The sequence below is a fragment of the Trachurus japonicus genome, chromosome 10 (genome assembly GCF_045865225.1).
Source record: "Trachurus japonicus isolate A0001 chromosome 10, Traja_1.0".
NCBI classification, from domain to species: Eukaryota; Metazoa; Chordata; class Actinopteri; order Carangiformes; family Carangidae; genus Trachurus; species Trachurus japonicus.
Window position 1 is genome coordinate 38,457,853 of NC_140916.1, and position 72,089 is coordinate 38,529,941.

At 41.8% G+C, this 72,089-nt stretch overlaps 5 protein-coding genes across 5 annotated transcripts in view; 1 reads left to right on the plus strand and 4 right to left on the minus strand.

The window, feature by feature from the left end:
- The window catches only part of LOC146980413 (4-galactosyl-N-acetylglucosaminide 3-alpha-L-fucosyltransferase 9-like), a 1,101-nt gene extending 252 nt beyond the window's left edge, over positions 1-849 (minus strand). Inside the window, exon 1 of the mRNA XM_085788799.1 lies at positions 1-849. This exon is cut by the window's left edge and continues 252 nt beyond it. Within this exon, the coding sequence (XP_085644925.1) occupies positions 1-849 (849 nt within the window).
- A 9,093-nt stretch (positions 850-9,942) lies between these two features.
- On the minus strand, positions 9,943-11,004 carry LOC146980414 (4-galactosyl-N-acetylglucosaminide 3-alpha-L-fucosyltransferase 9-like). The gene has a single exon (XM_085788669.1). The coding sequence runs from the start codon at positions 11,002-11,004 to the stop codon at positions 9,943-9,945; it is 1,062 nt and encodes a 353-aa protein (XP_085644795.1).
- A 20,888-nt stretch (positions 11,005-31,892) lies between these two features.
- On the minus strand, positions 31,893-32,993 carry LOC146980415 (4-galactosyl-N-acetylglucosaminide 3-alpha-L-fucosyltransferase 9-like). Its single transcript, XM_085788800.1, has one exon. It carries the CDS (start codon positions 32,991-32,993, stop codon positions 31,893-31,895), a length of 1,101 nt encoding a protein of 366 aa, XP_085644926.1.
- A 2,361-nt stretch (positions 32,994-35,354) lies between these two features.
- LOC146980416 (4-galactosyl-N-acetylglucosaminide 3-alpha-L-fucosyltransferase 9-like) lies at positions 35,355-36,416 on the minus strand. Its single transcript, XM_085788670.1, has one exon. It carries the CDS (start codon positions 36,414-36,416, stop codon positions 35,355-35,357), a length of 1,062 nt encoding a protein of 353 aa, XP_085644796.1.
- Positions 36,417-71,912: 35,496 nt separating this feature from the next.
- Positions 71,913-72,089, plus strand: part of LOC146980417 (4-galactosyl-N-acetylglucosaminide 3-alpha-L-fucosyltransferase 9-like) — a 1,059-nt gene continuing 882 nt past the window's right edge. Inside the window, exon 1 of the mRNA XM_085788672.1 lies at positions 71,913-72,089. This exon is cut by the window's right edge and continues 882 nt beyond it. Coding sequence (XP_085644798.1) covers positions 71,913-72,089 — 177 coding nt within the window.

Consider the following 72,089-nt stretch of genomic DNA (forward strand, 5'->3'; position numbering starts at 1 on the left):
GGCAAAGTCCTCATAGTTGGTTCTAGGTGGACCCAAAACTACTGGCACAGTGCCAGCTGCCAGAGGACCAGTGAATATTTCTGTGATGTAATCTCTGTGGATTGAATCCTCAAAAGAAAGGAAGAATTTGCAGCTGCTAATAGTCTGAAAATAGTTGTCACCCCTCAAGGTCTCCCCAGAGGAGCTGAAAAACATGTGCACCTTTATGTATTTTGTAAGCTCCATGTAAAAGCGCTGTCTCTCCAGTGTCCCATTGAGCTCGTGTTCATTCACCATCCAACAGAGCAGTTGTTGTTTCTTTGGAATGACAAAGTCCTCAGCTGGTTTCTCTCTGACAGTCAGTTTCCAGTGAACGTGGATGTCTGCGTCCTTCCTGTAGCTCAGCGTTAGGTTGAATAGTCCCTGAATGCCTGCTATCCTGCGCGTGTTGGTGGGTGAGTCCATGTTAAACCAGATCCACCTCTGAAATCTGGGTCTGGGCGAGGCAGGAAGGTTGGAGAGGTCGTCCTGGATGGCTCTGTGAAATATCACAACGGCCTCAGCCCTGGAGTATAAAGACCTGTCGTCTGTGAGGAGGCAGCTGTCCATGTTGAAAAGCTTCTTGCAGTCTTGGAAATCAAAATGTTTGTTTTCAGGCCAGAACCACAGCAGCACGACAGGTTTTTCCATCTGTTGTTGAACTTGTTTCACCGCAGTGTTGTTGGGCCGCCATGAATTAGCCGGGGGAGGATAACATCGGGGAGATGGAGCTGATGTGTAGTACATTAAAATCAGGATTATGACTCCAGCCAGCATGAGAGTCACCGTCAGGTTGACGCGTAACACAGAAGAAATGGAAGAAGGAGCCATATCAACACGGCAAGAGAGGAGAACCTCTTCTGATGATTATTGGCAACACAAACTGAAAGAGATAAAACAATATACAATGTTAATTGTTAAATCACAAACAGCAGCAGTAAGAGTTCATAATCCTAGATTTGTAAAAGAAAATATATATATATATTTATACACAAACTCGTTTGGCTTTTTTCTACTTCTCTATGTGACATCTGACTGACCCATCAGCCCAACCTTTGTCAGACTGCACTCAGGCATCGGTGACTTGGAGATTTGACTTTAAAACAATGGATTTTCATAATGATTGCATAAAGGTGTCTGTGTATGGAGGACTGAAAGTGCCAAAATGAAATAAAAAAAATACACTATTAAATAATGACTTAAATGTGTCATTAATTATTTAAAATTGGAATTAAATACATAAATGTTTTGACGCTTTAGATGAAATGAGGTGTTGTAGCAGCTGGTGTATCATCTACAATGTTGTGCAACTTCAAAAAGGGACACAATAGAGAAATTACTGGTATGACCTTTTAAAGAAATAAGTAACTTTATTATTTTCAGTACATGAGGTCACAAACAAAGCAAAATGGTTACATCTACAAAGTGAAACACAAAAAACAAAACAAAATCATCTTTCGCATAAAAGTTACAACCATTATCAGCCAGAACCACAGTCACTGAATCACAGTCACCTCATATAATTATAACACCATGTTTTCCTGACTGTACAAACATGTTTGTCCACTTCTTTTATTTATCCGTGAATGAAAGTAGGCTATAGGGCTATACACACACAGAGAGAGACAAACACACACGCACACACAGGGACACGGAGTGTGTGTTACCACTTACCAGCGTTGTGTAGTAGACTAATACTTAATTGTGTAGATATACCGTTGAAATACTGAGATCTTAAATACATGTTTGTTTATCTACTCTTCACTTGTATTAAATCTATTATTTTCTCTGCCTTTTTCCCAGTGCAAGTTGTAAACAGGAGGAGAGCCCTTGCTTTGTACCTGTTGCTTCACAGGCATCGGCAGAGAAGAAGAAGAATGTGGGTCCACCCCATTAACAAAAGACGACAGGAATTTGGTGTGTTCCACCATCTTGTGGCCGAATTGTCCCTGGACAGAGATCGCCATCTGAAATACTTCAGGATGTCTCCTGAAAAGATGGATGATCTTCTGTCTTTGATTGGGCCTGATCTGACCACACAATCAACACATTTTCACCAATCCATCCAACCCAGACAACGGCTTGCAGTTACACTGAGGTAATTATTGTAACAAGATAACAAAGAAATAAGTTTTTCAGCACAGTGTATAGTGTGGAAATGTTATTAACAACTGGAACAAACAATCTAAAACATAAACTACAATAAAACAACCAATATTTAAATAAAGTTTAACAAAACATGAACTTCTTAAATAAATGTTAACATGTAAAAAAAAAAAGAAAGAAGGAGGGATAGGAGGGGTCTTCTAGCTCCTCTAAAATACAACAACCAATATTTAAATAGTTTAACAAAATTGCTTTCTGCTGGGTTTTGATGATTGGGTTGCAGCTGAGGACAAGGCCTGCACTCTGGGGTGTGTTGGTGGGGTGGCAAGCTGGGTAGAGGTCTGTCCGCTGTCAGTTGGAAGTGGAGAAGACAAAACGGACCTTGGTGTGGGAGTGCCTGGTGTGGCAGGCCTTGAAAGCAGTCCAGGCGGTCCAGTGTCATCTGAGCTTAGGTCTACGGATGTTCCTTCGCTCGGAACAAAAGGCTGTAGAGTACTTTTAGAGCTTAAAAACAAAAAAAAATCCTTTATTATGAAATGTTGGATAGAACCAAAATATGAATAACAAAATTATGATTATAATAGAATTATTATTGTGTCAGATATTAGGCTATAAATTGTTTGGGTGTATATTTTTAAAATGTTCTGGAAAAAGGAAGCATTTCATTTAGAAAAACAACTACTAACCTTCTGGGCTGCATATGTGGCAGCAAGAAGGACGCAATAGGCGTGTATTTCCAGTCCTTGGCGCTGCCACCAGCAGACCCACTCGGGTGAGTTTTGTTCTTATTCTTCACAAAACTGTCCCATAATTGCTTCCATCTACGCTTGCATTCTTCCACTGTAACACAGTAACAAACATGAATTAATAAAACACAATACAATAACTTTTTTAATTATTCATAATATCATAACACAATTATAAAATGTCTAAAGCAGGACTTTCAGTTTACAGCTCTTCTTAAATCATATACTTTTCCGTACTTTACACACATTTCCTCCTGGACAACTAATCAGGCTCACATGTATTCCTGCTTTTATCCCTGTGTCAAATACTTAGATATTATTAATAAAAATGTATTTATTTTCTTATTCCCACAGATTCCTTGCCACAGGGGAAACCTTTGCCAGCCTGGCTTTTCAGTACAGGTTAGGGAAGAGCACTGTGTCCACCTCAGTTCATATGACCTGCCGGGCAATAGAGAGGAGGATGATGGAGACTCAGAGACATTGCCTCTGCTTTCTGGTCCCAGTGGAATTTTCCTAACTGCCTTGGGGCCATTGACGGGAAACATATCAACATCACTGCACCACCAAAATCCGGAGGTCAGTACTTCAATTACAAAAAAACATTTTCCATCATTCTGCTGGCGCTGGTGGATGCCAACTACCGCTTCATTAACGTCCAGGTGGGGGACTTCGGACGAGCTAGTGATGGAGGGGTGTACAGTGGATCAGACATCGGCATCGGCATGGAAAACAAAACTCTGCAGGTTCCTGCTGACTGTCCTCTGCCAGGATCAGGCCAGCAAGGGCCAGTGCCATATGCCATGGTGGGAGATGCTGCCTTCCCTCTGAAGACATACTTAATGAGGTCATTTCCTGGACAACGCCTTGGACGTTGGAAAAAGATTTTCAACTACAGACTGTCCAGGGCCAGAATGGTTGTGTGCCTTCGGGATTCTCGCAGCAAGATGGAGGGTCCTTTACACCCGCATTTCAATGAGGCCAGAGAATGCGGATGCCGTTATTATGGCTGTGTGCATCCTGGACGACTACCTCCTCAACGCAGCTGAAGATCAGAGGTGGTTGGAGGAGGCAGAAGAGCGAGGGGAGCAACTACCGAATGCCAGGAGCATGGGTGGCAACAGAGGTTGCAGGGAGGCCTACGACGTGAGAGAAAAACTCTGTGCCTTTTTCATCTCCCCTGAGGGCAGAGTGTCCTGGTAGGACCAGATGCTGTGAAGGGATATGCCAAACCACAGCTAGATGGAGTTGAATTTGAGGGGAGATATATGTGGACAGCATTATTTTTGCTGTGATTATTATATGCTTGAAATAAATCTGAATGAAGATCAATTTACTTGTCTTCATTTCAAGGACTCAGTCATCATAAACCTGTATTTACAAAGTATTTATTGTACCTGTATTTACAAAGTTGCCATGACACTTGTAACATTTAGCCTAATTAACTAAATCTTAAAAAAAAAATAAAAAAAATCCTGCAAATATGATTTCACAATATGTAGGCTATATCATTAGCCTAGAAATCTAGACGCACCCTAGCGGCAGCAAATATATTTGCTCCGTAGGTGGGTCTAGACACGAGCCATAGGAACTTTTTGAGCCTCGAAAACCGTTTGTGTTCACCAATCACGGCGCTCTATCTGTTTAGAGAGTCTTTGTCTTAAATAGTTATATCTTCCGATAGCAATCACTTACATAGAGTGTTTGGTCCGAAACGCGGGTCTGTCAGTCACTCTGCTCTGCTGTAAGCCGAGGAGAAAACTTTCCTTGTATCCTACAACCTTTATCCAATGAGGAGAGAGAACGGCATAAAGGGGCAGTCCTCTCTGTGTGTGCAGCCAAGGGATGTGCGTGCATGTGGTGACGTAGGGACGAGGACCAATAGATCCATGACGAGGGCGGGGACTGCTAACTCCATCGGCTAACAAGAAGTTAGCCAAAACGACCGGAACGCTTACTTCTGCTTTAACGCGATGATGACATACATTTTAATTGGCTTGTCAGGCTAACAACTTTTGATTCAAACAATAGGGTATACTTACTTGTTGATCCAACTGCAGTGGCAACAGCCTCCCAACATTTTTTGGTGTTGTCCTTGTAGTAGGGGTGCTGGGGGTTATACAACTCTCTGTACTTCTCCACTTCCAAGATAAGTTTTACGTTGTCCATCTTCACACAACTCGTCTCTGCCTCTCTCTCTTCTCTCTCGCTCTTTCCCTGTTTGTTTGTGTGTTTTGACACCCACCCTCCCCCACCCCCTGCAGCCAGCCCACTCCGTGTCTTTCCTGTGTGTGTGTGTGTGTGTGTGTGTGTGTGTGTGTGTGTGTGTGTGTGTGTGATGCAACACAGGGCGTGTGACGCGTCAGTGCAGTAGTGTTGGAGTAGTAGTGGCGTCTTCTTCAAGGCTACAGAGGCATCTCACTCCTGTCAACCCTAACCCTAACTGGCAAAGTACTTGCTCGTGTTCTCGCTAATCGCCTACTGCCACTTTCTGAGGAAATACTCCCAGAATCACAGTGCGGCTTTCGTCCATCTAGAGGCACAGCAGATATGATCTTCACAGCCCGCCACCTCCAGGAGAAATGCTGTGAGCACAAGCTGCCTTTGTACATGGCCTTCATAGACCTGACAAAGGCCTTTGATACAGTAGATCGCCAGGCTCTATGGAACATACTGTCGAGGTACGGCTGCCCGTACAAATATATCAGAATCCTGAGGCTACTCGATGATGGAATGACAGCCATGGTGCTCAGCAACAGCGGCTCCATGTCCGAGCCTTTCACCGTGGAGACAGGGGTCAAACAGGGATGCATTATTGCACCCACCCTGTTTTCTGTCTTTATTGCTGCCATACTTCACCTCATTGGCAAAGACCTACCACAGGGAATTCTGATCCGGTATAGAACTGATGGTAGGCTCTTTAACCTCGCCAGGTTCAAAGCCAAAAGCAAGGTTCGAAACACCACCATTATGGAGCTCCAGTATGCAGAAGACAACGCCATAGCAGCACACTCCACGGAAGACCTACAGGGTATTCTGAATGCCTTTGCTAAGGCATACAGAGCCCTGGGTCTAGCGTTAAACATCAAGAAGACCCAGGTGCTATACCAACCTTCACCCAATCAGCCGCTTATTCCACCCATCATAAAAGTGGACAACACCCCTCTCGAGAACGTTGACCACTTCCCTTACCTCGGCAGTCTTCTCTCCACCAAAGCGGACATTGACACTGAGATCAACCACCGCCTGAGCTGTGCCAATGGAGCATATGCCAGACTCAGGGAAAGGGTCTTTGAAGACCGAAATCTCAGGGTTTACACCAAGCTCCTAGTCTCCTAGGCTGTGGTTCTCCCCACCTTGTTGTTTGGGGTAGAATCATGGACCACCTACAGCAGGCACCTGAGAGCTCTGGAGCAGCACCACCAGAGAACCTTGAGGAAGATACTAAGGATCAAATGGGAGGACAGACGTACAAACATCAGCATTCTGGCAGAGGCCAAAATGTCCAGCATCACCACCACAATAATGACATACCAACTCCGATGGACCGGCCATCTCATCCGCATGGCCGACACCCGTCTCCCAAAACAAATTCTTTATTCCGAACTGGAAAGAGGTCCGCGAGCTCCTGTATTTCATCTCCTGACTGGGAGCACATGGCTCTGGACAGGCACCGATGGAAGGACGCGGTGCAAGAAGGTGCTGCACACTATGAGGGGGAACTCCACCGTGTCGCAGAAACAAAACGACAGCTCCGCAAGGAAAGACAGGAAAAGGCTCCAGCACGACCACAACCCACTACCACTTTCCCATGTCAACACTGCACCAAAATATGTGGGTCACAGATCGGCCTCTCTGCCCACCTGAAGACCCACAAGTAGACGACCCCATGCAGAAGACAGTCATACTCGTTCCGAGTGACCGCCGATGATGATGGTGTGTGTGCGCGTGTGTTACGCCCCAGAACTTCGTTGGCCAGGAGGAGCATAACAATGGACCCAACAATGACCCCAACACAAAGACAAAGGCACTAAATTAACTAAGAGAGATTTAATACAAAAACATAAAAGTGATGCAAACAAATAACACAAACTAAAACAAACAAAAGCCAAGATGGGAGGCAGACAAGCCCAGCAGTCCCCACGCACTGCCCCCCCCCCCCCCTTCTGGTGCCAGCTGCAGGGTACCGAACCTGGCGTCAACTCAACACCAACAATACATTTATCACGAATAAACCCTGGGACTGTTGTCAGGACTAGAAAAGGTCAAAGTGGATCCAACAAGATCAAAATACAAAAAGGCCAACCAACACACTGCCACTCGATGTAAAGAGTGAGCAGCCAACAGTAGCCACACAAGTGGGTGCCACTCCCACCAGATACCAAAATGGCTACCACCATGAGGGAAACTACAAAACAAAGGTTAATTCACTTACAATACTGCGGTGACCAAACAAAATCGAGTGCAGCCACAACCTAGCAAACAGTAACACACACGTGACCCAACCGAAAGTGGACTGCAACAGCACAACACAAAAGAGGTCACACAGTAGCCACTGCTACACAAAATGTTGCCAACTTACACCTAAGCTGCAACCAAACAACCCAACGAACGTACTGTGCAGGTACCACACAAAAAGTCACATCCCAAAAGTTACTGTTAGTATTTTACACAGAATCCAGATGAAACTAGAAGTAGAGTCAACCCACAAGAGATTGTGATTACGCTGCTGTGCAACTCTATAGAAGAGTGACGTTGTGGAGAGGCACCCTGTGATAAAGGTTAACTATCTAGTCTTCAGTGGCTTCCCGGGAGGCTTCTTTAAACGTTGAACTCTGCAAGTGAACAATGGACCCAGGCAAGGCCCACTGCCACACAGAAAACGTACCCACACCCAGGTTTCACCACCAAAAATAAGAAAGGCAAAATAACAAAGTGGCAAGAGTCTCTCTCTGCCCGACGACTACCTTACAGGGAACTCTCAGGCAAACACAGACAGGCAGTTAAATCACAAACCATCTTGAAAAGAAGAGTACTACAGCTACAAACCTTTACTTCACCTCATGGTTGTCCTATCCCGGACGAGCCCCCAATTGTTACGCCCCAGAACTTCGTTGGCCCGGAGGAGCATAACAATGGACCCAACAATGGCCCCAACACAAAGACAAAGGCACTAAATTAACTAAAAGAGATTTAATACAAAAACATAAAAGTGATACAAACAAATAACACAAACTAAGACAAACAAAAGCCAAGATGGGAGGCAGACAAGCCCAGCAGTCCCCACGCACTGCCCCCCCCCCTTCTGGTGCCAGCTGCAGGGTTTGAACTCAGTGGACCAGGTGAGCCTCGTTTGGCTGATTGAGGCCTGGGTGGAGCTGTGGAGGAGAAGGGAGAGAGACAGACACACACACACAAGGCCGAACCCCCTTCGACCGTAACAGCGTGCGTCTGTTTTCATCTCTCTCGCTCTCTGTTTAGATACTGACAAATATATATGAAACGCACACAAATATGATCGCATTTATCAATCGCTGTATTTTATTTTGAAAATTGCTTTATTTTGAAAATTGACCGGATTCTCTTGTTGTTTCATGTGTGACTTCCTGCCAAGATTGACGCCGATCGCTCGCGGCTCACGCACAAAATAGAACAGACGCCGAAATGATCGCAGCAGGGTTAACAAGGGTGCCGAAAGGAAGCGGTCTCCATTCCGTAGCTATTTGCGGCGCTTCGGCGATCGGTGTGAATCCAGCGTTAGGCATATTTCCATGCAACATATACAACAATAAAAAAATATGAAAACCCTAAAACTGGTCCGGGTGTGTTTGGACCAATGCAGAAGGGTGGTGTGAATTTGTATGGTATCTCTATACAAATCTCTACAAAAACATACAAAATATAGAAAAAATAATATAAAACTTCATATCTACAGTTAGGTTTGAATTTTTTGAAAAGATTTGATGCAGTATTTTATTTTATTTTTGTTATAGCTCCAAAAATAATAATGCATCAAAATCAATGTTGTTACTAATTATTGACATATTCAAGGCTCTAATAACCTCATATGGAGTGATCTACTTTGCACCTCATTTTTGGGAAATATTGCATATTTTTGTTTTTTTGTGTCATTAAAAAATCTGGGGTTTGCCTGACAAAAAGTGCATAAAAACATTTTTTTTTTTTAAATAAAACAAATTATATTTATGGATAGGTCTGAAGTTGCTGAACAGATTTGTGTTGTAAGTGAAAAAAGAAATAAATATATGAGATTTTTATTGCGCTTTTATGAGAGGGTCCAATTTGGACACACTTGTAACTTTTTCTTAGGGGGCCATGAGGGTTAAAGACTTTTTTGGCTATTCTATCCTCTGGCATAGAAGAAAACGATTCCAGAGCCTAAGCATTTCCCCTTTCTGCTTAAAAAGTCTTTAAAGGCTGTTTTCTCAAAATGAGTTTTTCCTCAGACTCTGAACCTGAAATCTCCACTTCAGCAGCACTTAGAGACACCAAACCTTCCAATTTTATTTCTGTCTATATTCTGAAGGTTTGTACATAGGGGATTGGCATTCAAAGCCTGATTTATATAACATTTTATTCCTAAAAACATGGCGAAATTGGATTTTTTGGGGCTGTTGTCAGTATTTTCTCATTTACAGAGTGATAAAAAGAGATATCCAAAATCCCCTCTGTAAAAACGTCTGACTCTAATATGTCAACAAAATAAAACAAGAATTTTGAAAGTAGCTTTATCCATTTTTCAGATTTCGGTTCTGGAAATGTATGAAAATTAGCGCATATTACATCAGATATTGCCTCATTTACATATTTCACTTAGAATTTGACGAAACTTGTAATACAAATAATGTTTGTCTTAATGTAAGTGATAAACTTGGGAAGTTGAATGGTGATATCTGTTATTTAAAATGTTTACCCTATTCACCTGTAGTGTCTCCCCTTAATTCTGTAATACAGTAATAGTCGATAAAATATCAGAAAACTGAGCAAGAAAACACTGAAACAAAAGCCTAAACTGTCAGTAATCTATCAATGCTGATCTCACGTTTGCTCCTCATGACCAGTACCACCCATAGAGGTCGTGAACTACACTGTAATCCCTGTCTTTGGACATGTGATCGCAAGCGAGGCAGACGGGCTGAAGGAATTCATTTTGGACTGACAGGAGATGAGGAGTGGCTGTGTAGTACTTCCTCCACTCAAAGTAACGCATGTACGCTTCATCATCTGTATCCAGGTGGTTCAGGAACTCTGCCAGAGATTTAGGATCAGGGAAGTCATTGATGTGAATGAAGGAATCGGAGGGAATGAATTGCTCGTAGTTTTCCCGTGGTGGACCTAAAACTACAGGGACCGTCCCTGCCGCGAAAGGCCCGTTTACCTTCTCAGTGATGTAGTCTCTGTGGATTGAATTCTCAAATGACAGGTAGAATTTACAGCTAGCAATGGTGGAGTAGTAGTCCTCATCACGTAAGCGCTTCCCTGAAAAAGCACCAAAGACGTGGACGTGGATGTGTTTCAACAGTTGGCGGTAATAAGACTCTCTCACTGCTGTTCCATACACCGGGTTGTTGTTACTGACGATCCAACACACCAGTTTGTCTTTCTTGGGCAGAACAAAGTCGTCTTTCATGTCCGTTTTCCTGATCACCAGCTCATTCCTCACAGTGATGTCAGCATCTCGCCTGTAGCTCAGCGTTAAGTTGAACAGGTTCTCTAGACCAGGAATCTTTGCTGTGTTGGTAGGAGACTCCACATGGAACCAGATCCACTTCTGAAAAGCTGGACGTGGCTCCTGGGGCAGGTTTTTTAAATTCCAGTCTATATTTTTGTGGAAGACAATCACTCCTTTTGCTTTACTGTACAAGGATCTATCATCTGTCAGGAGGCAGCTGTCAATGTTGAAGTGGGGTAAACAGCCACTGAGATCAAACCTCACACCAATAGGCCAGAACCACAACAGGACTATGGGCTTTTCAGAAGTGTCAGCTCTGGCCCATGTGGACGAATATTGACAAACTGGGGCTGGTGCTTCCAAATACAGAACAAAGCCGATGATGGTGAAAGCAGCAACTAGTGCTAAGCACAACGTTTTCCATGTGGCTGCGGTCGACATCTGTGGAGGCAGAGGAACAAAGTCATGGCAAGGCAAGGCAATTTTATTTGTATAGCCCGTTTTTACAAACAGTTTGTCTCAAAGTGCTTTACATGGCAGCATAACAACATCCTCTGCCCTTAGACCCTCACATCCACTGAGGAAAAACTCCATAGTAAACCCTTTTAACAGGGAAAAATTGGAGAAACCTCAGGGTGAGCAACAGAGGAGGGATCAGCTTGTGCATATTCTCATTTGTCCAGGTCATAGTATCTCAAATTAATTTTCAATCGTATGTAATGTACTATCTTTCACCTCTCTCTCTCCCCCTCTCTCTCTCTCTCTCGCTCTCTCTCTCTATCTCTATCTCACTTCTACCATGCTTAATGATATGTTTGCAAACGGATGAAGTAAGCATTGTAGGCTATCAACAACCTCCAAAACATAACCAAACTCATGTAGCCTATTGAATGGTGTCTGCCAGACAGTATATGTTTCAGTCATGTATAAAATCCTGCTTCAGACAAACCATTGGAAATAGGCAATGTGAAATGTGATAATCCCAGCATGGCTCGGAGGAGCAATGGCGTTGATTTGGTTTTACCATTCTCTTTCTTTCTATTTGATTTTTTTTTCTTCAACAGGTTGAGCTTTAGGTCCCATGTTGGACAAAGTGACATTTCAATGTTTTTTTTTTTGTTTGTTTTTCTTTTTTTTTTACAGTGATGATAAAGCAGCATAGGTTCTATATTAATACTGTGAAAGTATAAAGGTAGTTTTTTCATTAAAAAAAACTACCTTTATACTGTATGGAGCAATACAAACATCTACCTTTAGACTCTCAAAGGAATTTTCAATCGAAAGCAACTGGACCAAGAGGCTTCATCAGTTCATGCTCGCATCTGACCAGGCTGGGACTGGTCCAACTATCTGGTGTGGAGATCCAGGTATTTAACCTTTTGTGCTCCAAGTGCCAGTTGTTGGCACTTGGAGCACAAAAGGGAACCAGTAACATCATCAGCCTTGTGAACGCTGGACCAATGAGAATATGCACAGGCTCATCTACCTTTAGACTTTCACAGTATTAATATAGAACCTTAAGCTGCTTTATCATCACTGTAAAAAAACAACAACAACAAACAAACATTGAAATGTCACTTTATCCAACATGGGACCATTAAGCTCAACATGTTGATGTAGTTTTTAATTTTCAAACATGAAAAACAAAGTTATATGTATGAAACCTGCAGAGATTTCATTTTAGATCTCCAACAGCTGGTTTTAGTAGTGATCTATTTGTTGATTGGTGCTGCGAAAGAAAACATTTCGTTGAGAAAGAGATTTCTGAATGTGTACAATTGTGCTGCCACTTCATTTGGAACTTAATTTGGGTGTTCTGGAGATAACGCTAACCATCAAGTTGGACAAATTATGGCTAAATATTCATTCATTTTCTATACCGCTTATCCTGCACTAGGGTCACGGGTGAGCTGGAGCCTATCTCAGCTGACTTTGGGCGAGAGGCGGGGTACACCCTGGACAGGTCGCCAGTCTATCGCAGGGCTAACATATATAGACAGACAACCATTCACACTCTCATTCACACCTATGGGCGATTTAGAGTCACCAATTAACCTAACCTGCATGTCTTTGGTCTGTGGGAGGAAGCCGGAGTACCCGGAGAGAACCCACGCATGCACGGGGAGAACATGCAAACTCCACACAGAAGGGCCCTAGCCAGCCGGCGGGTTCGAACCCAGAACCCTCTTGCTGTGAGGCGACAGTGCTAACCACTGCACCACCGCCCCATGGCTAAATATGTTAATTTTTTTTTTTTTTTAAAAAGGCTAAATATGTTAATTTTTTTTTTAAATCAATGGTAAAACCAAATCAACTCCATTGCTCCTCCGAGCCATGCTGAGGCAGGAAGTTATACATGACTGAAACATAAAGTAGTAGTAGAATAATTCAATCTTCCTGAAAAAAAATTGAGAATATTTGGGAGTTGTGGTTGATGAAGTTTGGCAAATATCAGAATTTTATCTCAAAAACGGAATTTTTGAGAACATTTTGAATTCTGCTCTCATGGGAACAACTGCAGTCAATATAAGAGTGGTATTTTAAAACATCAGATTTTCTCTTATGAAGCAAAACACTTATCGTTAAAACAAATCACCAATATTTCCATGCTGTCTAGATGCAATTTATGTATTAACAGATTTTTGTTCAGATAACAGAATTTCTGACATTTTGACCATTTTTGAAATCTGCTTTACCAACTGCTGCCTGGACAGTGACTCTCTGAGTCTATTTGAGAAGTCACACAGCAGGTTGCACTTCCAGATAATTAGCTCAGTGAGTTAAGAGCCGGTTCTTGGTGCGAGGGGATGTGGGTTCGAGACCCAGCAAGGGTAATGATAATGACAAATCAAAACGCCAGATGTCCTCATGGTGACATCACTGCAAGCCTCTAAATGAAAAAAAAACAACCAATAGCTTGGACCAGACCATGGGCGAAAGCTCACTAAATTTTGCACAAAGGTCCAGTCTCATCTTCTTCTTTCTACTTCCAAGGAAATCATACTTCCCATGGGCGAAAACTCACCGAACCTTACAGAAATGTCCAACCCCATGCCAGATTAGGGGTGGGCAAAAATATCGATATGGCAATATATCGCAATACTTTATACCGCGATACGATGTCGATATTCAATATTTAAATATCGATTTATTTTTTTTTCAAAAAAAATATATTTTTTTTCAAATTCTTTTTTTTCAAATAATAAATCATGTTTCAGACGTAAATCCAGTACGACTTACGCACCTCTGCTCCGCGAGGTGTCACTGTACTGCTACCTCAGACAGTGTGTTGTACAGTATGTTGCACTTGTATAAAATGGCAGGGATAATTTGAATTACATTGTTTTGACTCAGTTTGTCCCATAAATTATCACTATCATCTGATGTACATACAACTCGGATTTTAAGATGCATAATGCCTTTTACATTTTTCAGTGAACTATGTAGAATATCGTAGAATATCGCAATATATCGCAAAATTTGGATATCGCAATACCGTATCGTATCGTGACTCAAGTATCGTGATGCGTATCGTATCGTGAGGTCCTTGGCAATGCCCACCCCTATGCCAGATCCCATGTATTATCAGATTTTTGTTTAGATAACAGAATTTCTGAAATTCTGACTCATTTTTGAAATCTGCCTTGACAACTGCTGCCTGGTCTTGACTCCCTGAGTCTATTTGAGAAGACACACACCTCATTGCACTTCCAGACAGTTAGTTCAGTGAGTTAGGAGTTAGTGAGTCATGATAGATGATGTTTGACAAAAACATATCAGAATTTTACCTCAAAAACAAAGCAAGGGTACATGCTACAGTTTTGAAACTTCACCAAAATGTCGCCCCAATACTGCTGAAACTTTTGTCCACTTAAACTCATTACAAATTATGGAGTCCATCACTCTGTTATTTTCAAAATCTGTAAAACTTCCTCCCACAATTTTTGCTCAATTGACACCAAACTTGCGAGAGAGCATCTTCAGACTATCCTCCACAAACGATCCACACAGATTTTCGATTTAAAAGAAAATTGAGCCTACAGTGCATGAGAACGTTTGACTGTAAACATATACCATCCAATTCTTGATAAGTCAGTCAGATACCAAAACTGGAAAGGCAAAAACTGTCAAGGCAGACAGGAACATCCTACAGTGTCTCATCACAGCCTACGAAGCAGGACGTACAGTCAACCTGGACAACATAATGATGCACAAACTGTTTGTTGTACCTCTATCTTTGGCAGAGGTTAGTGGGCAGGTTCGAAGGCAATATTTGCCAAGATCTTGACAGCTGACATACCATGTCCCAGTGACCTCAAAGCCACAGATCCACAGTGTGAACCAATGCTAGTCATTGATGGACAAGCTCTAATCATTTACATTGGAAAACCACAAGAGGCCAAGACCTTTGGAGACCTGGCAGACACCTTTGTTGAATCTGTTCTTCAAAGTGGCTCACAATTCCAGCGAATTGATGTCCTGTTCGATCGCTACCATGAGCACTCAATCAAAGGCGGAACAAGGAAATGGGGTGGGAAAGGCTCAGTGGCAATCAGACGACCAATTACAAACAGAGATTTACCACTTCCTGCAAAGTGGGAGAACTTAATTGCTCACCAAGACAACAAGGCAGACATGGCTCACTTTCTCTCCCAACAGCTGATTCTGAAAGCTACTGACCCAAACTTTGACACAGACAGCTTGGAAGCTAAACATGAAGAAGCAGATACAAGAATTGTTCTTCACTGCATTAGAAGCAGAGCAGAAACCATTGTTGTGTCTGCCAGAGACACCGATGTCTTGATTCTGCTGATTGCCTACTTCCACAGAATGCCATGCCAACAAATCTGGATGAAAGCAGGGACAGCAAACGACAGAAAGTACATCCCCATTCATGCAGTTGTAGAAAAGCTGCAGATGGAAGAAGAGGTCCTTGAGCTGCTTCCAGGTTTCCATGCATTGACTGGGAGTGACTCGACATTTCAGGACACACGAAGAAGACCTGCTGGAATGTGTTTAGACAGCACAGTCATCTACTCAAGGGGCTTGGTGAAGGTCCTGAGCTTTGTGACTCCACCATCATGGATGCAGAAATGTTTTTCTGCTAACTATATGGTGCAAACAACACAAACAACATCGATGAAGTTGGGGCAGGTTTGTCAAAGGCATGACCATAGAGAGACTGCCACCCACCAGAGATGCTCTGAAATTTCACATCCAGCGTGTTCACTTCCAGACTTTGGTCTGGCGGCAGGCCCACTTGCAGTACCCGGTGCTGCCACCCGCTGAAAATATGGGATGGAAGATGGAGAACAACGTGCTTGTTCCTGAACTCATGTCGTTGCCTGAAGTTCCAGATACCTGTAAGGAGCTAGTGACCAGCGGTCTACATCCCACTCGATGCTAATGTTTAAGCTAGCACTTTGCTAGCAAGCCTCCCCACTTGCTCACCTGGGCCGGTCTGACCATCCCTCACTATTACTAATACCAACATACCGCCCCATCATCAAGAAATAAAAGCCTGTTAAGAATGGCCTGCTGATGCTTCTCTACAGCCTCAAGACTGCTTTGAGCGAACTAACTCGTCCCTGTTTTCTAATGAGGATGTGAATTACATTGTGCTCTGTTACATCAGATACAACCTCAAAAAAGACATCAAGCAAGCAAAAACTGCATACAAGGCCAGAATTGGGGATCACTTCACCAACAAAGATCCATCACAGGTTTGGAAGGGCATCCAGCAGTTGACCAACTACAGGGGCAGCAAAGAACCACCCATGAACATCAATGTCTCACTGACTGAGAAGCTCAACCATTTCTATGCCTGCTTTGAAACAACTCGGCAAGCTAATGGTGCCACCCCCCCTACTCCCATCGTGCCTGTTGACACAGATCTTCCACTGACTGTTACAGTGGAGGAGGTGAGACAGATCTTCAAGTCTGTGAATTCCAGGAAGGCAGAGGGGCCAGATGGCATCCCAGGCAAAGTGATCAGGAACTGTGCACCCCAGCTTGCATTTGTCTTCGATATGTCCCTGTCCACAGCCGTTGTACCAACCTGTTTCAAATCAGCCACAATTATTCCGGTACCCAAGCAAGTCAACATTACCACACTCAATGACTACAGACCATCATTGCCAAGTGCTTGGAGAGGCTAGTGATGAGGCACATAAAATCTGCCCTACCCCCTGACCTGGACCAGCACCAGTATGTCTATAGGGCAAACAGGTCCACTGAGGATGCCATCGCCTCAGCCCTCTATGCAGCACTAACACACCTTGACGGAAGAGAGCTATGTGTGAGAATGTGTCGCGTCGTTTTTATCGACTACAACTAGGTGTTCAACACTATTGTCCTCTGTCGACTGGTCGCTAAGCTCCTGGATCTGGGCCTCAGCAACATCCTGTGCACATGGATAACGGACTTCCTAACTGACCGTCCTCCAGCCTGTCTCTCAGGACTGATGCGCCTCAAGGCTACATACTCAGTCCTCTCCTCTACACCATCTACACACATGACAGTGTCACTACGCACTCTTCAAACACCATGATAAAGTTTGCAGATCTGGAATAACAAAGAGACCGCTCAAAGGGGTGACATCGACAGGCTAGTAGGGTGGTGTAATGAAAACAACCTGACACTGTTAAAAAGACTAAAGAAATCATTGTGGACTTCAGGAAGCACAAAGAAGACCCCTCACCTCTGCTCAACAACAGCGAGGAAGTGGAGAGTGTTAACTGCAAACATCCTCTATAAGATCATAGGCCTTTACCATAGCTAGATAGCTATTGGGGCAGTCAGCTAGCCTTTTAAGAAAATGAAATGATCATCAGATGCATGGGGTGTGTAACACACACAGAGTTGGCTAATGAGCCATGATATTTACTGTTAGCCAACTAACAATTAAGCTAAGTTGACAATTTGTAGGTTTCTTATGCATGTTATCAATGTAGTGATATGAAAAACCTCAAGTTCTTCAAAAACCAAATTAATTCAATTGAAATGTTAAAATCACAATTTTCACAACCGCGCTGAGTAAAAGTAAGAAAGTAACTTTACACAATAAAGAAGTGGAGGGGGAGGGGGAGGGGAAAACCAGTTGGACATTAACAGAAACGTATAGAACACCTGTGTCCTAGACTTTTTTAATGCAAATGATTATAGATAAGATAAGAGGGGCAGGAGTTTAACATCACAAAAGCACCTCCCTGTCTCTCACATCACTTTAACAGTCACAGCTACATGGATTCTCTGCTCTCACCTCGATTTGAGCGTCTCCTCAGACTTCTGTCCTTGTCCCAGTTTACATGCAACGACGGCGCTGTGCGTCGTTTCAGCAGGTTAATACAACCCCCAGTTACACATTACTGTAGCCTATTTCCCTGTCCTGTTGACTTTCTGTCACCGAGTAAAAACCTGGATATGAACAGTTTAATAACTTAATAAATTCTCAACTCCAGTCCAGTTAAAAAAGGAAGCCAGTGAAACAAATGGCTTCCTTTTTCAAAATGCGCCAAACTTATCACCATCCAAATAAAAAACAACAACTATTTTTTATTAAACCCTTACAATATTACTAAAACCTGATTATCAAAACAAAAAATAAAACAAGACATCAAGAGTAAAGTAATAGCCCAAAATTGAGGTCACACATACCTTGTTCCACTCAACCAAAGGAGCTAATGCAGGATGGAAGGTGCCGTCTCTACTTGTGTCTCCTCTCCTAATAACAATAAACAAAACCAAACTATGAGGAGACCACACCAACACAAAGATTGTAAATAATTACAATACTCCAGAGAAACTCACTCAAAGTGCCACGAACATGGTCCAAACTAAAGAAAAGGTCAGCAGCACAAACGGCCAGCCAGAGGAGAACAAAGGAAGAGATGATGGAGATGCGCACAGATGGGCGCATAGACACACACAGGTGGAGCTTACAGGTGACAATGGTCTGCTCCCTTTTATATCCTGCTCCCTCAACAAGAAGACTGACCACTAGATGGCAGTCATTTCATTCACTGACATTTACAGGCACTTGAGTGAAGGAATCAGGAATCAGCAGACAAGACACAGGAAGGCTGAGATGGCGGCTCACAACAATTTTACTGTCATTTACAGTGACACTACCTGGAAATGCTCTAGACAGCACTACATGTATACACTAGTTGTACAGCCATTTGAAAACTACAGTAAAGTTACACATTAGTGTATTTAGTGGAGTAACTGATGCTGAATACATATGTTTCATATTTTTTTACTTTACTCTTTGCAGTTCTACAGTAATTTGATACACTACAGTCACCTATTTACACCAAACATAAGAAACACCCTTTGGGCAGAGCTGTGCACACTGTAAACAATGTTAGTGTGCACTGTAAACCATTCCTGCACATCCAGACGTTCCTGTCTGTCTGGCCACATGTTTTCATCTACAAACTGATTCAATATTCCCAAAGATATTGTCATCCTCACTTTGTATCTCTCTCAACCTTATGTCATTGTAATCACCATTGCACAAAGGGCTTCCTCTTGTTGCAGAGTAAAATGGGTCCTCTTCCACCTGTGGGAGGTTCTGTTGCAATCCTATTATGTGGTGCAGAGTAAAATTACAGTAATGTAAAGTACATACGTATACTACATCAACCCATATTACTGTAGTGCACAATAACAGTGCTTCCCACTTGTAAAATGCTGTAGTACAGTGCCATACTGTAAATATAGCAACTCTTTACTGTAAGTAGTCTGCTGTAATACACTACAATACAGAAAATTTGACGCTGCATTTCTTAAAGACAAGACTTTTTTAAATGAGTCGATCAGTATAAATCAATAATTGTTTTGTTTTTTTTACTTTATTTTTAAAGTCACCACGTGTTTGTACCTACTTAGAACACGGCTCTCTTGAATACTCGATTCTGATTGGTCAATCACCAATATTCTGCGGTGTTTATTTCTCGATAGACCACCGCTGAGCGGACCGTTGCTAGGGACTCCATAGCAACGGCCGACTCTGCATGTCCGGTCACGGCCGCTGTTTTGCTGAGCCTCCTCCCGGTCGTGCATTTGAAGCCTTTGATGATCAAACAGTGGATCGATGGATTACCAGACACGTTACCATGTATTTTGTGTAGTCCTATCTGTCATAAACAAGAGATTATGGGATGCGTTTGTGTCGCGGAGCTACAGAGAGGAGAGGAGCTGTGACACGGTCAGAAGTTCTGATGCAAGTTTACTTTTCAGCCACGATGTGGAAATAACTTAGGAGCCTCCACTCTCCCTGTAACAGGTTACAAGTCGTTTATCTAACATCACTATTAGTCTGAAGCTGTTTAATGACGGTAAAAATGAAACATAAAGTAAATATCCTGCATACTTTCTCTTTTCTGTGCTGCGCTGATCAGAGCGGCGTCCCGAGCAACGGTCTAATTTTACATGAATAAAATCTCTTTGTATCATTATTTTGTGTTACATTATTGAATGATTTAGTTGTAGGCCGTGTTCTAAGCGGGATAATGTAGAGTTGGTCGGTTGTTATGGAGAAATAAACCCCTTCATGTTGTATGAAACCCTTATTACTATTTCTATAGCGTTTTCTCCGAGGACATTTTTGTCCTCATGTGGTAAGAGTGTGCGCAAGTGAGGATCAGGCATAAGGGTTAAAGGGCAACTTCGGTTCTTTTCAACCTGGGCCCTGTTTTCATATGTTTTTCTGTATGTGAGTGATGGATAATACTTTTATTGAGGTCGCTGCAGTATTGAGCCAGGCAGGCAGCCTGCAGCCCAGCTAACGCTCTTCAACCGGGCAAGTGGCTCCTGTCAAAGTTTGCCCTATAAACAGGCATTTTTTTCAAGCTGACAGGCTCAGATAGTTACAATGAGTGTCTGACAACATACTAGAAAGGAGAAATGAATGTAATAGTCTCCACCTTTAGCTGGAGGTCGCTGTTTGCTGTGATCTGTGTCCAAATCTCACCACGTCAGAAATCTCGTTCTGAAATCTTGCGATAACTTGCGGCAAAACACCGGTGGGGAAAACTGTTACCTGACTGAGGTGAAGAGAGACGACCGGAGAATTCACAAATTGTAACAACAAAATGTTGGGCTGCTCTTCACGCAGCTTTCACAAGTTAGGGCTAACAGTTAGCTGTGCTACAAATGGATGCTGACACTCCTGTGGATGCACTGCGCCGTCGCCGTGCCGACCACAGGGTCTGCTGTGACCACTTTGACCGGGGATGACTACTGCCAGTCAGAAGAAGAAGAGACGTGCTAAAGGTAGAGACATACGTTCATTTCTCCTTTCTAGTATGTTGTCGGACAATTGTAACTATCTGAGCCTGTCAGTTTGAAAAAAAAAAAGCCTGTTTATAGGGCGAACTTTGGGAGCCACTTGCCCTGTGGAAGAACGTTAGCTGGGCTGCAGGCTGCCTGCCCGGCTCAATACTGCAGCCACCTCAATAAAAGTATTATCCATCACTCACATATACAGAAAAATATATGAAAACAGGGCCCAGGTTGAAAAAAAACGAAGTTGCCCTTTAAAAACTCCCATTAGCTGCTGGGCTTTCCAGCAGCTACTCTCTCTGGGGTCTAGATCACTGAAATTATAATACAATACATATTTTCATTAATACATTGACATACATATTCACAACCATTGTGGTTGTAAGCTGGAGGCTACATGCATTCCTATTAGGATGGTAATCAGTCTACAATAGGTCAACCATACCGTATTGTGTGACCAGTGAAGAGGCTACTTCAGTGCAAAGTGTAAACACTTCATAATGAAATCAGTCTCCCCACCACCCCATCTTTCCTGTTGGCCATCTAGAATCTAGTAAGCATGTGTGCTATTTGTATATAGATTTGTTTTAATTTTAATTTTTACATTTCAGAATGCCACCAGCAAGGAGAGATCCTCGGTACAGTGTGCAGGATGTAATTGCCATCATCCAAAACGGGGAGAGTGATGTGGACATGGATTTCAACGACACTGATGCAAGTGACGAAGAATCAGATAGCGATGCCTGTGTGGACAAAGAAAACCAAGAACCTACTGATTGCCCAGCCCAATGTGGACATTAAGCCCCAATCAAACAAACACGTCATGCCCCGTGACAGATATCGCTGGCAAAAAAAAGAGATTTTTTTATCAGTCCCAATACTGATTTTTCTGGTCCAGCTCTCACAGATGATGTCAACTCCCTCCTCACACCACTGCAACTACTTCCAAAAGTTTGTGTCAGAAGACATGGTTGAAGCTCTGGCAACAAATATGAATGAGTACAACATTCAAAAGGGTATACTAATACCCAAAGCAAGTGTGATCTGCCTCTGTTTTTCAGAGGACAAGAACTGCTTCTGGAACTATCCCTGTAAATAATGTAAATAAATGTCAAAGTTCTTGTTGTTGGAATAAATGGCTCTTCTAAACAACATGACTGAGATTATTATTCATGTTATATACTGGTTTGGGAAAAGCAAAACCCTGCAAATGAATCCTTAGTTCTGCATTGTTGTTCAGTGGAAATACAGGAGATTCTGCTCCCCATTAAGCCCAATGTTGCAATATTACAAAGTTTTCGCAAAAACTTACTAAAACATAACATTTTTGAAAACATTCCATTTTCAGCCCCAAAGGCCTCCTACAACAACATCTGAATGGTTGATTTTTTTTTGTTTGTTTTTTTGGGGGGGTTTTCTATACAGTATTTGGGTTTTACAGGGTTAAATGTTTTTACTTAAAGCAATTCTTACCTTTCTGGCATTTCACACAGCACAGCACAAACATTTGAAAATCAACTGCCCCACCTCCCTCCAAAGTCCCACCCACCTCTCCCTCCTGCCACACCTCCACGTGCCCCCCTCCCTCCCCGCTGTAGCTATGCGTTAAACAGAACAGGGAAGCGAAGCTCACTACTACCGTTACAATATGACATGAAACTCCACGACCAGCTGCGGCTGCAGTTATAGGTCTTAAAAAACAGTTTATTTCCAAAAACCTTCTTTCTAGAGTGTGTTGTGACTCTAGTCTCCTCTGCTCTCTGTGTCCTGGTCCTGCTATTGCTCTGGTGTCAATAAAGTTAGGGTTTTTTTAAGCGTTCTTCCTGGTCGTTGGAGAGGAGGAGAGGAGTGCACAAAGTGATTACATACTAAGTATGTTCGGTCGCTTGTCAAATCTTATCAATCGGACCAAATAATATTATTGGTCAGACTTTTCTCAGAATCATATGAGAATTGAAAAATTATGTGTTTTTAACCCTGTTGGGTTTCTCTTACATTTTAATGTATCATCGGATTATTAATAGCATTTTAACTTTGACAAAGAAATGTGCAAAAGTTCCAGAAAGCTAAGAATAGCTTTAAGTAAATACAGATATGGACCTCTGTTAGCAGATCAAACAAGGATGGCTGGCAACACACACTTAGCAAAGAAAAACTAATCTCTCCCTGTCACACTTCCTGTCACCACCCTTTCACAATAAAGGTGTGGTGGAAATTTGCTGTGATTAGTATTCATATAAAGTAAAGATAACGGACAGCTGCTAAACAAGGAAAAAAAGACCCAACTGAACAAACTCAAATAACAGTTTCTAAAGTAAAAACATTTTAGGAGCTCTTTTCTAAGAGCTGACAGTCTCCTGGTTCAGTCCAACACACTGGTTCATCTAACGCCACAGTAAAGACACAAACAACCTGAACCTGGACTACACACAGTCAATTAATAACATAAATCTGTTAACTGTTTTCTAATTAAGTCAATTAAACCTCCAGGACACATACAGACATTCACTCACTGACTACGTCTTTATAGCCTACTGTATCTGTTTTTGTTGAGTTTAGTCACACTGGGGGAAAAAACTGGGACCTGAAGGGTGCTTGAGCCCCTGCCCTTTTTGCCTCGTATTAAAAAGTACCCTTTTTATGTTTTTTGTTTAGTTTTTTTTAGTTTTTAAATACATTCTTGTTGTGCATGTGGATGTAACAATGGCACTGTAAAAAATACCACAGTTATCTACCGTACGCATTGTTATATACACGGTATTGTGTATGTATGTTGGTGTGTGTGTGTGTGTGTGTGTGTGTGTGTGTACGCTCCCTCACATGCACGTCCAGAGAGAGAGAGAGAGAGAGAGAGGTACAAGCTGCTGCCTCATCGATAACTCTGTGTGTGTTGCACATAGATGAGACGTGACAATGGAGCGACTTAAACCTTTGTGAGTTATAAATCCACCAACATCACTTCCTTGTCGGTTCTGACAAGTCGCCGTCTACTTATTCAACGAGCTTAATATGAGTCATATTTCACCCACTCCTCTGTCTAACATCACCTGAATGTAGTGTGAAGGGGTCATCCCTATGTTCCCACAGCCCTATGTTCCCTCAGCCCTATGTTCCCTCATTTCTAACTTTTGTTGTCACTGAAAATTAGGCCCTATTCCCACAGCCCTTTGGTCCCACCATTGGTTGGGTTTAGGCAATGAAGAAAAGAGTTGGTTAAGTTTAGTAAAAAGACCAGGTAGAGGCTAGACAGGCCAGATAGACAGAGTCCAGATAGGTAGAGAGAGTCCAGAGGGAACATAGGGCTGAGGGAACATAGGCACGCTCCCGTAGTGAACAACAGCAGCAACAGGAGGAATCACTCACTCAGCTTGATTTCACTGACTATTTGAATTTGTTTCCAGATATTGAGTTAGCGGTAATTGTGACGTTGCTGTTGTAAATATTGCAGCTGTTCTGAAACATGCACAGTAGCAGTCACAGTAGTCATTTCTTGGTTTTGTCACATATAGATGTGTAGCCTGTACTTCTATTTTGCACTTGCACTCACATGATTTTTTTTTCCTGCAAGCCATGTTAATGTGCACCCAATACCATATTGGCCTTAGCCTGCCAGACTCTGTTTCGGGAAGTTGGGTAATTGGTCCCGCAGGTTGACTGCAGTCCTAAAGGCGTGCAGGCTTTCTCCACCGACTAAATAGTAACTGTAATTTAATTTTATTTATTCATTTTGATATTATGTCCTGAAAATTGTACATACTGCCCTTTTCTGATGTTGAGCCCCTACCCCTCTATACTCGTGTGCACGTCCCTGCCTACACCACACTCTGGTGAACATCAGAAGTAGCTTCCCCCAAAACCTTCATGTAAACTACTTGATTACATCTTACAGTGATGTCCTGTATTGAAGGTTGTACCTGAGTAAAGGTCCAGAGGTGTCAGTAGCAAAGTGAAGGCTCCTGAAACTATTAAATCCAAGATGTCACTCAGAAAACGCTCTGGAACTGACTGATTGGGTGGGTCTTTTTTCATCCAGTAGTTTTAGCAGTAGAGAGGTCGACGCTCCAGGAAATTAACACAATAGAAAAGTCTACCAAACAAATTCAAACCATCTACAGAATCATAATGATCAACTCTATAACATCTACAATACAAACTGACGTTTACTCACCTTTAGACTTTTTATCTGTTTTTGTTGAATTTACTCTCCAGGGTCAAGCTGCGCCACTATGCACGCTGAAGGAAATACTGGATATCACTCTGACTCAGGCACAACCTGCAACACGTGACTTTCATATCAAAGGCAAAATACATAAGATATCGTAACTGATTAAACCGTCAAAGTAAACGTTCTCGCTCGCCCACTTGTGAATAGTTTTTATTTTATTACTGCTATTACTAATGATAATCATTGTAAAATAAGTTTTGAGAAAATCCCTAGCAAGTGACAGATTCAGGTAGTTTTTTTTTTCTGTGAGGAATAATAAAACAAAAAGATCAGAAAACCTGGTTAAGTTCGTCAATATGTTGCATTTTGTAAACATATCATATCTTTGATCTTTTTAAAAAAAAAAAATATATTTGTTTATTTTTGGTTTTGGTTTAATTTTACTCAATTTCAAAGTCTCATTTTAGCTCAACTTTTGTACAATTTCTTCCTGAGAAGAGAAACGCCATCCTGTGAATAAGTTTCTTTCCCTGATCAAGACAGATGATTGGGTTTTCTCTTGAAAATGTTTTACTTTTTTTTCTTGTACATTTAGTTTTTGGGAGGTGAATTTATAATTTTCATCCTCTTAAATTGTGTGATTTTACAACGTTTTACAGGTCATCTGACTTTTTAAAATCCTGTGTAAACTTGTTTAAAGCCCTTAGAATAAACAGGCAGGTGTAGCTACATAAGAGTGAGTATATCAGTCACACTTTGTTATATGTGACTGAATATTTAGGTATAACAGATTAAAGCAAAGAAAAAAAGAAAGAAAGAAAGAAAGAAAGAAAATCCAAAAATCACATTATTCAGACTCATAAAAACACATGAATCTTCAGAAATGTGACTGACTCTTTCACGTCGTCTCCTGTGAAACCTGACACTTCCTGGTCCCACTATGGGCATCATGATAGGCCAATCAGAGGCCTAGTGCGGCAGGTCTTGGCGTGGCCATAGTCGAAAAAAATTCTGCGTCCAGGTGTCATGTGACCTGTGCAGAGAAGATCTTGGATGTTTTTATTTGAATCGAACCAGAAACAATGAAACTGAAATGTGTAATTTGTAATGTGTATTTTATCTCATCTGAATAAAGGCCAGAGGTGTCTCTGTGGAACACTGTGGCAGTAAGGTTGACCTTTGACCTTTTGGATATAAAAATATCATCACTTTCTCATTTTTGATTGACACAATTAAAGTGTCCTCTGGTTACATCACATTAAAGTAACCCCTCAACCACCAGCAGCAACATTAAAACATGTTTTATTAATTATTAAATCACACTTGGACCACAAAACAAAAAATAACAATAAGTATGGAGCTACACTGATGAGTGTGTAGAGAATGGATGGAATGAACAATTCAACAAGCTGAAGCTTTTTATAGTTTATTAATGTCAGTGTGTAAAGAACTGAAGTGGTTTTTAATGAGCTGGTGTTTGGGCTCAGGACAGAACCAGTTCTCCTCTCATTGAGCCACTAGGTGGCGCTGTTGTTGAGTTTAAAACTGTAGCTGATCATCTTTATCTGTTTCATGTTCCTAAACACTGGTTGTTAGTGAAGTCACTGAAACTGGAATCAGGTGTTTCACTGAATCAAATCAGTCACAGACAAAACCACTGGCAATAAAAAAATAAGAGTAGAGAAAAAAGAATTAATTAATAGTCCATAACATGGTTTATTTATAAATGTATGCAAAATGAAGCAAAGCTTAAGCAAGTGGTGTTAAGTGGAAAAACATGTTACATTAGTCCATCCTCTACAAAATGTGATTCATGACACATATAAATAATACAGAATAATAATAATAATTAATTAATTAGAGCACCACTACCAACAATTATCACATGGATACAGAGTAAAAATATATAAATGATAGATGTCAGATTAAATGTCAGAGTCCAGATTGTTACATTCAGCGAAGCAGCTGTAGAACTGTTGGTGTTGGTTCGTCCGACAGGAACCTGCCGTCCTAGAAAACTGGTCAGGACCATTTCTTCACTATAAAGAGAAAGAAGGTTAAAGTTGTGGATGAAGTGCAGTAAATGTTGAAGCCACCATGTTTCTACAGAGACGGAGACAGTGAACAGTTTGACTCTGAGCTGACAGGATTCATAAAGTTACATGTCTGTCATTAATGGCTGTGAGGCTGCTGTCGTCTCTATCAGATCAGTAGAGTATTAGATTAGGGGAGCGCCGGGTCGATTGATACACTTTTCAATTAAACGTCTTTTTCAAAGATGACGTCATGTACACAAACATTTTTATCATGTGATCAACAACTCACATGTGTATTCTCTTAGTTACAAACATATGTTGGATGATCGCGCTGTTTTATAACTTTGAACGTAAGTTGACATTTGTCTCAAACGCCCAAACGTTTTAATCAGAAACTACTGACATTACTCTAGTTTTTATGCAGCATATCGGACAACATACTAGTGGACTCATCATTGCCATAATGTCACATCATTTCTCACAATATAAATAGGTCAAATAAATATTTTTGTCCCGTGCGTAATTGTCAAGATCCGCATTTCGATTAAACTCACCTTTCTTCTTTTGTACGAGTTGTTGGACGACTGCATTTTCATTTTATTGACTTATTTCCCTGTCCTAAGTCATGTTTATGGAGACACAGTTGAACATATTGTCATTTTACCCTCGGCATTTTCCCCTCACTTTGCTGAATATCTGTTGATTCATGTCATAAACACGTTTTGTTCATTAAAAATATGTGGTGTTTATTAAAAATACATGTTGTTCATTCAAATAGGTTGTTGTTTATTGCAAAACAGTTAGGGTATTAATTTGGTGATTTATAAAGATATTGATCGCGATTGATGTGACCACAGTCACTACGCACGGTGGCGTGAGGGACATTTGAAACAGCTGCAGCGACTACTGACACTTCAACCTGTTTTGCCTCTAAACTTCAAAACTATGACATTTCATAGTTTAGGACCTGTTTATGTACGAATTCATCTGTTGTTAGGTCATATTATTATTGCATGAAACACACAATACAACTTTTGATCACAAAAAAACTACTGCACGTAACATTTTACTTTCCGTAGTCAAAAACCGGTTTGCACTAATAACTTTTGAATGGCGTGACGTCATTTCACAAGCTTTCCCGGGATTGGTCGGTGTTGAGTGCTGAACATAGTGACGAAATCTGACGGCTCAAGCTTGTGTGGTTTTCGAGGAAATCGCTGTGTATCAATCGACCCGGCGCTCCCCTACTATAAAGTGTTTTGAACTGTGTGTCTGGCTGACTATATAATGTGTATGGCTACATAAAAGCACTACATTTACCATTTTTGTATTAGAATGAATGGAGGTCAAAATGTTCCATTTCTGTATATATCTGTAAATTTTCCTTTACAGCTTCCAAATTTGCTGGATTAGACATAAATACAGTAAATTTGTTCATTTTGCGAATCATGGAAGCAAGTTTATTCTTTCTGGCATTTTTTGCTTCCCTTTTCTTCTTTTCTAATTCAGACATATTCTCTTTCTCTTCAGAGTCAACAGGTAACACTTAAGGTGAGTCAGTGGCATTGCCCTCCATTTTGAAACTGAAAACTGGAGCCCTTTAACAAACTGAAATGTCTTTTTCTTTCAAAAATACAACTCAAGATTCCCCAAATCCATTTAGTCCTAAAACATTTAACAGGACTCTGTTCAAGGTGTCAGAATAAACATACCGATGAGTCAGATTCGGCTAGGATTCACTCTGGGCCTTCAGCAAGCGACACCTGCATTTCACCTTTGTTCCTTTGTTCCATTCTTTTGTTCCTGTTCATCCATTGCAGGCAAGTTTTCGACTTTTGTAGAAGCAATTTTAATTACTCCTTTTGGTGGCTGGTCCGGACTTAAAGGGATAGTTCAACATTTTGGCAAATTGGCCCATTGCCATAATCCCTATAGTCATAGCAGTAGGTTCGTTACCTTTATTTGTCGGTGTAAGCTGTTTTTAGAACGGAGGAGCGGAGCGGCGAGCTGCTCAGAGCTACGCTACGGAGGCTAAAGGAATTTCTTGGTTTCCCTCATCAAACTCATCAAATACAAAATCCCAAAACTCCAAAACGCTTTCATGGACAAGTTGTGACCTGCACAACCACCACGCTATGAGATAATAATGGAACGTTACGAAACTGAGCCGTTTTCGAGGTAAATACAGGGTAAATACAGAGACTGCTTGCTGAAAAACTGTCCCTGAACGCAACACGCATCAGCGGTTTTGCATGAATTTACCTCTAAAACAGCTCCGTCTCATAACGTTCCATTATTATCTCATAGCGTGGTGATTGTGCAGCTCACAACTTGTCCACGACAGCCTTTTGGAGTTGTTGGATTGTGTATTTGATGAGTTTGATGAGGAAAACCAAGAAATTCCCTTAGCCTCCATAGCGTAGCTCTGAGCAGCTCGCCGCTCCGCTGCTCCGTTCTAAAAATAGCTTACACCGACAATTAAAGGTAACGAACCTACTGCTATGACTATAGTGATTATGGCAATGGGCCAATTTGCCAAAATGTTGAACTATCCCTTTAAGCTTGACACATGCAGTTGGTTGAAAGATGACTATGAGAAAAAGTTCCAGTTGGTCCCTTTCTGACCATTTATTGTAAATACAGAGTGCTCTAAATTGATCAACAAAACATAACATAAGAACTGGGATTAGGGCAGGATTGCAGGCCTCAGCACGGTCGAAAACTTGTTGCCTTTCCCAACCACACACGGATGCAGTGCTGCTTGGTTTTAAGGCCTCTCTGCTCCTCCGGCTCCACCCTCCTCACAGGTGCCCACCAGATGGGGCTAGACACACCCAGTCACACACACACTCTCACATAATGACAAAACATAAGTTAATCAACAAAAACTCATACTGGCTCCTACAGATCTCATGAATCAGTGAAAAGGAGAAGGTTTTGCTTTAATCCCTTATAGTGCACTCATTTAAATACATGGACATTCTAAATTTCCAAACTGAACCATTATTGGAAGTTTTTTAATTATGTATTTTTGATTTCTGCAAATCAAGGTCAATTGCATGACCATATACTGTATGGCTATTCACCCTTAGAAGGTAAAATAAAATAAAATTCTAAAATGTTTAAAAAATGTATTTAAAAACACACATGAAGTTAAAGAAATATTTATTAATTAATTCATAGAAATGTGTAAAAAAAAAAAAAAAAAAACTTCTGAGTGTTTTCCCATTTCATCATACACTAACTGACAAAAGTCCTCATACCATCCATCTAATAATTCTTGTGATTCAAAACATAAGTTCTGCTAGTCTGCCAGAGCCATCAGCTCCCTGTGACTCTTATCAGAACAAAAAAAATCATTTGGTAATTTTCTGCTTATCCCTCTTTTACACTGTTTTGGTTGATCACTTTCCCTCTCTACACCTACATCTAACCTAATCCCTTCCCTAACAGTGTAGTTCTCCCACAAGGTCCATACAACCTCTTACTTCTACCATTTGGTTCGCTGTTATCACTTCAAACATGTTGCATGTTCTCAAACACTCATAAGGAGTTGCTATATAATCTACAACTGCCTTGCCACTTCTAGATACCGAGGTATAGTTATCATTAAGTGGACATATTCTCCCATTTACCAGACACATTTTAGAGTCTTTAAGAAATTCTATAAATGCTTCTCCATGATTATTTACCACCTCTTCTAGGGCGGCTCTCCTTGGTACCTCATCATATATATATATATATTGTGGCTTTTTCGCCTTTAATCGACAGGATAGTTGAGAGAGACAGAAAATGGGAGGCAGAGAGAGGGGGATGACACGCAGGACAGGGCCGCTCAACGCAGGATTTGTGGGGCCACCTGCAGAGGACTATAGCACAACACATGGGACAGGAGCTCTACCAACTGAGCTAAACACCCCCCCACATGTCCTGATGTTTTAACCATATTAAAGGGCCCAAATGACCTAAAAAATACCCAAACATTTTCCTCAATTACCTCAAGTGGGAGCTATGGCAATGGTAGTCATGGTGTTTACAGCATTGAAAGATCTCATGAAAAGTTTTTTTAATTATGTATTTTTGATTTCTGCAAATCAAGGTCAATTGCATGACCATATACTGTATGGCTATTCACCCTTCGAAGGCAAAATAAAATAAAATTCAAAAATGTTTAAAAAATGTATTTAAAAACAATTTTTAAGAAAGTTAAAGAAATATTTATTAATTAATTCATAGAAATGTGTAAAAAAATAAAAATAAAATAAAAAACCTTGAAACTTAAGTGACTTAAAGGGACAACGAGGAGTTTTGGAAAAGCGAAGTGTTTTCACACCACATTTATGAGCCTCCGCGCGCACCGTAGCATTCTTCGACCGGCGCAAGACGGACTCATGTTTTAATTCATCAAGAATTAAAGTCAGAGGTTCAAAGAGGTTCAGTTACCATCGTAGTTTCGACCATAAACGGCAATACGGCGGCGTTATTCTCATGAGCGTCCGCGAAACCGAAAGTAAGGAAACGCTGGTCGGCTCGCCCAGCATTTCCACCATTAATTAAAATAACAAAATAACGATAGAGACAAAACAATATATTTATCGAAAATGGAGCCATTAACAAGTGTGGGTAGCGTAGATTCATCCACATTAACGTGGGACTTTTTTTATAACCAAATAGAAACTCCTCGTTGTCCCTTCAAGTATATTATTTGTCTAAAATGGACAAATATTTTACAGGACAATGACAATATGAATCCTCACATGGACTGTTTCCCCTGTGCTGAGGCAAAAGTTGTATTTCTAGTGAGTACTTGTCAGCAGCATGGTCACCACAGTCTGACAGTGTCACAGTAAGAACCACTTGTACAGATCAAGCACCACTCTGTACTCCTTGTTCATGGCCACGTGATGACAGGCCTGGCAGATAGCGTGTGCAAACTCCTGCCTCTCCTCCGTGGGATGGCGTTTGACTGTGTAGAAACGCCGCCAATCAAAATATTTTACATACGTCTGATTATCCTTATCCAGCCTGAGGAGGAAGTTAGCCAGGGTCACGGCATCAGGAAAGTCATTTACATGTATGAAAGAGGAACCTGGGACAAAGTCCTCATAGTTGGTTCTAGGTGGACCCAAAACTACTGGCACAGTGCCAGCTGCCAGAGGACCAGTGAATATTTCTGTGATGTAATCTCTGTGGATTGAATCCTCAAAAGAAAGGAAGAATTTGCAGCTGCTAATAGTCTGAAAATAGTTGTCACCCCTCAAGGTCTCCCCAGAGGAGCTGAAAAACATGTGCACCTTTATGTATTTTGTAAGCTCCATGTAAAAGCGCTGTCTCTCCAGTGTCCCATTGAGCTCGTGTTCATTCACCATCCAACAGAGCAGTTGTTGTTTCTTTGGAATGACAAAGTCCTCAGCTGGTTTCTCTCTGACAGTCAGTTTCCAGTGAACGTGGATGTCTGCGTCCTTCCTGTAGCTCAGCGTTAGGTTGAATAGTCCCTGAATGCCTGCTATCCTGCGCGTGTTGGTGGGTGAGTCCATGTTAAACCAGATCCACCTCTGAAATCTGGGTCTGGGCGAGGCAGGAAGGTTGGAGAGGTCGTCCTGGATGGCTCTGTGAAATATCACAACGGCCTCAGCCCTGGAGTATAAAGACCTGTCGTCTGTGAGGAGGCAGCTGTCCATGTTGAAAAGCTTCTTGCAGTCTTGGAAATCAAAATGTTTGTTTTCAGGCCAGAACCACAGCAGCACGACAGGTTTTTCCATCTGTTGTTTAACTTGTTTCACCGCAGTGTTGTTGGGCCGCCATGAATTAGCCAGGGGAGGATAACATTGGGGAGATGGAGCTGATGTGTAGTACATTAAAATCAGGATTATGACTCCAGCCAGCATGAGAGTCACCGTCAGGGGGACGCGTAACACAGAAGAAATGGAAGAAGGAGCCATATCAACACGGCAAGAGAGGACAACCTCTTCTGATGATTATTGGCAACACAAACTGAAAGAGATGAAACAATATAAACAAAGTGTTAAATCACAAACAGCAGCGGTAAGAATTCATAATCCTAGATTTGTAATATATATATATATATATATATATATGAAGAGTTCATTTGCAAAAGCAGATAAGTGCCATTTTGAAAAAAATGAGCTTTGTAATTATTCTTTGCATAGTGTTGTTTTCAATAAAACTTTATTTTTTTGAGATGTGTCTGTTTTGTTATATCTCAAAGTCACTCAACTTTGGTTTGACTGATATCACCTTATGTAAATAAAAAATGAAAATTCTAGAATTTTTTAAAAACTGAGTTATCTGCTTTTGCAAATGAACTCTTCATATATATATTAGACAACACAGATCAGGGGAAACTCGTTTGGCTTTTTTCTACTTCTCTATGTGACATCTGACTGATGTCCCACTGACTCATCAGCCCAACCTTTGTCAGACTGCACTCAGGCATCGGTGACTTGGAGATTTGACTTTAAAACAACAGATTTTCATAAAGATTGGATAAAGGTGTCTGTGACACTTTACTGTAGATGAAATGAGGTGTTGTAGCAGCTGGTGTATCATCTACAATGTTGTACAACTTTAAAAAGGGAAACAATAGAGAAATTACTGGTATGACCTTTTTGAGATTGAAGTAACTTTATTATTTTCAGTACATGAGGTCACAAACAAAGCAAAATGGTTACATCTACAAAGTGAAACATAAAAAACAAAACAAAATCATCTTTCGCATAAAAGTTACAACCATTATCAGCCAGAATCACAGTCACTGAGTCCTTTAACCCAGTCAAACAATCCATGTTTCGGCCCAGTGCATGAATGAATGAATGAATGAATTTATATTTATTTAAGTGTCATGCACCAATTAAGGCACCCAGCCTATAAGGGCTTACAAGACACATTTCCTATTTAGACAACAAACAAAATCATCAGAGTACAGACAAAACAAAAACCACTTGGAATTCACATAAATAATTGACTTTTTCTTAATGTCCAGGCACTTTTTATGAAAGTAGTTATAGTAAAGACTTCTTTTCTGAAGAACCATTCCAACTTTACCTCATCATCAGCCCAAAACAACTCACTTCACTGCATATTGCATTTTCTGAAACAAAAACTGCCTGGCTTCGTCATATAACGGACAATGAAACACAAAATGTAGTTCATCCTCAATTACATTTAGATTACATAATGTGCATAGTCTTTCATCCTCAGGTACTGAGTTAAACCTATACCTACTTCTATTGCCAGAGGGAGAATCCCAGCCCTCAACTGGGATCTCTTGGATCTATCCAGTGGCAAAGTCACATAGGGTTCTGAACAATACACATTCTTCAACTGGCAATAAGTTCTGATCTTTGGTTTAAACCAGATATCATTAGCCCATTTTTCTTTATACTCAAGAAATAACTTATGCTTCACAAAATTAACATTACAACGCAAACCATATGCTGTTGATCAGCCTCACTAAAAATAGCTATCATGTCACGGTACCAAGGATAGTTATGTGCTTTATCCCAGTTAGCCCTCGTGGCACCCTAGGGCCCAAACGTGTACATTTTGTGTTTTTTTTTATGATGATTTTTAATATTCCAGATCCCCACTATTGTAAAGTCTATAGAATAGATACACGTTTTATACACGTGTTTCCCTAGGGGCCCAATTTGGGCCCATTGACTCCCATTAAAACCACATATTTTTGATATACTGCAATCCTGACATATAATGCTTTTTTCATGAAAACCTAATAAATCTAAACCTTTGCCTTCAAAATAAAGGGAAAACAGGTTTTGGGTCAGGTCACCCCCCTAAACCCCCAGAGAACCAGGCCTCTATTGAAACCTTGGGGCCTGGTTTCTTACCTTGCAAATTTCACTGCAATAAAAAAGCTGAAAACCATAAAAATGGTTTTGGTGTGTGGGGACTGATGTTTACATAGAGTGCACGCATGACGGGCGCTGTGGGGGCGCGCTGTTAATATCGATACTTTTAGAAATCAGTAATGTATCCAGATGCGCCTTTTTGCAGGTTGTTGTCTTCTGGGGGAACTAGTTGTGGCGCACGTATACCATTCCAGTAATGGGCTTATGAAATGACTCGGAATATCTAATTATCATCTTGGTAATAAATTAATTAATGTTTCTACATACCCTCTGCAATATGCTCACGTACCCCTAGGGGTACGCGTACCACACTTTGGGAACCACTGGTCGATGAAATATCAGAAAACTGAGCAAGAAAACACTGAAACAAAAGCCTAAACTAAATCTATCAAATGCTGATCTCACGTTTGCTCCTCATGACCAGTACCACCCATAGAGGTCGTGAACTACACTGTAATCCCTGTCTTTGGACATGTGATCGCAGGCGAGGCAGACGGGCTGAAGGAATTCATTTTGGATTGACAGGAGATGAGGAGTGGCTGTGTAGTACTTCCTCCACTCAAAGTAACGCATGTACGCTTCATCATCTGTATCCAGGTGGTTCAGGAACTCTGCCAGAGATTTAGGATCAGGGAAGTCATTGATGTGAATGAAGGAATCGGAGGGAATGAATTGCTCGTAGTTTTCCCGTGGTGGACCTAAAACTACAGGGACCGTCCCTGCCACGAAAGGCCCGTTTACCTTCTCAGTGATGTAGTCTCTGTGGATTGAATTCTCAAATGACAGGTAGAATTTACAGCTAGCAATGGTGGAGTAGTAGTCCTCATAAGGTAACCGCTTCCCTGAAAAAGCACCAAAGAGGTGGACGTGGATGTGCTTCGACAGTTGGCGGTAATAGGACTCTCTCACTGCTGTTCCAGTCGCCGGGTCCTTGTTACTGACAATCCAACACACCAGTTTGTCTTTCTTGGGCAGAACAAAGTCGTCTTTCATGTCCGTTTTCCTGATCACCAGTTCATTCCTCACCGTGATGTCAGCATCTCGCCTGTAGTTCAGCGTTAAGTTGAACAGGTTCTCCAGACCAGGAATCTTTGCTGTGTTTTTAGGAGACTCCACATGGAACCAGATCCACTTCTGAAAAGCTGGACGTGGCTCCTGGGGCAGGTTTTTTAAATGCCAGTCTATATCTCTGTGGAAGATAATCACTCCTTTTGCTTTACTGTACAAGGATCTATCATCTGTCAGGAGGCAGCTGTCAATGTTGAAGTGGGGTAAACAGCCACTGAGATCAAACCTCACACCAATAGGCCAGAACCACAACAGGACTATGGGCTTTTCAGAAGTGTCTTCACGGGCCCATCTGGACGTATATTGACAAACTGGGGCTGGTCCTCCAAAATACAGAACAAAGCTGATGATGGTGAGAGCAGCAACTAGTGCTAAGCACAACGTTTTCCATGTGGCTGCAGTCGACATCTGTGGAGGCAGAGGAACAAAGTCATGGCAAGGCAATGCAATTTTATTTGTATAGCCCGTTTTTACAAACAGTTTGTCTCAAAGGGCTTTACATGGCATCATAACAGCATCCTCTGCCCTTAGACCCTCACATCCACTGAGGAAAAACTCCAGAGAAAACCCTTTTAACAGGGAAGATTTGGAGAAACCTCAGAGACTGTGCATATTCTCATTTGTCCAGGTCATAGTATCTCAAAGGAATTTTCAATTATTAACGATTATTAATAGCATTTTAACTTTGACAAAGAAATGTGCAAAAGTTCCAGAAAGGTAAGAATTGCTTTAAGTAAACAGAGATATGGACCTCTGTTAGCAGATCAAACAAGGATGGCTGCCAACACACACTTAGCAAAGAAAAACTAATCTCTCCCTGTCACACTTTCTGTCACCACCCTTTCACAATAAAGGTGTGGTGGAAATTTTCTGTGATTAGTATTCTCCTTGTAATAAGTGGTAAGGTAGTCTTTGAAGTAGTTGTAGTAATGAAGTAACCAGAGTCATAATGTGGGGTATAAGAAGGGACTGCTATCTCTGTTCTGGGGGCACTACTCCGAACTGCTACCTGCCATGTAGTTCTGAGTACTGTTCCCTTCTCTATAGAGAATAAATGAATGAAAAGCATGCACCCATGGTGCAGCCCGTTTTTACAAACAGTTTGTCTCAAAGGGCTTTACATGGCATCATAACAACATCCTCTACCCTTAAACCCTCACATCCACTGAGGACAAACTCCATAGAAAACCCTATTGATGGGGAAAAATTGGAGAAACCTCAGGGTGAGCAACAGAGGAGGGATCCCTCACCCAGGACGGGCAGACGTACAATAGATCCCCCTGTCTGCATGTCGAAGTGTCCTTGGACAAGACACTGAACCCACACCTGCCCTGTGTGAATGTGTGTGAATAATTATCTACCAAAGCCTGTCTGCGAACAGTGCTGTATGAATGTGTGTGAAAGGGTGAATGCGACCATTACAGTGTAAAGCGCTTTGAGTGGTCCGAGTGACTAGAAAAGCGCTATATAAGTGCAAGTCCATTTACCATTTACCATGTTGTTACAGACAAGAAAACAATTTATAACACAGAATGTGGAAGGCAAGGCAAGGCAAGGCAATTTTATTTGTATAGCCCGTTTTTACAAACAGTTTGTCTCAAAGGGCTTTACATGGCATCGTAACAACATCCTCTGTCCTTAGACCCTCACATCGACTGAGGAAAAACTCCATGGAAAACCCTTTTAACAGGGAAAAATTGGAGAAACCTCAGGGTGAGCAACAGAGGAGGGATCCCTCACCCAGGACGGACAGACGGGACAGAGATGTTGTTACAGACAAGAAAACAGTTTACAGTTTATGTGGAAGACATGGAAAGTCATGTGATCTGAATGATAGTAACATTAATAACATGAATGGCTGTCTGGCGAGGCTAAAGAGGGCTCCAAACAGAACTCCGCTACCCAGTCTCTTCATGGCAAATGCCAGGTCCCTCAGAAATAAAATTAACGAGCTATGCCTGGATCTATATCAACCCGATCGACCATACGGGACTGCTGAATCTGAGGATTCCTTACGCCACGGTTGAGCTGGCAGGTCGCTCATTACACCAGAGCGATAGAACGGAGCAGTCGGGTAAGAGCCGGGGAGGCGGACTTTGTATGTAAATAAGAACTGATGCACAGTAATTGACAAGTACTGCTTGGCTGACCTGGAACTGTTAGCAGTCAAATGCAGACTTTTCTGTCTGCCTCAGGAGCTTTCTGTTGTCGTGGTTACAGCAGTCTACATCCCACTCGATGCTAATGTTTAAGCTAGCACTTTGCTACATGCTAGCAGCTATTGATAAACAACAGAGAACTTACCCGGCGGGCATCTTTATCGCGGCTGGTGATTTTAATCATGCTAATTTTAAGATGTGCTACCCAAGTTTGAACAGCACGTTAAGTGTGCAACATGAGGAAATAACACACTGAACTGTGTATCCCAAAAGGATATAGAGCCTCCCCACTTGCTCACCTGGGCTGGTCTGACCATCCCTCACTATTCCTAATACCAACATACCGCCCCATCATCAAGAAGCAAAAGCCTATCACTAGAACTGCTAAGAATGGCCTGCTGATGCTTCAAGACTGCTTTGAGCGAACTAACTGGACCCTGTTTTCTAATGAGGATGTGAATGACTATGCTTACATTGTGCTCTGTTACATCAGATACAACCTCAAAAAAGACATCAAGCAAGCAAAAACTGCATACAAGGCCAGAATTGGGGATCACTTCACCGACAAAGATCCATCACAGGTTTGGAAGGGCATCCAGCAGTTGACCAACTACAGGGGCAGCAAAGAACCACCCATGAACATCAATGTCTCTCTGGCTGAGAAGGTCAACCATTTCTATGCCCGCTTTAAAACAACTCGGCAAGCTAATGGTGCCACCTCCCTGCTCCCATCATGCCTGTTGACACAGATCTTCCACTGACTGTTACAGTGGAGGAGGTGAGACAGATCTTCAAGTCTGTGAATTCCAGGAAGGCAGAGGGGACAGATGGCATTCCAGGCAAAGTAATTAGGAACTGTGCACCCCAGCTTGCAGATGTCTTCACAGACATTTTCGATATGTCCCTGTCCACAGCCATGGTACCAACCTGTTTCAAAACAGCCACAATTATTCCGGTACCCAATCAAGTCAACATTACCACACTCAATGACTACAGACCAGTGGCGCTTACCCCCATCATCGCCAAGTGCTTGGAGAGGCTAGTGATGAGGCACATAAAATCTGCCCTCCCACCTGACCTTGACCAGCACCAGTATGTCTATAGGGCAAACGGGTCCACTGAGGATGCCATCGCATCAGGAGGTGAAAAACGACGACCAGGAGTGCTAGCAGGCAGCAGCCATTTATTAGCGTGAAGGCGGGTGAATCATAACATAAAAGCACCCCTCACTGACCTGAGGAGGAAACCATGTGACACTCTCTACTAGGCAAGGCAAGGCAAGGCAAGGCAATTTTATTTGTATAGCCTGTTTTTACAAACAGTTTGTCTCAAAGTGCTTTACATGACATCGTAACAACATCCTCTGTCCTTAGACCCTCACATCGACTGAGGAAAAACTCCATGGAAAACCCTTTTAACAGGGAAAAATCGGAGAAACCTCAGGGTGAGCAACAGAGGAGGGATCCCTCACCCAGAACGGACAGACGTACTTACTTTACTTACTTACTTTAAAGGTACTTTATTTTATTTGTCACATATACAGCTAGTACAGTGAAATTCTTTCTCTGCATTTAACCCATCCCTGAGGAGCAGTGGGCAGCCACAGTGCAGCGCCCGGGGACCAACTCCAGATTATGAGCCAGTGCCTTTGGTCAGGGGCACTGACTGGAGGATCAGGCTAGCTGGCATGTTTTTAGTGGTGGGGGAAACCGGAGCACCCGGAGGAAACCCACGCAGACACAGGGAGAACATGCAAATTCCACACAGAAAGGATCTGGGCGGCCGGGGATTCGAACCCAGGACCTTCTTGCTGTGAGGCAACAGTGCTAACTACTGTGCCACCGTGCCGCCCACCGTTCCGCAATAGATGTTGTTACAGACAAGACAGTTTACAGTACTACATACTAAGATGTTTGTTCGTCATTCGAACGACGAACAAACATCTCACAACTTTTTCATGGCAGCGCATGCTCTGCTGCGACGACACCTCCCGTACGCTTGCTGCCTCGAGTCTTAGTTCACGTTGTTTGTTTAACTTCGTATTGTTTGTTAGTCCTCGTCAGCTTAAGTAATAAGCGTCAGTACTTTTTCTTTTCTTTTCCTGTCGGTATGTGGACCCCAGCACACAAAATAATCTGGATCATTCCAATCATACTCTGGAGCACTGCCGGTAACAGCCGGGCGCTATTGCCGGAGCCCTGCAGCAATGGACTCACCTACACCCGGGAAGCCCTGCTCCACCTCCGATCCTCCATGCCAAGCAGTATCAAGCCGCACCAGGCTGAAAAGGGGACCCTTCAAACCACCACTACCCTCCATCGTCATGGCTAATGTTCGGTCTCTTCAGAATAAAATTGACACGCTCCATGCAAAATGCCTGGCGGAGAGATCTAACAGAGAAGCCTGCATCATAGCCCTGACCGAGACCTGGCTGGATAAAGCCGTCGTGGATGTCGAGGTGAGTTTTATTTTTTGTGTGGTAGGACTTTTATGGAGAAGATGACCATTTCATTCACATCCATTTTGTTTTATGTCGCCATCATACAGGTATGTGTGTGGTTGCTCAGCCTCCATTGTTATGTTAGAGATGTTTACTGTGTGTGTTTTACCATGTGAAGAGATGTGATAGTTTTTTGTGAGAAATAGTGCTGCATTTGTCAGTCTGCGCTGTTTCTGACGGAGAGAGGACTTTTATGGAGAAGATGACCATTTAATTCACATCCTTTTTGTTTTATGTTGCCATCATACAGGAATAAACCTGAGTGTGAACCCAGCCCTGTGTCCCGTGTTATTGTGCACAGAACACAACGCAGTATTCGGGGCCTGCAGACCGTCCTGGCTACACCTGGACTCCAGTAGCCTACTGCTGATACCGATGCCAACATTTTCGGTGGTATCGGAGGCGTTTCCAATACTGGTATCGGAAACGGAATAACTCTACTGGGAATGTTCCAATACGCTAACATAAGCAGGGAAATTATTAAAAACAACTGAAAACAGCTTCATTGTATTTTCTTCATGGGAACATATGAGTTTTGAGATTTAACAGGACAACAATCCATTCATGTACTCTAATCTACTTTGATTACTTCTATGAAGTTCAGAAAAAGGTGGATAGCTTATAGCAGGAATATTGTACACTTGATATAAAATGTGAAGGTAATTTTCTCCTCCATCATTTGGAAATGGCTTCTATGTTCCTAAAAAGAGTTCATGTTGTGACATTTCATGGTACGTAGCTTATCTTTGTTGGAAAATATTTACACATTTGATCCAAATGGGTTACTGGAAAAAGACTATTACAGTCTAAGATCTTATTTCCGTGTTAGTTATGTTGAAACTACTCATACATTTCTAAGGAACAAAGCTCACTACACTTTGCAGGCAGCAGAAAGGAAATTATGGGTTAACTACGGCGACATTTCCAGCAGTTGCCACATCTACCATCTTTCATCCAAATGGGTTATGGGCAAGACTATTACAGTGGAAGTTCTCATAACCATGTTAGTTATGTTGAAACTACCCATACGTTTCTAAGGAACAAAGCTCACTACACTTTACAGGCAGTGGAAAGGTAATTATGGGTTAACTACGGTGACATTTCCAGCAGTTGCCAGATCTACCATTTGCTTTTGGGAAACAGATATTGCAGCTAACCATAAGGTAAGACTGTGGAAATTACAATTACATCACTGAAAGTACTTGACTATATCATGGAAACGACAGGCTATTTACTCTGTAATTACCCAATACTTAGCAGTAATTCACTGCAATTCTACTACTACAACTTGTCTATTTTACTAGACTGTCATTTCTTTGCTATATTTCTTGACATTACCATGCAATTAATTGTTATTTCTGGGCTATATTTCTCAACATTACTACACAATTGACCATTATTACTGGGCTATTTCTACACAATTAAAAGTTATTTCCTGGCTATATTTCTCAACATTACTATGAAATTGACCGTTATTTCTAGGCTATTTCTTGACATTACTACGCAATTAATTATTATTTCTTGGTCATTTCTTGACATGATGACGTAATTAACGGCCTGGAAATTAAAGGGTTACCAAACATTGCTACCGACCTTGAAAAGGGGAACTGCTGACTGCTGATAAGAACACACACATAGCCGCTCAACACACAAGTATTGATACATAGAAATCAAAGGAAGTTAATGTAACTAACACAACTAATAAACTGGTATAACTGAACACATATATTCTAAACACATAATCAGTAAGAAACTAGATAAGTAATAGAGAGTCAGGAGTCTTAACTACTGTGAACATGTGGTTCCTCCTGTATTGGAGAGAACTGTCACTGAGAGGTCAAAGGGAAGATAATCTCAGTAGAGAGGCCCTTTGAGAAACAACCAACCAAGTTAGTATACATTTCACCTACACACCCCAGGAGGGTAGAAAAGGGGAAAGCAAACAGGCCGCTGATCGACGGTCAGGGTAGCGAAGTTTGATCCAGTATACTTTAAGTCAGGGGTTTTCAAAGTGTGAGAGAGTGAGCCCCCCTTAATGAAAAATAAACAGCTGTGCCCACACTTTGAAAACCCCTGCTGTAAGTAATTCTCCTTTTGGTACTATTCTCTGTTCACTTTGATATATTACCATTGATTTGCATATATTGGGTTGAACACTTTTTGATAGACTAAACATGTTGTAACAGCTAACTGGTATTACGAATAAATTGAGTTAAGATTCAGTTATTCTCCTGTCATTCTTCATCAAGCAGACGCGCGTGTCGTAGGACCATGAGATGGTTGGTCAGACACAACAACATCAACAGCACTTTCATCAAAGACAGGCATGAAGGCACAAGCTCTTGTGGCTTCTCCTGGCTCAGGTTCCGACCTCCAACAGAGGTTTTCTCCACTTCTAACCTGGCCATCTTCTCTCCATGAGCCCTTTCCTTTTCCTTGTCCAGGAATTCTCGCAGTTGTCATACTTCATCAAGCAGACGCGCGTGTCGTAGGACCATGAGATGGTTGGTCAGACACAACAACATCAACAGCACTTTCATCAAAGACAGGCATGAAGGCACAAGCTCTTGTGGCTTCTCCTGGCTCAGGTTCCGACCTCCAACAGAGGTTTTCTCCACTTCTAACCTGGCCATCTTCTCTCCATGAGCCCTTTCCTTTTCCTTGTCCAGGAATTCTCGCAGTTGTCTGTCCTTATGTGCCATTTCCCTCTCTCTCTTATCTGCCATTTCCCTCTGTTCCCTCTCTCTATGCTCTGCCCATATTTCCTCCAGCCCCAACTCCGCTATCAACCGAGCTGCAATTAGTGGCTTCTTCATACCATCCTCCAACAAAACATCCTCTGCCTCTGCTACCGCTATCAGCTGCTCTTTCTTCAGCCTTCTGAACTGTTCTCGGGTCAGGTCAGCAACCACCAACACACCATCAACCATGTCCGATACCATTACAATGGGTCAGAGAAAAAGACACAATGAAAAAATAGATCCCGGACGAGCCCCCATAAATATGTTGCGACTGCACACCACCCTGGAAACGACAGATTTATTGATAGGGCTCCCGTGAGTATATTTGTGTAAATGGTAACTGGAGCTCGGTGGGAGTCTGCTGCCATACTGCGCAATGTTCAACTTACCGGTTGCTTTTAGTCAACGCTCACCACCCGTGGTTCGGTCCGAGAGGCCTTGCAGGGATGTCGGCGTCCTGCTTCAGAGGCGTCGTTGGTTACGTCGACCTCCGTCCGTCGACTCTTGGTCGCGGTTTAGTCATTTGTTTGTTTAGACGAGACAATAACTAAAACATAATTCACTCTGGAGGTTAACTCGTAGAACTCCAAGTCATTTTTTGCCTGCCTGGTCTTTCTGTCTATTAATGCATGTATAATCTCAACCCTTCCATGTACAGTCAAGTAAACATTTCTTTTTTCAGGACAACCTGGGCTATCAAAATATGTATGCTTAAATGATCTCACATGAATGGATTAATAGTTATATGAGTATAAAAACTAAAGAAAAAACAAAACGGAAATTGAATATCACAGAATTTAAGTAAAAAAACACAGAGGGGGGGCGGGAAAAAAAAGAGCAAAAAAGAACAATCATTGGAGTTTTACAAACGTCTACTGCTCAGGCATATTTTCACCTAGAGACTTCATTTGAACTTTAAACAGTAGACACAAATCTTGTGTATTGGCGTATTATTCCATGTTTTGATAGGTCATATAGTTTTTGATCAATCCCTGATCAATGACCATGATCATTTTTGGGGAAATTATGAGATTACAATGGGTGTGTATTGCACGGAATGTTCGTGTCGTGCGTGACATCATCGGTTAGAGTGGGAGAAAGCCCAGAAAAATTCCAGATTTTTTCTCTTTCCACACTCGGCCGGCCACAATTTACACTCTACACACATGATTTTTTCAAAAAATTTGTAGACAACTTGTTCTGTCTCTCACCATGTGCTCAAAATATCAGAGAGACTTACAGAATTTAAATTATCAGCCTCTGAGTGCGGCCACGTCTGTCTCTGCTCCTCATTGACTCCAATACAAATATTTTCTGAGAGAAGCAGAACGGACCGATGTTTTAAAATTGCCAGTGTCTCCAAAATATTTACTGTAGAAACACCAAATCGTACCAAATTTTTCAGGAAGTCCTTACAGCACCATTGATCTGTGTTTTGTTCTGATAGGAGTTACCGTTTTGTCACAGTAAGCCTAAATGTGAGACCGGTGCAGAGGCAGAAAATCGCTCTTTTTCTCAACGTTTCTGTCTGCCTCAGCCTGGGGGGCCCCTATCGTCATTGGCAACCACCTCAAGTTGCCGTGGTAACGTCTGAGCTCGTTAACTTCATAAACAATCCACCTGGTGCTCGTTAAAATGTTTGTAAACACATACACACAGCCAGTACCGGTTCACCCAATACGCACACTACGCACGTTGCGTAGGGCCCCGCAAAATAATAGAGGCCCCGTGAAAAAAAAAAACCTGACAACGTGACCGTCCGTCGCGCACGTGTTGGCCTTCCGGATTCCTAGCAAGACAGCGTTTAGCACGCCACGATGAAGCGGAGTTATCCCTCAGGGAATTAAGGGGGAAGAAACAGCTGACAATGACCTGCAGGAACAGCAGTCAGGTAACCCTGCTCTCCGGGTGGGAGAGTGGGAAGGACTAGTCCGTGTTTGACCTGCATTAACAGAGCGGTGAGCCCTGGGTGAACCCCGGTCTCTGTGTGCGTATTGCTGGCTTCTATGATTTTAGTTGTAGTGTAGTTACAACTGCACTTATACAAAATGGAAAGTAATGGATAAATATTGACTAAGATTGAATTAGGTTGCTTGGATACAGGCAAATATAGATGCAGATATCTTAGTGAATTAAATAAAACTTGTGAAATATTGTGACAATGGTGCTAAAAAAAATATATATAATAAATAATGATATACATAATTACCTACATTTAAAGTATATTAAAGTAAAACAAGTGCAGCCAATTTGATGGAGCTGAATTAATAGTAGCCTTATCTATATTTTACTTTTATTTAATGGTGAGTTATTTCAAACATTAACAACTGTATGATTGTTTGTTTACACATTTAGTTTGATTTGTTCTGAATTTATTCTTAGTTATACCAACAGTGCAATATGTTTAAAGGGGGGGATGAGTGGAAACACTGGGTGTCAGGTGCGACTGTTGAAAGTTTTTGGGGTTCAGTTTTGCCTAGGGCCTCATGGAGATCTGAACCGGCTCTGCACACAGCTAAATAAGACTGATACAGGATGCAGCTCATAGCATCAAGTCAGTCACACACACACACACACACCAACACACAGGTAACTTCATGTGATAACAGTTACACACACACACACACACACACACACACACACACACACACACACATCAAAACACACAGGTACAGTACATACACGTATGCACGCACTCCTCTCCCACACACACACACACACACACACACAAACTTCATTTGATAACAGTTACACACACACACACACATCAAAACACACAGGTAACATACACATGCGCGCGTATGCGTGTATGCGTTACGTGATAAAAGTTAGAGTTACACACACACACGCACACGCACACACACACACACACACACACACACACACACACACACACACACACACACACACACACACACACAGGTAACCTAATGTGGTTACAGCTCCTCCATATCAGTGCTTATAGAAAGATGATCATGTGTTTATTTGATCAGCTCTATCTTGACCTTACAGTTCAGTTCAGTTCAGTTTATTTCATGTCCCCAAAGGGCAATTTGGGTTCCAGCTCATAGAATCACATAAAGGTAAAAAACATACAACGCAGAGACATATAGTGACAGTATAGTGACAGTACATTTTGTTTAAACTTATTATTCTTACGACTTCCGCTCTTTTTCTGTAGTTTTCAGCTCCTTCATACTTGGTGCTATTTCAACAATTCATATATCAAAACGTGCAGCTTTTTTTGGACAATCCTGCTATTATTTTTCTCTTTTCAACTATTTATACTTTTTAAAATATTTAACTTTTTCTCCCATAGGAAATGAATTGAAACATAGTCATAGTCAGCATATGTTAGTGCTGGTTCATCAGTTTTCCTTCCTGTCAGGTTTAGCTGCAGATTTCAACTATTCAACCATTACATTTAAACATGCAGGATTTCAATGTTTTCTTCCCCCTTTAGCATTTCTACGGCTTTTTACCTTTAAAAGACATTCATCTCATACTACAAGTTATATGTTTCAGCTTTAGCATTAGCCTTTTCAACATTGCTTTAGCAGTTTCGTCAACTAATTTAGCATTGATTCAACAATTTCTTCAGCTCATTCAGCATTGCTTCAGCAACAGCATTCAGCTGCTTTCAGCATTCACACGCATTTTCTGCAGGAAATGCTATCTTTTTCTAGTTAGTGTGAATGCTATGAATACTCTATTGTTATTCAAATCTTTAAACTTATTATTCAAGGTCTTCCGCTCTTTTTCTGCAGTTTTCAGCTCCTTCATACAACAATTCATATATCAAAACGTGCAGCTTTGTCTGGACAATCCTGCTATTATTTTTCTCTTTTCAACTATTTATACTTTTTAAAATATTTAACTTTTTCTGCAATTTTTCTCCCATAGGAAATGAATTGAAACAGTCTTCAAACTCTTCAAATCTTGTGCTTCTTTCAGCCTCTATAGCTTCAGCATACTTTCAGCTACAGACTTCATTCAACTTTTAAACTGTTTATTTGTTTGTTTATTTGTTTATTATTAAGATCCCCATCACAGCTATTCTTCCTGGGGTCCAACAGTATCAAATATACAGTTGAAAACACAAAACATAAACATTATAAAAATTAAAAACAAAAAAACAAGTGAGCGATATGCTTAACCTAACAAAACAAAAACAGAGTAAGTGTTTACATTTCTTAACTGTGCTTCATTCATTCTTCGTTATATTAATTGTTCACATACTAATCCTATTACCCACATTTCTACATATCATATATGTATACTGTACATCATTACACATCACACATACTTGTATATACATTCATTCTACAGAATATACATTATAATAACACATATCATATATCCATCGAAATATACTCCATATATAAATATACCATGTTGTCTTACTTTGATAAATGCTGTTTTATTAATATTTTGAATTTCTTTGTGTTTGTGGTGAGTTTGATATTTTTCGGCAGTGAATTCCATTCTTTCATACCTCTATACAAAACTGTACGCTTGATGGCGTTAGATCTTGCTTTAGGTAATGTAAAGTTTCCTACAGCTGCATGTCTGGTGATATATTTATGACTCTCTGCACTAAAAGCGAGGTTTTTAAACAAGATAACAGGTGTTTTTAGGACAGATATATTTCTAATAACAACAAACAGTGAGTACAATAGTCTGTCTTTGACCACCAGTTAAGTTTCTTGTGCATAGAAATTAGGGTGTTTATTTAACATGTCTCCAGTGGCATTTGACCAAACTGCTGGGCAATAGTCGAGATGTGATAATATTATCGATTGGATTGCTGTTTTCAAGATGTTTATATTTATAAAAGTTGCGTGTCTTCTTAGAATTGATATACCTCTACCCATCTTTGCAATCATATTATTAATGTGTTTTTTCCATGATAATTTGTTGTCAACTGTCACTCCCAGCAATTTGGTCTCATGTACCTGGTCTATAGTGATATCTTTGATTTTAATATTTAATACAGGATTTCTATCAATATTATGATTTGAGCCTACAATCATGCACTTAGTTTTAGATATGTTCAGGACCAGCTTGTTTTCTTTAACCCATTCAGCCACACTTTCTATTTCCTTATTCATAATAGTTTCTAATACATTATACATGTTCACAAACCTTTAAACTATTCAGCTATTTCTCAGCTTATTGATATCTTCAACAGTTTCAGATATTTGGCAGTTTTATAATCATTAAAATTTCTGACAAAATTCAAATTTAACATGGGAGTCAATGGCATGGAATGTTCAGGGTTAGAGTGGGTGACATCATCAGCTAGAGTGACAGAGGGTCTAAAAATCCTCTCACACTTTTCTCTCTAACCTGTCACCACGACCACAAATTACACTCTACACACATTATTTTCGCCACGTTTGTAGACAAGCTCATCCTCGATCTCTTCATGTGCTCAAAAAACCAGAGAGACTAACAGAATTTGATCTTGGAGCCTCCGAGTGTGGCCAATTCCCTCCCTTCCTCTCATTGATTCACTGATTATCTAAACGTCCCAAAGTTTCCAACCTGCGACACAATCAACAATTTTTACTCTAGAAACACCAAAGTGACATGGACTCGTTCAGCAAGGTCTTATGGTTCGGAAAATGTATACCTTTTGCTCGTACTAAGTACAGATTTGTCTTACATTAGATCTGTTTGAGGGTGTCACAGAGCAGTTAAAGCCACCATGTCATAAAGCCACCAGCCACCAGTTAAAGCCAACATGGTAACCTCAACATGGCAACCTCACCATGGTAACCTCACCATGGCAACGCACACACATTCTCTCTCTCTGTCTGTCGGTCACACACACACACACACACACACTCTCACACACACACACACACACACACACACACACACACATTTTGCGCAGTTGTCAGGTCAGACCTTTTTGTATGTACTTATATCTTCCTCACACAAACACACACACACACACACCCCTTTCCTCCAGTTGTCAGGTCAGACTGTTTTGTGTGTACCTCTCTATCTTCCTGTTGTAGTTAATGGACTTCTTCTCTCCACTCCTCCAGTCCAACTGATCAAAGCTCTGTGCTTGAGTTAATACCAGCTGCTTTTTGAACCATTGTGGCATTGCTACAGACTCCTTCAGCAGATTTAGAAGAACATAAGTTTATGTTAAATTTGATCTTTAGCTATTTAAACTGAAAATACTCACTTCCCCTTTTTGTTCTTGTTGAACACATTGTTTTACACTTATCCTAAACTACTGAGGCGCTTCTCAACCATTTCACACCGTCAAACCCGCGGTTTACATGTTCTAATTTTACTCTTTGGCTAATGCTCAATCTATATGCTTCAACAATGTTCTTATGCTGTCAGTTTACAATGTATTTCAGTAGGTATTAACTTTTTTTTAAATTCAGGAATTTTTCTAACTTTTCGTTTCTTCATCGTTGTCTTCAACAATTCAAGTAATTTCTAGCCATTTCATACAAAATCTTACATCTTCTACTTTTTAATCTATTCTCAGCCATTGCTTCAGCTATGTTAGTGCTGGTTCATCAGTTGTCCTTCCTGTCAGGTTAGCTGCAGTTTTACACTATTCAACCGTTACACTTAAACATGCAGGATTTCAATGTTTACTTCTCCCTTTAGCATTTCTACTGCTTTATATGTTTCAGCTTTAGCATTAGCCTTTCAACATTGCTTTAGCAGTTTCTTCAGCTAATTTTGTATTGATTCAACAATTTCTTCAGCATTGCTTTAGCAATAGCGTTCAGCTGCTTTCATCATTCACACGCATTTTCTGCAGGAAATGCTATCTTTTTCTAGTTATTCTTATTCTCCCATCCATTCTGTGATTGGTGATCGGTATCGGCAGATTCATTCAATCTGTCATTCAAACTGCTCAGAACCCACATCACCAATAACCTAAAATGGGAAATCAACACAGAACACATCTACAAAAAAGCTCAACAAAGACTCTTCCATCTCCGACAGCTCAAAAAGTTTAGAGTCAGGTCCCATCTCCTGCTCCGTTTTTACACAGCCATCATTGAAAGTATCCTCACCTCATCCATTATAGTCTGTTTCAGCAGTCTTGATACACTTTCAAAGAAGAAATTACAGTGCATCATCAACAGAGCATCCAGAATCACTGGCTCACCACAAACGGACATTGCGCAGAGCCCGAAAAATTGTTTTGGATTCCACTCACCCTGCACACTCTGCCTTCCAGCTGCTCCCCTCTGGGAGACGCTACAGGACAGTGGCCTCCAAAACAACCCGCTTCAGAAACAGTTTCATCCCCACTGCAATAAATATCTTGAACTCCGTACACTGTGGAACAAGCATGGCCCTATAAGTTGTAATTGTATGTTTGTCTATACATGTTATATGTTTGGAACCTGTACCAATTGTTATGATTAGATGTTATTACATGTTTGACCGCTAGGCGGCAGTACTGGTTAGTAGTCAGCTTACCGTACCATATAACGGGGTAGAGCAAGACTGCATGGAGCCACATGTATGTTGTTGAGAACGTGAGACATTAAACTAAGTTACTTGCTATCAACACGGCCTCATCCTTCGAACACGAACATGACATGGTACCAGGAGTAAACTCAAATGAACGACATGGATTTAAAACCACCGGAAAGTTTGAAACTGACGGGGAATGTCGACGAGAACTGGCGCACCTTCAAACAGCAGTTTCACCTGTATATTGCAGCTACGGGACTCGAGGAAAAGCCAGAAGCAAGAAAGGTAGCGCTGCTGCTAACAATAGCAGGGCCACAGGCCATAGAAGTATTTAACACGTTCGTGTTTGACAGTCCTGAAGATAATGAAAAGTTGGATGTAGTGCTTAGCAAGTTTGATACTCACTGTTCTCCGGAGAAGAACGAGACGTACGAGAGGTTCGTGTTTCGGTCTCGTACACAGCGGCAACATGAGCCTTTTGATAGCTTCCTGACGGACTTGCGGCTAAAGGCGCAGTCCTGCATCTTCGGAACGCTGAGTGACTCCATGGTCCGGGACCAGATCGTCTACGGCGTAGAGGATAAAAAAGTCAGAGAGAGGCTACTACGGGAGATGGAGCTGACGCTGGCAGGAGCCATTAAGATCTGCCAGGCCAGTGAGCTGTCCCAAAGGCACGTGAGGACGTTCAGCGAGATGTCTGCAGTCGCCTCGGCGCAGAGCGACAGCGCGGCAGCGGTTGGAGCAGTGTCGTATCAGCGGAGACGACGCACACAGACCCGGCCTGCACAGCAGCAGGAGGACGTGATGATAAACTGCAAGCGCTGCGGCTCACAGCACAAGCCTAGACAGTGTCCAGCGTTTGGTAAGCAATGCTCCACTTGCCAAGGCAAGAATCATTTTGCTAAACAATGCTTCTCCAAACGGAAAGAGTGGAAAAAAGAAAAAACTGTAAACTTAATAGACGAGCCTGATCTAAGTGACACGTTCTTTGTTGGAATGGTAAATTGTGAAAGTGAACAAATAAATAAGCCAGACAATGTAAATGATGTCACTACAGAAGATAAGTGGATAGCTCCTCTAATGATAAATGGGACTGTAGTCACCATGAGATTGGACACTGGTGCCAAAGCAAATCTCATAAGCATGTGTGATGTGAAGGCAATGAAAAATAAGCCACAAATAAAAAGAAAAGAATCTGGACTGAAAGACTACAATGGGCGGCCAATCAAATGTTTGGGCACATGCAGGTTGAGTGTCACAGTTAAAGGAAAAGTGCACCACCTATTCTTCTTTGTTGTGAATGAGGGACGTGAATCACTTCTTGGTGACAGAGCCTGTGAAGAACTGGGGCTTGTGAAAAGAGTGCATCGCATCGTTCCAACCATAAACCCAACAACTGACTGTATGGACACAATTGTTCAGAACTTTTCAGATGTTTTCAAGGGTTTTGGTGTTTTGCCCTTCACATATAAAATACAGTTGAAAGAAGGAGCCCAACCAGTTGTGCATGCAGCACGCAGAGTTCCGGCGCCACTGAAAGACTGCTTAAAGAAAGAGCTCGACAGAATGATCATGCTAGGAGTGATCAAAAAGGTTAATGAGCCTACAGACTGGGTCAACTCACTGGTCATCACAAAGAAGAAGAATGGTGAGTTGAGAATATGTATGGACCCTAAAGACCTAAATGAGAGCATAAAGCGTGAACATTATCAAATACCTACACGTGAAGAGATCATCAGTGAAATGTCAGGTGCCAAATACTTCACAAAGCTTGACGCCTCACAAGGCTTCTGGCAGCTGAAACTGGATGAAAGCAGCACCAAGTACTGTACCTTTAATACGCCCTTCGGCAGACACTGCTTTCTCAGACTGCCTTTTGGAATCAAGTCAGCACCTGAAATATTTCACAGAGCGATGGAGCAGATCATCGAGGGCTTGGATGGAGTTCGAGTCTACATTGATGACATCATCATATGGGGGTCCACAGCCCAAGAGCACAACGAGAGGCTGAACAGAGTTATGGAACGCATACAAAAGTATGGACTGAAACTCAACAAGAGTAAATGTGAGTTTGGCGTTCAAGAGATCCTCTTCCTGGGAGACAAGCTGTCTGCACGTGGTGTCGAGCCAGATAAAGACAAAATACATGCAATACAGAACATGCCAAGGCCCACAGACAAGACAGGGGTGCTACGCATCATGGGGATGGTGAATTTCATAGGTAAATTCATTCCCAATCTGACAGCAAAGACATCATGCATACGAGAGCTTCTGCACAGGGACTGTGAGTTTAAATGGACAGTGAAACATGAGCATGAGTGGCAAAAACTCAAGGACACACTGAGCACAGCACCTGTGTTGGCATTTTATGACCACACGAAGAGGATAAAAGTGTCTACAGATGCTTCCAAAGATGGTATTGGTGCCGTTCTACTCCAGGCTGAGGGTGAGCACTGGAAACCGGTAGCCTATGCATCTCGGGCTATGACAAAAACTGAATGCCGATACGCTCAGATCGAAAAAGAATGTTTGGGACTGGCGTATGGTTTGGAGCGGTTTCATAGCTACGTGTACGGCCTGCCATCTTTCACAGTCGAAACTGATCATCGACCGCTGGTCGCCATCATCAAAAAGAATCTGAATGAAATGTCTCCACGGATTCAGCGGTTAATGATGAAGATGCAAAGGTATGATTTTGAACTGATATATACTCCAGGTAAACACCTAGTCCTTGCTGATGCCCTATCCAGAGCAACTACAGGCGACAGTGTGAGTGCAACAGACGAGGACATACAGTGTCACGTGAACATGGTGTCGGCTACACTGCCTGTGTCGGACACAAAGTCAAGACAAATAGCGGAGGCTACAGCAACGGATGCTGAGCTACAGCATGTCATGAAGAACATGGATGAGGGATGGCCAGCTGGTTCGTGTCCACAATTTTACCATGTCAGAGGTGAGCTTAGTACTGTGGATGGTCTGCTGTTGAAAAAGGGCAGGATTGTTATTCCACGGGCTTTGAGAATGGACATGTTGCACAGGATACATGAAGGTCATCTCGGCATCGAAAAGTGCAAAAGGAGGGCGAGAGACACGGTTTTCTGGCCTGGACTGAACAAAGACATTGAAACACTTATAAGTAAATGTGAAACATGCCAGAAACACAGGAACAAGCAGAGCAAAGAGCCTATGATGGTAGCTGAGGTGCCAACAGCACCATGGCACAAAGTAGGAATGGACTTGTTTCATCTCAGAGGTAAAGACTATTTAGTGGTAATGGATTACTACTCAAACTTCCCTGAGATGGCGCTACTAGCAAGCTCAACGTCAACTTGTGTCATAACACATGCTAAATCTATCTTCGCCAGGCATGGCATCCCACACATCGTGGTGAGCGACAATGGCCCCTGCTTCAGCAGCAAAGAATGGCAGAAGTTTGCAGAGCAATATGATTTCAAGCATGTGACGTCAAGCCCACACTATGCACAGTCAAACGGGCAAGCTGAAAAAGGAGTTCACATTCTCAAGCAACTCCTAAAGAAAGCAGCTGACAGTGACTCGGATCCCTATCTGGCTTTATTGAGCTACAGAGCATCACCTCTTCAGTGCGGCCTATCACCAGCTGAACTGCTGATGAAGAGGAAGCTACGAACAACATTGCCGAGTCATCAAAACGACAAATTAAAGCAAAAGAATCACTCAAAGATTGAACATAAGCTACGACAACAGAAAATGATGCAAAAGTCATTCTATGACAGAACAACCAAGCATCTCCCTCCACTGACTACCAACAACACAGTCAGGATTGAGGATGCTGATGGATGGAGTACAAAAGCAACTGTCCTGCAAGAAGTTGCTCCACGATCGTACACGGTGAAAACTGATGATGGACAAATCCTCAGACGCAATCGTCGCAGTCTGTTAAAGACTCCTCAAGGGACTGTTGGTGAGCTCAGAGTAACCTGTGGTGAATCTCAGGTAACTCCCACACCTGTTATGGACTGTAACACTGACTCTCACACACCTACTCCAAGCGAACCTGAGTTAAGAAGGTCCACAAGAGAAATCAGAAAGCCTGATAGACTGAACTTATAAACAAAGAAAATTCAATATGCATGTTAAACATGTTGAACAAAATGTATATTGATTGATGTTGTGAATGTGTTCTAAATGGTCGAGTGTTGGCTTAGATATGAGTTATGCAATCTGATATAAACTGTTTATACTGCTTATGTGTTGCAGAGTTATGCTGAAGTGAGATGGTTGAAATAACTGACACAGCTAATGTGATGATTCATGTTAATGCATTTTACCTTAGAAAAGGGGGGATGTTATGATTAGATGTTATTACATGTTTGACCGCTAGGCGGCAGTACTGGTTAGTAGTCAGCTTACCGTACCATATAACTGGGTAGAGCAAGACTGCATGAAGCCACATGTATGTTGTTGAGAACGTGAGACATTAAACTAAGTTACTTGCTATCAACACGGCCTCATCCTTGGAACACGAACATGACAACGTTATCAGCTGTTATTAAAACCCAACTCATCAGGACGCGATGACCACCACTCACATTAAACAAACCGTTAACAATTAATAATCCACACTCAAACCGAGGCAACAATAGTGTTAACTGTACTCAACAAGCTATTATTACAAGGTTTACAACAGATATGACAGACAACCTGGGCTGTGTGTGTGCGATAAGAAAGGAGGGGGGGGGGGGGAGGAAAAGTAGGTAAAAACCTGCTAGCTGCTAGCTGTTAGCTACCGTAGCTCAGGCGTCGGTCTCCGTCAGGTAAAAGCTGCCGTTTATTCCTCAGATGAAGCTCATGTTGAGCCTCTCCGGTACAGTTATCCATCACTGCTGTTGAATTAGCCGCTAAACTGCTGGACGCTAAAACCGAGGGGGCGTCTGTGTGTTTACAATTCACGAAAGCAACGTGAACGTACGTGCCGCTCACACTCAGTAGAGTGAGGCAGCCTCCCTTGGCGTACATGTCTCCCAAGCTGTTTAATGACGGTAAAAAATGAAACAGAAAGTAAATATCCTGCATAGTTTCTCTTTTCTGTGCTGCGCTGATCAGAGCGGCGTCCCTACCTAGTGTATTTTACTTAGCAACGATCTGTTAAACAGGAATAACAGACTGTTAAATGCAAAATCAAGATGTAAATAAATATCAGAAATATCAATAAATTATCGGAATACGACATTCAATAGAGCCATGTAATAAAAAAAGGTTTATCCACTATTTTTGTGAGATTTGATGTCACAGCCATGGATGGATTAGGTCACAGCCCATAGACTGCCTTTGGAAGTCGGTACCCAAGATGGCGCTGTGACCGGCTGCGAACGCTGTGTGACGTCACGTGATATCTATCAATTGGTGGGTTGTTCCTTTCCGATGAAAAGGAAAAGTGGGTGTGGCTGTTTTTTTTACTTAAGGCCAAATTAAAAATTTTGGAACTTTTGAAAGTCTGGTTACAGGTACCACAAGTAGTTTTTCAGGGGGTTTACTACGGGAGTTGAATTTCAACATTTTAATATGTGATATTACACACCATCCCAGACACAATGGTGACGAAATTTCGTGGTAAGGATTTACTAATATATTATTGCAATGGAGAATTATGGGACGATAAGTGGGAGAAATGTAATGCTGAGGTCAATAACCCCTAAAGGCCACTAGGGGTCACACAGAAAGCGGTTCCACGTCTGAAACCTTGGGGTATGTAGATGAAATGCTGGAAGTTTCATGCTTTAGTCATAAAATGCACAATTAGTTTGCTTATCCGCTGCACTAAAGAGAAAGTGGCCTAAGTTAGCTACACAACTACAGGGACCTTGGAAGTGGTACTCGGAGCCACACGACCCTCACCTCTGCGCTGCTCCAGCTTGTAGCTCCTGGCTGACTGTTGCACCTTTCCATGGTTTATGTTAAAATTAAAAAGATGTCTTGGCCATGATGTTTAATAATGTGGGCATTTACACCTATGTTAAATATCCAGTAGTTAATTTTGAGAGTAACCCAGGTTAGGTTGAAGCTCTGAGCCTGTTGATTGCCAACGAGTGAAATTATCAAAGAAGCAATGATTTTGTTTGGATTTTTTTCCCCCTCTGGAATGTGTATACTGTTTGCTGAAAATGATGATGATCATATTAACTGATGTCATAACTTGGGGCCATACTGCCCTACAACGGAAGAAAGGGGTAACTCCTCAGAGTGCAGTCCTGAGAAAAATGAGTTTAAAGTATTTTTGTTGTCCAGTCAACTGTATTGAATTTAGGATTCTGAAAATTGGTCAAATCCTTGCTTTGGTGAGTAGTAGTCTAGCTGTGTAAAAATATTTAACTCAAACTTAACATTTTACAGTTACCTCTGTCTGTCTTTGCATTGAGGCAAAATATAAGCTAGAAAAGGGGAAACGCAAGAAAGGGGAAACTCCCATTGGTTCTAAAATGGTAGCAGCCTGTTGTACAGTAGGAACAGTAGTTGAACATTCTATACACAGGAAGAAAAGGGTAACTCATGTTTCCCCAATGCTTTGGGTAGTTCTATACACAGAGAGAAAAAGGTAACTCTAGTTACAGTGTTCTCTTGTTGTTTCATTGCAGTTTTTGGGAGTTACTGTGAAAACCACCCGCAAATAAGATAACGTTGAGTCAAGATATTTATCCACATGATGTAGCACAGTGATTTTCAACCACTGAGAGTTCGCCAGGTGTGCCGTAGAAAATTATCAAATTTAACTTGATTGATCCAAACTAGCGATGCACATTTTGAATTTTTTTTCAGACCGATAACCGACGCTAATAAGCGATTATAACCGTTAACGAGTGAGATTCAACACTCCATCGAGTGTCTGTGACTAGGCTTGTACCGACCGGCCGGTCTCTTTTTGTTCGCTTTTTTTTTTAATATATAAAACACACGTGCGCTGCTCCTGCTGTGCTGCACCAGAACAGCTGAGCTCCTCTGCTCGTCTGTGCAGCTGCAGGTGAGTGACGGGGAGCCGGTTGGAGAGCGCCTCCTTTTTTATTTTAGGGGCACCGTCCTTACAGGGTGAAGCCTTGCAGGTTGCACTCAATGTTTGTTCTGACTTTCTATCACAGGGAGTGCGCAGCATAAGTGTAAGTCCTCTCATGTACGCTTTGCTGTGAAATATGGCTGAAGGCACGAGTTGACGAGCCCCCATGAGTTGATTGACATGTAGATTAAAAAAAAGAAGAAGAATCAGCCAAAGTTCTTGTTATCATTAACAGTTTGTGTCCACACAAATATTATTTAGCTCCTAAAAATAATTTGGCTTTGTTGAGCATCTGTGTCTGCAATAGTGACTGTCTGGCAGAGTTGGCTAATAAAATAGGACTCTTTTATGTCAATGGGTGAAGTGGCTGAAGCCTGCACAATGACCTTGCCTTAGCAATGACCATTACAGAGTCAGAACAAACTAACTACACTGTAAGAGATGTACGGTATGTGTATTATATTTACTGTATTAGGCTGCATTGTGTCATTTTGTTAGTTTTTTTGGTTAGTGGTGTGCCGCAGGATTTTTTTAATGAATAAAATGTGCCGTGGCTCAAAAAAGGTTGAAAAACACTGATGTAGCAGACGTTTAATGCCCCAAAACTGACAAAATCTAATTTTTGACAAAAAATTAGTTACCCCCTTCTTGCGTTGTAGGGCAGCATAGTTGTAGTGTTTGTCCTCTGACCTGGAAAGGAACTATGCGGAAGCTGCGGTAAGTCCGAATTTTTATTTATTTTAATTGTAAAGCGACTTTTAAAATTTAAATGATGATCAAAAAGACGTAACTTGCGACCACAGAACAATTTTAAAATGAGTCTGGAGCTCATTAATGAACATTGAAAAAACGATAGATTCTTGAACAAAAACAAAGATTAACATCCACACGCTGCAGTATGGAGTATAGATGGTATAAAATGAACATCATATCATAGGTGACCTAATAACTGAGGTTAACGTTCATTACGACAGGAAATGCCCTTTAAACGAGAATGAAGATTGAAGATCAAGATACCTAAACACACAAAATAAATATGCCTCACACTGAATAAAACCTTTTGACCATAATGAAAAATATTGCTATTAACCTGTACATTAACTGATTTTTATATAGTACACAATGTAGAAAGTTTGAACAAACTCACCTTTGTTTTGTGGTTTCTCAACTCTGTGGTCTGTGTGAATGCATCTATCTTCTTGTGAATCTACTGTGTGTGAATACTGTAGTATATAATAAACCCCTCCCACCCACTCTGAACTACTCAGATGTGATGTGTGAAACTAAAACTACTCTGCTTTTTCAGGATAAACAAACTGCTAGGGTGATCAAACAGTTATGATATGATTTGCAAGTTCTGAAGTTTCAATAATACAACCTCTGAGGTTTTAGTTCTAATTAATCAGCATTGATCTGTTGCAACAATTTGCAGATCTGACCACAGCCACTTAGTGTACGTGTGACCAGGTGCATCACTAGGTTTTAAGGACGGGGAGGGGGGGCTTAGCCCCCAGTAGATGCACAGGATGTGAGCGAACATAGTGCATGACCACAAACTTAAAAAACAAAACAAAACACATTATTTAGAGTAAATTTAGTGTATTGAATCATGGGATAGTGGCCCAAGACTACTACTAAGACGTAGTTCAGTACAGGGTACACATTTTGTAAGAGCCTTGTCCTAGTCCTCATCTCTTCACAAGTTCGGTCAGGGTAACAAAATTCAACTACTAACTCATCCTTCACAACACGTTCTTCATCCACATTAACGTGAGACTTTTTTATAACCGAATAGAAACTCCTCGTTGTCCCTTTAACAGTTAAGATGCTTCTTTATTAATTAACTTACATAAAATAAAAAATAAAATAAAATTTACATAAACAATTGTAACATGAACCAAACAAATCTTAACATTCCAACTCTCATGAGCAATAGAGGATTCTAATAATAGTAACAAAGTGCAATAGCATGTAGGTGGACAGCATGATTAATGCTGCATCGTCCACGCTCTCAGAATGAGCTCAAATCTGAGGATGGCCTTTTTGGGTGACTTCTGAGAGCTTTTGAAGTCCCAGGACCTCCACAAATGAAGCACCTGGAGCCTTAAACTACAGGATCCTCTTCCATGAGGGGGGGTCCGGTTTACCATATAAGGTAGAACCACCACTGCATGTGCTGGCAGAGACATACGTCTTTTCTTTGTTTCATTTGTGGTTGAGATACAGTCTGTCCTCTGGTTAAAAAAAATCTTGAGAACTTACTGGACTACTCCCCTCCAACGGTTCTCACACATCTGCTTCTATCAGGCAGCTAAACCACATCCTCTTTTAAGTAAAATTGAAACAGTTTACATTAAAGGGATACGTGACTTACACAGCTCAATGGACCATAATGGGGGGGGTGGGCTTAGCCCCCAGTAGATGCACAGGATGTGAGTGAACAATAGTGCATGACCACAAACTTTCAAAAAAACAAATACATTATTTAGAGTAAATTTAGAGCAGTGGAGGCTGGTCCATAGAGTCAGAGGAGGTTGGTCCTCTATTTTTGAGAGGCAAAAGGAAGATCAACATATTTTTAATAAAGAGTAACTGGTTGAAATAAACCATTACCAAATCATTTATAATATATTTTTTAATCTCTTTTATGGAAGAAAATCCATTAAAACAGCTCAACAGCGCCGCCTGCAGGCGGAGGAGACAGATCAGTCTGTGTGAGGAGCAGGGAGCAGGAAGGGGGGGGCTTAGGGGAGGACGGAGGGCTTCTGTCCTCCTCTAGACGCCTCGGGGCGGGATCTCCTTCCATTCACTCAATGCATTTAGGATTTTTTCATGCTGATCTATGATTGGCTAAGACACGTAAAATGACGCGCTAAGGGAGGACGTCCTCCCCTACCAATCAGCAAGCAGAACACAAGATTGACATCAGGTTGGTCCAATGACAGTTCTCCAACCCCCCTTGGTTACTGTTGGTATGTGCATGCGCCAAACTTTTTCTCCCAGCCGTGCTGCTCCTGCTGCTCATAGCACAAGAAATACAGAGTTTTCAGCGACATTGGCATCGATTTCAAAGGAAATATCAGCAGATTTCTGGATAAACTGTTTGGAGATATCAGAGAGAAGCAGTCAGAGAGATTGTTCATAGTTTTCAGATACGTGACCTGGGCAGCTGGAGGGTAAACAAAGACACGACCGGACTTTTTTCTTCTTTTTTTCCTCCGCTGTAACGTTATGTCAGCTCAGGTAAAAGCCAAATATGGATGTAATTTGAGTGGAACACTTTGCTTTGTTATTAATAATTACAGATTTTCATGGTTTTTGTTTTTCCTTTTTAAATCAGAGGGTGTGAAATCCTCACTGTCGCATAACAGGTGTTGAATACTGGCCTGCTTTTTTTTTTTTTTTTTACATTCCACATCCATTATAAAGGCTTTTTCAATAGGCCTGTATTAATCTGAAAACAGTAAGACTGAATAAAAATGATCTTGTTTTTAAGAAATCTTGTAAGACATTGTTTTACTGTTAAATTTTCATATAAGAAAGTAGGGATAAGTAGTCAACTAGTATAAAATATTATGACGCCGTGGACTGGTGTTCTGTCCTCCCCAATTTTTTCAGTCACCAGCCGCCACTGATTTAGAGTATTGAATCATGGGATAGTAGCCCAAGACTACTACTAAGACGTAGTCAAGTAACATCTAAGGAGTAACTGTGCAAAAGTAGATGCTAAAAAGAAGTGAACCTGAGTCATTTTTCTGATGTTTTATTATTATTATTATTATTATTATGTCCAGGCAGAATTTGACCTAGACTGGAAAACTAATTATATTTCACTAGAAGCCTACGTCATAATGGTTATACACTCCATCCAAATACAACTGTTTTTGGCTCATTTTGATTTCATCCAGACCTCTTCACATTTTCCGATTCAAATACAACCAGACAACAGAAAAGTGTGATTACAACTAATAAAAAATATGCCTAGACATTTGAAATATATAAACTTAGTGAATAACCAGCTATAACATAAACCCACATTTGTAATATTAGGATCAGATGTATGTTTGTGGTATCATGCTAAGGAAGAATGAGATCTCTTCCTCAGAATCAGGTGAAGAAGGCCCATCAGAGACTTTACTTCCTCAGGTGAAGCAGACTCCCCTCCCCCGCCCCCTGCTGGTTAACTTCTACAGAGCATCCATCCAGTCCATCCTGACCTACTGCTGCTGTACAGTGTGCTTCACAAGCTGCACTGCCAAGGACAGGAAGGACCTACAGCGGGTGGAGGACGGCAGAGAGGATTATCAGGACCACAGTTCCTTCCCTCAGAGATATCTACACTGGTGGACTGCACAAGAAGGCCAGAAATATCAGCACTGTTCTCCCCACTCCCCTTCCCCTCCCCACTTCAAGACTAACTTTTTATTGTTTATTGTATTTATATATTGCTCTTTTTAACTTTTTACTGTCCTGCTGCCATGTGGAGCTGCTAAACAAATTTTCACAGTAAATGTTGGTGACAATGTTGACAGTGTCAATAAAGGATTCTAACTACATTTTCTTATGCATTTCCCACAATTCTATGATATTTAAATGAGCTATTTTAGAACATAGTTTTGAGGACTCTCTCCCTGTCTCTCTCTGGTTTGATTTACACGCTTGTTTATTAATTATCATGACAACATAAAGCACTGACAAATAAGCCTAAACATTGATATAGAACTCTGTAACACACTCATCACACAAGCAGCTTCATGTATATTAACAAAATGAACAGACGACACTGTGACACGTCTCCACTGTGCGTCTTGACCACATGTCAGCTGTTCAGCTGTAGTAGAGGAGAATCAATTTGATTTATATTTATTTGAATATTCTGCTTTTTTTAGTAGTTTTATTTGGTCGAGGTTAACTCTTTGACTGCCAGCCATCCTCACAGCAGCTTCCTCCAGCTTGTCAGACATTTTCCAGTTTTTGACTGATTTTAGACCCACCATATAATATGTACTATTACTACATACACATTCAACTAGGGGTGTGACGAGATCTTGTGCCACGAGATCTTGCAAGATTAAAATCTGTCTCGCAAGATTTTTTTTTTATGTTACAACAATATAAAACAGGATTTCCACTACCAGTTACCAATACTTTGCTCCCCTTTCCACTACACAGTTACAACTCTACTCGACTCGGTGTAGGTGCTTTTCAGTCACAGCTGAGTTCTTCATAGTTCCTCCTCAGTAAAAACGAAACTTATCAACCAGCGCAGCCAGCGTTTCCTGTTAATAAATGACTCTGTGGCGCCGCGACTCTCTCTCGCGCGCTGGCGCACACACACGCACTTACACAGACGCACACAGGCACATGGACAAGTCGCGTTGTTGATGGTAATAATTATGCGCTAAATCATGCTAATGTGTTAAAATTGCTATCCGCCCCCCACTAGACCGTCCGACGGGGGAGGGGGGTCCGAGTATCCGAGTAGTGAAATGGTACTACTTCAAAAAATCCTAGGGGAAACACTGCACATAATATTGTTTGCACTTGAAAAAAAGAAAAAAATATTTTATTTTATTTATTTTATTTTAACTTTCATACATTTTAGTTTTAGTTTCAATTTGTGGAAGAAGAAGTTTATTAAAAGCTCATGCTTACATCATGCATGTAAAGAGTTATAATAAAACATTTCAAAATGCATGTGCAACTCGGTTAAATAAAAGTCTGTTGGTCCAGTCCATATATTTTGTCATTGTAGTTTTCTTAAACTCTCGTCTCGTCTCGTTCTTGTGAACCCAACATCGTGTCTCGTCTCGTGAGCTGAGTGTATTGTCACACCCTACATTCAACCCATCAAATGAAAGAATACAGTCTCTACTTTCCAGCAAAAAAAACTGTTTGTTTCTATCTTGTTCCAGTCTTGAGACATTGGCGGTTGAATATAGGTTAGTTTAGCCCAAAATGCCATTTTGGCACCAAAATCTTGAGAAAAAGAGGTTTTTGTGTAGGCTGTCATTTTCAGGTGAACCAGTACAATTGGCTCCATTATATTTTGCTTTAGTGACGCCTCAACATCTGTACAGTTGTTCTCTTGTAAACAACAACAAAATCAACACTGACAAAAGACAAAACATTTAGGCTATTGACTGACACACACGACTCCAGTCTCTTTTCTTTCTTTTTTTTTTTAATTTTTAGAGTTACAACTTTTTCTTTTTTTTCTTTTGTGTGTGTGTGTCTTTCTCTCTCTCTCTCTCTCTCTCTCTCTCTCTCTCTCTCTCTGTGTGTGTGTGTGTGTCTCTGTGTGTGTGTGTGTGTGTGTGTGTGTGTGTGTGTGTGTGCGCTCGGATCAGTGCAACGGGTTTTTGCAGCTGAAACACGGCACTTCAGATCAGATCCAGCTTCCTGCGACCCTCTGTTCAGCAGACAGCAGTCTCTCTCACTCACACGCACACACACACACACACACACACACACACACACACACACACTAAGATTTAATTGTACACAGGAAGCTTAGACAGACAATGACTGATGGATTATTTGATTATTAGTTTTTTTTTAGAGAGGCCTGGGAAACACATAGGAACAATGGACTCTTATCTCCCACCACACATGACTAATCACATGTCCATGAACCTGAACAATCTTCTCCTGTGCTTCCATACATTTGCATGCATCCATCTTCAGGTGTGTCAGCAGTAATCACCAGCTTTTGTGAGATGGCTGTCGTTTGTGTTTGCGCGTGTGTGTTTGCCAGGGTTGGGTGAGTTCTGCAAGTGAGTATGAAGATAAACGACAAATACAACAGTCCAATGATGTTCAATTAATTTGTCATTTCCTTCTGAAAGCTGTGGAACTGCACTGCAGTGATTACACTCATGGGTCAGTTATGATGTGATCACCACTGACAGGACTGACCATCATACCAAATGACAGAGGCACTCTAAAGGAACCTGTGTGCACTTGAGTCATTCATTCAGTGTAAACAACTAAAACTGGTTTTTAGGTTGAACTCATCCATAAACATATACATGTATTTGCATTCACATGCTTTCAGGTGACAGATGCCTGCTTGAATACGAGAGGGAGAGAGACGTGCCGTACACTCTGTGGAAAGGTAAGAAGAGCTTTACTTTATGATAATGTTCATTTCTCTGAGGATTTAGACTAATGACTGTACCCATGAATTTGTTAATTATGGGCAGGGTTAAGTGCTTCTTTTCCCTACTTTTTTTTACATGCACCATAATTATCATAATTGGTCAAAATGTTGTAATGGCTTCATTCACAACGTCATGATACAAGACTGAGGCTGGAGCAAACATGGCCTCATCAAGAAGAATGTCATTTCAGATTATTGTGAATTTGCAAATTGGCAAAAATGATAATAAATGTGTGAGGTTGGGAGACATTTCATTTCGATATTTTTTGTCTTTCACTACACTGTTAATAATAATTATGGGATAGTGTAGTAACTAATTTTGTGATTATAAGACACGGTCAGTAAGAAAAAAACAGGCAACTTACAGGTGTCAGAATGATGAATTAGGGAATGTTTTATACAAGTTTTTACATTTCGCCCATGGTATCTTGAGAAAAGTGAGTAAGAGAATGTCTCATTCATAAAAAGCCTTTTTGGCTGCTGAGCTCACATATTGTCTGAGCAGTGTTGTATTTTAACATTACAAGTGAAAAGGCTTTTAGGATAAGGACTAACTGGGTTTTCTAATCCCACTCTTTGTTTGCCAAAATATATACTTTATGTGAAAAATAAACAACCATCATGTGTTGTTACTTCTGACCAATGTGAAAAACTGCATCCTTAAATTCTAATGGATAAACTATAGCTATATAGCTAAATTGGATCCTTAAATAGGACTAAAACCTAAATAATAAAATTGTACTAGCCAATAATAAATATTGTGTTTTCTTTTATTTAAAAATGTTCGTAGATAATTATGTAATAATTGGAATGGTTTGACTGCAAATGATAACAAATATTTAGTCAAAACCTGTGTTCCACCATCCCATTATATTCAGTCTCATTAACAATTTTATCATCCTCAACCCTACTTTTAATATGTTCAAGTGTAACAGTTCATTTCACCATGCATACATTACTGTTGTATCCGCCTTTATATTTATACTACTGTTTTGCTTTTGCAGATTATATTAAAAGTCTAGATGTAAGTTCATGCACTGTTAAATGGAGTACAATAATAAACTGCACATCTTTCATGATCCTTTAAAAAGCCATTCTCTACTCTTATGCTTACAATGCTAGGTTAACAATGTCTCTCTTAAACACACACACACACGCACGCACACACTCATGTAACACACTGCAAGTGGTGTTAAGTCGCTTTTTTTTTTTTTTTTACAGTGCAGTGTTGCCTCAAATCAAACACAGCTTTTGTGCACCAACATATATGCTCGCTGTTTTGCTAATTTGACTTTAACTCATTGGCTGCCAGCCATTTTCAGAGCAGAGAGCCCCATACTGCCAGCCGTTTTAGAGCATTTTGAACGATCTTATAAGACCCACAGAATATTGTGTTCTATGACTATATAAACACCGAAACTACCAAGAGAAAGAGTAGACTCTCTTTGTTCAATAGGAAAAAAAAAGTTTGTTTCTACCTTTTTCCGTTCTTTTGTAAACAGCAGTAGAACGTAGGCTGGTTTCGCCAAAAACAGCAGTTTTTGACCAAAACACTGAGAAAACAAGCTTTTTGTGGAATTTTTTATTTAGCGAATGCAAAGTCTTTTAGCCAAGCAGTTGCCTCCTGATTTGCTGTGTGGAGGGTGACCAATCCTCCTCTCAGTCGTTGGAGAGGGCAGGCTTCGATGATGTGTTCCATGGTCTGCTCCTCTCCACAAGAGCACAGTGGGCTAGGGCTGCTGCCCCATCTGTGAAGGCTGGCCAAGCACGGGCCATGTCCAGTCCTGAACCTGTTGAGGGTTGACCACTGTCTCCTTGGGAGGTCGGTGCCGGGGACCTGTTGAGTAGGGTCTGACACCAGGTGTTTATTAGGGACCTCCTTGGACGCCCACTCCTTTCTCCAGGCTGATTGGGTGGTGAAGTCAGCTGGTGGAGTGTTCTTCCAGATGGGGCGTCTGGATGGGAGTCGAGCAGTGGGTGGGTTTAGAATGTCTTCATGGATTGGTAGGTGGGGGGAGTTTTCAACCTTTTGAAGCATCTTTTGGGTGGATGCTACTCGCCGGATGTGTGGGGGTGCAATGTTTGATAGAATGGGGAGCCAGGGGATTGGTGTTGAGCGTATTGTTCCAGTAATGATTCGCATGGTTGTGTTGAGCTGGGTGTCCACGTAGTGTGTGTGGGACGACCTGGACCATACAGGAGCACAATATTCTGCCGCTGAGTATGCAAGGGCCAGTGATGAGGTTCGGAGTGTGGAGGTTGAGGCACCCCATTTTGCACCGGCAAGCTTGCTGAGCAGGTTGTTCCTGGACTTCACCTTGGCCGCCGTTCCTTTTAAGTGATCCTTGAAGGAAAGGGTCCTATCAAGGGTCACTCCAAGGTAGGTTGGATTTGGGACGTGCTTGAGTGAGAGCCCGCTCAGGTGGATGTTAAGTTCTCTAGCAGCTTTTGCATTGTGGAGATGGAATGCACTGCAAACTGTTTTTGCTGGGCTTGGTTTTAACCGCCAAGTTTTACAATACTGGTCCAGTTTGGTGAGGTCTTCAGTGAGCACCCGTTCCAGTTGATCAAAGTCTGGTGCTTGAAGTGCCAGGCAAATGTCATCTGCATAGATGAATTTGCGGGATTTGGTGCTGGGTAGGTCATTAGTGTAGATGTTAAACAGTGTTGGGGCTAGAACTGAGCCTTGAGGGAGCCCGTTTTTCTGTGTTCTCCATGCGCTGATGTTCTCTCCAAGGTGAACTCTAAACCTCCGGTTGGTCAAGAGGGTTTTGATGGTTGCTGTTGCCCAGGCAGGAAGCACCTTTGTGAGTTTCAGTTGGAGGCCTTTGTGCCAGACTGTATCGTAGGCGGCTGTGAGGTCGAGAAACACAGCCCCTGTCTTTAGTCTGTTCTCGAAACCATTTTCGATGTAGGTGGTTAGGGCCAGTACTTGTTCTCCTGTGCTTCGATCTTTCCGAAAACCTGCCTGATCCGCACAGAGAATATCCTCTACTCCTGGGGATATACGCTGGAGTATGAGCCGTTCCAGTATTTTGTAAGGAACGCAGAGTAGAGAGATTGGGCGGTAGCTTGCTGGTAGTTGAGGGTCTTTGCCTGGTTTTAATATGGCAATGACTTTTGCCCTTCGCCATTTCTTTGGGATCAGATTGGTCTTTGTGATCCTGGTGTAGAGCTGGGTCAGCCAGGTTAAAGCTTGGGGGCCCAGATGTTTCATAAACTCTGGTGAGATGTTATCATATCCTGCTGCCTTTCCACACTTGAGGCCCTGCAGGACTTTCTCCAGCTCAGCAGCCTCAAAGGGCTCAGGGTTACTTTCCTCTTCATGCGCTTTCCGATGTAACTTTAGCTCAGTTGTAACTGCCCTTCTGATATGTTTGTCTTGGGTTGCTTTTGCAATAGACAGCAGGTGAGATGCAACTTGGTTGGGTGATGCAGAAGGTCGGCTTTGGGTAGGTGGTTTCTGTGCAGCTCCTAGGCGACGGATGAGGCTCCAGCATTTCCTGCTGGAGTGAGTGAAATTCAGGTCGGCTACTGTCTCCTCCCACTTTTTTCGCCGGGCTGTTGTTAGCGATTCAATGAGATGGTCTGCAATCTCAGGGTCCCCAGATGTTTTATAGGTTTGTAGGAGGGCAGCACTCAATTCGTCCAGGCATGGGACGTAGAGAGGTCGGTAGCCTCGTGGGATAGCTTTGTGGGCAGCCTTATAGATGGCACTGCAGAAGCGATTGTATGCTTCATCTACAGAGATGGTGTGCAGTGGGATGGTGACGATACTCTGTTCCAGAGTTTCACTGTATTTCTTCCAGTTTGCTTTGCGGAAGTTCCAGCGCATCTTCCTCGGGCTGGTTATGACTGGGAGTTGTAGGCCAATGTGTATGAGCACGGGCCGGTGTTGACTGTGTGGGAAGTCGTCAAGAGTGAGGGTTTGTGCAGGGTAGGGAATGCCATTCAAAGAGCTGACCCAGCACAGGTCAGGAGAGTAGTCCTTCTTCCACCTGGCCGAGTGGAACGTTCCTCTTTGTTTGGGATCGTGTATCAGAACAAGGTCATTTCTGGATGCCCAGTCTGAAAGTGCCTCACCGTCACTGTCCGCTGCTGGGTATCCCCAGTCAGGGTGGTGGCTGTTAAAGTCTCCCACATAGATGGCAGGGTGGGGTAGGGTGGGTAGGATCTGCACATCCCAGTTGGCACTTGGGGGCTTGTACACATTAGTGATATGGAAGCCACCGATGGTTATGGTATCAGAGAACTGTGTTGTTGTCAGGTGGTTTGCTTCGGCTATGTCAGACCGCACATAGGTGGCAAGCCCATGTTTGGCATGGGAAATGTGGCACAGGAGGTCAAAGCCATTGATGGTATAGCGCCCTGCTACCTCTGTGCCGATGTGGGTCTCTTGGAGGCAGATGACATCAATAGAATGTTGAGAGGCGAGGACTTCAATGAGGCTCCGCTTGGCGGCAGAAAGGCCTTCAGCGTTGAGTTGTAGGATGCGAAGGGCAGGCCCCACCGCGAGGTGCTCCTGAGGCTGTCTGCTTTCGGCTTTGGGACTGTGACTAGGATTCTTCGAGTTGCCTCTCTGGCGTTGTCTCTTGGAATGTAGTCTGCTGGTTGGATCATTTGCTTCCCCAGGCGGACCTGGGTACTGACGGAGGACGCGACGAGAACGCTGAACGCTGATCCATTGTCCATTGTTTTTGTGGAAAGAAACATGTCAAGCAGAACAGTGACTTTGACGTTGATATTTTTTGCTTTAGTGACACCTCACACATCTGAACAGTGTTCTCCTTCTATAAAACAACAAAAACAACACTGAGAAAGGACTTTTGATGGCAAAATAATAATTTATTTACAAATATCAGTAAAAATGCATGAACTTTTTTGTACGTTTGTAGCTGTCACATGACCTCTGCCCCATGGTCGACCACTGCTCGATCCACCACCTGTAAATTATAGAAATATATAGCTAGAATTACCATAAAAATGGTGTAACATTTTTTTTTTTTAAGAACATGTTCTTAATTGATTTCGCCTGGTTAAATAAAGGTTAAAAAAAAAAAAAAAAAAAAATACATCTCTTATAGATGTAATCAAGTGTGATGTGGAGTTTTTTTTTTTTTTAACCTTTCCGATCAAAGCGATCCGCCCTTCTCTAAGCAGTAAAAGTTAGCTCGCTAGCAAGTTAGTTTATTTTATTTTTTTACCATTTGTGTATTATGTTATTACCTTCATGTCTTTCTGGAGCGTGGGGACGAGTCTCTGCTGCTCCTGGTTGATCCGGACGGAATCGCTCGGGTCACGTCCACCGAGCCGTCAGTTGAGCTGGGCTCTGGTCTGTGGTGACGCACCGTCAGCTGCTGATTCTCACCACTCGGCCCGGCTTGATCGCCGGTGTCCAGCGTCGGTTTCTTTTTCAATGATCTCCGTCATTTTCTCACGATCGCAACCCTCTTCCTCTCCGAACTACCGCGACACACACGGTACATAATGTGCCGACGTGCGGAACACATAAGTTTCTTTAGCATATCTCTTGTCATCTCGCTTCTTCTTCTCATAATCAATGCTGATCTCTCATCCAAAGAGGGCACTGCTGCCCCCTACAGGGCCTACAGGGCACCTACACGTCATTACACTAGTTTACAAGCCTGATATTGATGGACAAGCTCCGCCAGACCGTCCTCCAGCCCTTCCCGTTGAAAAACGCAATTGACGTCTATCGACGTCAATGGCAGTGAACGGTTGTAGCCTAATTAGATTGACGTCTATAGACGTCAATGGCAGCCAATGAGTTAAAATGTAGCTTTACTTTATGTGGGCCTAATGGCGTCACCAACGTGTCCTCCTGCCTTGGCTGCCAATTGACCCTTCGCCAACTCCTCCCACAAATGGCTATTGTCCAATCCTACGTTAGCAACCGTAACTATAGGCCTGGCAAGCTTTCCGCAGTGAGTCATTACGTTTGCTTTTGTGGACACATTTTGAGACTAGGACGAAAAACATTTGTTTGTAGAGAAGGATGTTGTTGTTGCTGCTGCTACCACGGCGGCGGCGGCAGCAATATAGAGATGTTCAGATACGAACGGACTTTTTTTTTCGACTTGAGCAAGTGTAAATATGGGGATAACCATATGTTCACCTCTGACATGACAGCTGGACTTTTACCGCGTTTACCTGGGCTTTTAGGCGAGGGATCCTCCAGGCAGGGACTGCTTTCACTGACTGATACAGCGGTGGGAGAAAACAAAACAGCAGCCAAAGCTGTATGTGGTTCACAATCGCCCCAAAATTTGCAGTTTGACAACGTTTCATGACCAGTGAGATGACCTAAGTCTTGATGGGTTGATAGACGGTAAAATTACCGGTCCTTACTGCTGCTCTGTACATTGTCCAGTCGTGTCGTTGAACAGATGTTTTATCCTCCTGCGCGAGTCACGTCACTGAAAACTATGAATGATCTTTGTGACTTCTTCTCTCTATTATCTCAGAACAGTTTATCCAGAAATTTGCTGATATTTCCTTTGAAATCGATACCAAATACTGCCAGGAGCATGGCTGGGAGTGAAAGCTTGCCCGCCGTAGCAACAGTAACCAAGGGGGCGGGGCTTACGCGAAGGGTCAATTACACAAGTATCAATACAATGATTGGCCACTCGCATTCTGCTGCATTTCCAAAATGAAAACCAGAGTCCTGATTGTCAATAGATGCATGTGAGTGTTGGAGACATGAACCATGAACTATGATTCAACAGTTACTTTCTATGTTTAGCTATTGGACACTAGAGTTACTATCATTCATAACACAGTTACAGAATTGATCACATGACTTTGTTCCTCTGCCTCCACAGATGTCGACCGCAGCCACATGGAAAACTTTGTGCTTGGCACTAGTTGCTGCTCTCACCATCATCGGCTTTGTTCTGTATTTTAAAGCACCAGCCCCAGTTTGTCAATATACGTTCAGATGGGCCCGTGAAGACACTTCTGAAAAGCCCATAGTCCTGTTGTGGTTCTGGCCTGTTGGT

Bases quoted from the DNA above. Each gene is read 5' to 3' on its own strand.
- LOC146980415 (XM_085788800.1), bottom strand. From the start codon at position 32,993: ATGGCTCCTTCTTCCATTTCTTCTGTGTTACGCGTCCCCCTGACGGTG.
- LOC146980414 (XM_085788669.1), bottom strand. From the start codon at position 11,004: ATGTCGACCGCAGCCACATGGAAAACGTTGTGCTTAGCACTAGTTGCT.
- LOC146980416 (XM_085788670.1), bottom strand. From the start codon at position 36,416: ATGTCGACTGCAGCCACATGGAAAACGTTGTGCTTAGCACTAGTTGCT.